Source organism: Protomyctophum parallelum (assembly GCF_964188405.1).
Source record: "Protomyctophum parallelum genome assembly, chromosome: 1".
NCBI lineage: Eukaryota > Metazoa > Chordata > Actinopteri > Myctophiformes > Myctophidae > Protomyctophum > Protomyctophum parallelum.
Genome location: NC_139697.1, coordinates 36465141 through 36537229, shown reverse-complemented (window position 1 = coordinate 36537229; position 72089 = coordinate 36465141). Strand labels below are relative to the sequence as shown.

The 72089-nt window shown below is 38.7% G+C and overlaps 4 protein-coding genes across 6 annotated transcripts; 1 reads left to right on the top strand and 3 right to left on the bottom strand.

Annotated features, from left to right (window-relative positions):
• Nucleotides 1–34202: 34202 nt before the first annotated feature.
• Nucleotides 34203–39262, top strand: aqp10b (aquaporin 10b; the record flags this gene model as incomplete). The annotated part of the gene is made up of 6 exons (XM_083779364.1): nt 34203–34289; nt 35297–35423; nt 36664–36801; nt 37058–37176; nt 38562–38779; nt 39073–39262. The coding sequence occupies 6 exons, from the start codon at nt 34203–34205 to the stop codon at nt 39260–39262; spliced, it is 879 nt and encodes a 292-aa protein (XP_083635490.1).
• Nucleotides 39263–39588: 326 nt separating this feature from the next.
• Nucleotides 39589–53272, bottom strand: znf687b (zinc finger protein 687b). 2 transcript variants are annotated; one of them, XM_083780958.1, is made up of 10 exons: nt 53212–53272; nt 50107–52491; nt 49578–49876; nt 48509–48693; nt 47939–48115; nt 47567–47729; nt 46224–46586; nt 45705–45805; nt 42845–42932; nt 39589–41780 (listed from the first exon to the last, which is right to left on the bottom strand). In XM_083780958.1, exons 2-10 carry the CDS (start codon nt 52475–52477, stop codon nt 41154–41156), a joined length of 4374 nt encoding a protein of 1457 aa, XP_083637084.1. In that variant the 5' UTR covers nt 52478–52491; nt 53212–53272; the 3' UTR covers nt 39589–41153. The 2 variants fall into 2 exon arrangements, with proteins under 2 accessions (XP_083637084.1, XP_083637085.1); XM_083780959.1 differs by having other exon boundaries at nt 49578–49843.
• A 296-nt stretch (nt 53273–53568) lies between these two features.
• Nucleotides 53569–59939, bottom strand: LOC310862298 (26S proteasome non-ATPase regulatory subunit 4). Of its 2 annotated transcripts, none has more exons than XM_083770130.1 (10): nt 59863–59939; nt 59019–59159; nt 58767–58881; nt 58495–58587; nt 58241–58309; nt 57885–58100; nt 57235–57343; nt 56374–56505; nt 56218–56270; nt 53569–54313 (listed from the first exon to the last, which is right to left on the bottom strand). In XM_083770130.1, exons 1-10 carry the CDS (start codon nt 59886–59888, stop codon nt 54143–54145), a joined length of 1125 nt encoding a protein of 374 aa, XP_083626256.1. In that variant the 5' UTR covers nt 59889–59939; the 3' UTR covers nt 53569–54142. The 2 variants fall into 2 exon arrangements, with proteins under 2 accessions (XP_083626256.1, XP_083626257.1); XM_083770131.1 differs by having other exon boundaries at nt 58501–58587.
• Nucleotides 59940–62487: 2548 nt separating this feature from the next.
• On the bottom strand, nt 62488–71887 carry LOC310870735 (phosphatidylinositol 4-phosphate 5-kinase type-1 alpha-like). Its single transcript, XM_083782013.1, has 16 exons — nt 71701–71887; nt 71171–71332; nt 70451–70485; nt 70223–70309; nt 68558–68688; nt 68002–68119; nt 67258–67410; nt 66546–66845; nt 65982–66190; nt 65599–65682; nt 65445–65493; nt 65259–65343; nt 64995–65168; nt 64694–64874; nt 64229–64313; nt 62488–63928 (listed from the first exon to the last, which is right to left on the bottom strand). The coding sequence occupies exons 2-16, from the start codon at nt 71217–71219 to the stop codon at nt 63923–63925; spliced, it is 1746 nt and encodes a 581-aa protein (XP_083638139.1). The 5' UTR covers nt 71220–71332; nt 71701–71887; the 3' UTR covers nt 62488–63922.
• Between the last annotated feature and the right edge of the window lie 202 nt (nt 71888–72089).

Here is a 72089-nt window from a genome sequence, read left to right as displayed (position 1 = left end):
CGCCGTTTTTCATAATTTTTGAGGATTTGAAAAAAAAAAAAAAAAAAAACATGGGTTATAGCCCATCGTTTTTTGAAATTTTGAAAAAAAAAATAACCTTGTTTTTCATCATTTTTGAACATGGGCTATAGCCCATACCGTACGGCATACTATAGCACGCCGTTTTTCATCATTTTTGAGGATTTGAAAAAAATGAAAAAAAAAAAACATGGGTTATAACCCATCGTTTTTTTAAATTTTGAAAAAAATAATTAACCTCGTTTTTCATCATTTTTGAACATGGGCTATAGCCCATACCGTACGGCATACTATAGCACGCCGTTTTTCATCATTTTTGAGGATTTGAAAAAAAAAAAAAAAAAAAAACATGTGTTATAGCCCATCGTTTTTTGAAATTTTGAAAAAAAAAAAAGAACTTGTTTTTCATCATTTTTGAACATGGGCTATAGCCCATACCATACGGCATACTATAGCACGCCATTTTTCATCGTTTTTGAGGATTTGAAAAAAAATAAAATAAAAAAAACATGGGTTATAGCCCATCGTTTTTTGAAATTTTGAAAAAAAGAAATAACCTTGTTTTTCATCATTTTTGAACATGGGCTATAGCCCATACCGTACGGCATACTATAGCACGCCGTTTTTCATCATTTTTGAGGATTTGAAAAAAAAAAAAAAAAAAAACATGGGTTATAGCCCATCGTTTTTTGAAATTTTGAAGAAAAAAAAAGAACTCGTTTTTCATCATTTTTGAACATGGGCTATAGCCCATACCATACGGCATACTATAGCACGCCATTTTTCATCGTTTTTGAGGATTTGAAAAAATAAAAATAAAAAAAAACATGGGTTATAGCCCATCGTTTTTTGAAATTTTGAAAAAAAGAATAACCTTGTTTTTCATCATTTTTGAACATGGGCTATAGCCCATACCGTACGGCATACTATAGCACGCCGTTTTTCATCATTTTTGAGGATTTGAAAAAAATGAAAAAAAAAAAAACATGGGTTATAACCCATCGTTTTTTTAAAATTTGAAAAAAATAATTAACCTCGTTTTTCATCATTTTTGAACATGGGCTATAGCCCATACCGTACGGCATACTATAGCACGCCGTTTTTCATCATTTTTGAGGATTTGAAAAAAAAAACAAAAAAAAAACATGGGTTATAGCCCATCGTTTTTTGAAATTTTGAAAAAAAAAAATAACCTTGTTTTTCATCATTTTTGAACATGGGCTATAGCCCATACCGTACGGCATACTATAGCACGCCGTTTTTCATCATTTTTGAGGATTTGAAAAAAAAACAAAAAAAAAACATGGGTTATAGCCCATCGTTTTTTGAAATTTTGAAGAAAAAAAAAAGAACTCGTTTTTCATCATTTTTGAACATGGGCTATAGCCCATATCGTACGGCATACTATAGCACGCCGTTTTTCATCATTTTTGAGGATTTGAAAAAAATGAAAAAAAAAAAAACATGGGTTATAGCCCATCGTTTTTTGAAATTTTGAAGAAAAAAAAAAGAACTCGTTTTTCATCATTTTTGAACATGGGCTATAGCCCATATCATACGGCATACTATAGCACGCCATTTTTCATCGTTTTTGAGGATTTGAAAAAAAATAAAATAAAAAAAACATGGGTTATAGCCCATCGTTTTTTGAAATTTTGAAAAAAAGAATAACCTTGTTTTTCATCATTTTTGAACATGGGCTATAGCCCATACCGTACGGCATACTATAGCACGCCGTTTTTCATCATTTTTGAGGATTTGAAAAAAATGAAAAAAAAAAAAAACATGGGTTATAACCCATCGTTTTTTTTTATTTTGAAAAAAATAATTAACCTCGTTTTTCATCATTTTTGAACATGGGCTATAGCCCATACCGTACGGCATACTATAGCACGCCGTTTTTCATCATTTTTGAGGATTTGAAAAAAAAAAAAAAAAAAAAACATGGGTTATAGCCCATCGTTTTTTGAAATTTTGAAAAAAAAAATAACCTTGTTTTTCATCATTTTTGAACATGGGCTATAGCCCATACCGTACGGCATACTATAGCACGCCGTTTTTCATCATTTTTGAGGATTTGAAAAAAAAAAAAAAAAAAAAAAACATGGGTTATAACCCATCGTTTTTTTTAATTTTGAAAAAAATAATTAACCTCGTTTTTCATCATTTTTGAACATGGGCTATAGCCCATACCGTACGGCATACTATAGCACGCCGTTTTTCATCATTTTTGAGGATTTGAAAAAAAAAACATGGGTTATAGCCCATCGTTTTTTGAAATTTTGAAAAAAAAAATAACCTTGTTTTTCATCATTTTTGAACATGGGCTATAGCCCATACCGTACGGCATACTATAGCACGCCGTTTTTCATCATTTTTGAGGATTTGAAAAAAATGAAAAAAAAAAAAACATGGGTTATAACCCATCGTTTTTTTAAATTTTGAAAAAAATAATTAACCTCGTTTTTCATCATTTTTGAACATGGGCTATAGCCCATACCGTACGGCATACTATAGCACGCCGTTTTTCATAATTTTTGAGGATTTGAAAAAAAAAAAACAAAAAAAAAACATGGGTTATAGCCCATCGTTTTTTGAAATTTTGAAAAAAAAAAAATAACTTGTTTTTCATCATTTTTGAACATGGGCTATAGCCCATACCATACGGCATACTATAGCACGCCATTTTTCATCGTTTTTGAGGATTTGAAAAAAAAGAAAATAAAAAAAACATGGGTTATAGCCCATCGTTTTTTGAAATTTTGAAAAAAAGAAATAACCTTGTTTTTCATCATTTTTGAACATGGGCTATAGCCCATACCGTACGGCATACTATAGCACGCCGTTTTTCATCATTTTTGAGGATTTGAAAAAAATGAAAAAAAAAAAAACATGGGTTATAACCCATCGTTTTTTTTAATTTTGAAAAAAATAATTAACCTCGTTTTTCATCATTTTTGAACATGGGCTATAGCCCATACCGTACGGCATACTATAGCACGCCGTTTTTCATCATTTTTGAGGATTTGAAAAAAAAAAAAAAAAAAAAAACATGGGTTATAGCCCATCGTTTTTTGAAATTTTGAAAAAAAAAAATAACCTTGTTTTTCATCATTTTTGAACATGGGCTATAGCCCATATCGTACGGCATACTATAGCACGCCGTTTTTCATCATTTTTGAGGATTTGAAAAAAATGAAAAAAAAAAAAACATGGGTTATAGCCCATCGTTTTTTGAAATTTTGAAAAAAAAAAAAGAACTCGTTTTTCATCATTTTTGAACATGGGCTATAGCCCATACCATACGGCATACTATAGCACGCCATTTTTCATCGTTTTTGAGGATTTGAAAAAAAAGAAAATAAAAAAAACATGGGTTATAGCCCATCGTCTTTTGAAATTTTGAAAAAAAAAATAACCTTGTTTTTCATCATTTTTGAACATGGGCTATAGCCCATACCGTACGGCATACTATAGCACGCCGTTTTTCATCATTTTTGAGGATTTAAAAAAAAAGAAAAAAAAAAAAACATGGGTTATAACCCATCGTTTTTTTAAATTTTGAAAAAAATAATTAACCTCGTTTTTCATCATTTTTGAACATGGGCTATAGCCCATACCGTATGGCATACTATAGCACGCCATTTTTCATCATTTTTGAGGATTTGAAAAAAAAAAAAAAAAAAAAAAAACATGGGTTATAGCCCATCGTTTTTTGAAAATTTGAAAAATAAAAATTACCTCGTTTTTCATCATTTTTGAACATGGGCTATAGCCCATACCGTACGGCATACTATAGCACGCCGTTTTTCATCATTTTTGAGGATTTGAAAAAAAAAAAAAAAAAAAAACATGGGTTATAGCCCATCGTTTTTTGAAATTTTGAAAAAAAAAATAACCTTGTTTTTCATCATTTTTGAACATGGGCTATAGCCCATACCGTACGGCATACTATAGCACGCCGTTTTTCATCATTTTTGAGGATTTGAAAAAAAAAAAAAAAAAAAAAAACATGGGTTATAACCCATCGTTTTTTTTAATTTTGAAAAAAATAATTAACCTCGTTTTTCATCATTTTTGAACATGGGCTATAGCCCATACCGTACGGCATACTATAGCACGCCGTTTTTCATCATTTTTGAGGATTTGAAAAAAAAAACATGGGTTATAGCCCATCGTTTTTTGAAATTTTGAAAAAAAAAATAACCTTGTTTTTCATCATTTTTGAACATGGGCTATAGCCCATACCGTACGGCATACTATAGCACGCCGTTTTTCATCATTTTTGAGGATTTGAAAAAAATGAAAAAAAAAAAAACATGGGTTATAACCCATCGTTTTTTTAAATTTTGAAAAAAATAATTAACCTCGTTTTTCATCATTTTTGAACATGGGCTATAGCCCATACCGTACGGCATACTATAGCACGCCGTTTTTCATAATTTTTGAGGATTTGAAAAAAAAAAAACAAAAAAAAAACATGGGTTATAGCCCATCGTTTTTTGAAATTTTGAAAAAAAAAAAATAACTTGTTTTTCATCATTTTTGAACATGGGCTATAGCCCATACCATACGGCATACTATAGCACGCCATTTTTCATCGTTTTTGAGGATTTGAAAAAAAAGAAAATAAAAAAAACATGGGTTATAGCCCATCGTTTTTTGAAATTTTGAAAAAAAGAAATAACCTTGTTTTTCATCATTTTTGAACATGGGCTATAGCCCATACCGTACGGCATACTATAGCACGCCGTTTTTCATCATTTTTGAGGATTTGAAAAAAATGAAAAAAAAAAAAACATGGGTTATAACCCATCGTTTTTTTTAATTTTGAAAAAAATAATTAACCTCGTTTTTCATCATTTTTGAACATGGGCTATAGCCCATACCGTACGGCATACTATAGCACGCCGTTTTTCATCATTTTTGAGGATTTGAAAAAAAAAAAAAAAAAAAAAACATGGGTTATAGCCCATCGTTTTTTGAAATTTTGAAAAAAAAAAATAACCTTGTTTTTCATCATTTTTGAACATGGGCTATAGCCCATATCGTACGGCATACTATAGCACGCCGTTTTTCATCATTTTTGAGGATTTGAAAAAAATGAAAAAAAAAAAAACATGGGTTATAGCCCATCGTTTTTTGAAATTTTGAAAAAAAAAAAAGAACTCGTTTTTCATCATTTTTGAACATGGGCTATAGCCCATACCATACGGCATACTATAGCACGCCATTTTTCATCGTTTTTGAGGATTTGAAAAAAAAGAAAATAAAAAAAACATGGGTTATAGCCCATCGTCTTTTGAAATTTTGAAAAAAAAAATAACCTTGTTTTTCATCATTTTTGAACATGGGCTATAGCCCATACCGTACGGCATACTATAGCACGCCGTTTTTCATCATTTTTGAGGATTTAAAAAAAAAGAAAAAAAAAAAAACATGGGTTATAACCCATCGTTTTTTTAAATTTTGAAAAAAATAATTAACCTCGTTTTTCATCATTTTTGAACATGGGCTATAGCCCATACCGTATGGCATACTATAGCACGCCATTTTTCATCATTTTTGAGGATTTGAAAAAAAAAAAAAAAAAAAAAAAACATGGGTTATAGCCCATCGTTTTTTGAAAATTTGAAAAATAAAAATTACCTCGTTTTTCATCATTTTTGAACATGGGCTATAGCCCATACCGTACGGCATACTATAGCACGCCGTTTTTCATCATTTTTGAGGATTTGAAAAAAATGAAAAAAAAAAAACATGGGTTATAACCCATCGTTTTTTTTAATTTTGAAAAAAATAATTAACCTCGTTTTTCATCATTTTTGAACATGGGCTATAGCCCATACCGTACGGCATACTATAGCACGCCGTTTTTCATCATTTTTGAAGATTTGAAAAAAAAAAAAAAAAAAAACATGGGTTATAGCCCATCGTTTTTTTAAATTTTGGAAAAAAAAATAACCTTGTTTTTCATCATTTTTGAACATGGGCTATAGCCCATACCGTACGGCATACTATAGCACGCCGTTTTTCATCATTTTTGAGGATTTGAAAAAAATGAAAAAAAAAAAAACATGGGTTATAACCCATCGTTTTTTTAAATTTTGAAAAAAATAATTAACCTCGTTTTTCATCATTTTTGAACATGGGCTATAGCCCATACCGTACGGCATACTATAGCACGCCGTTTTTCATAATTTTTGAGGATTTGAAAAAAAAACAAACAAAAAAAACATGGGTTATAGCCCATCGTTTTTTGAAATTTTGAAAAAAAAAAAAGAACTTGTTTTTCATCATTTTTGAACATGGGCTATAGCCCATACCATACGGCATACTATAGCACGCCATTTTTCATCGTTTTTGAGGATTTGAAAAAAAAGAAAATAAAAAAAACATGGGTTATAGCCCATCGTTTTTTGAAATTTTAAAAAAAAGAAATAACCTTGTTTTTCATCATTTTTGAACATGGGCTATAGCCCATACCGTACGGCATACTATAGCACGCCGTTTTTCATCATTTTTGAGGATTTGAAAAAAAAGAAAAAAAAAAAAACATGGGTTATAACCCATCGTTTTTTTTTATTTTGAAAAAAATAATTAACCTCGTTTTTCATCATTTTTGAACATGGGCTATAGCCCATACCGTACGGCATACTATAGCACGCCGTTTTTCATCATTTTTGAGGATTTGAAAAAAAAAAAAAAAAAAAAAACATGGGTTATAGCCCATCGTTTTTTGAAATTTTGAAAAAAAAAATAACCTTGTTTTTCATCATTTTTGAACATGGGCTATAGCCCATATCATACGGCATACTATAGCACGCCGTTTTTCATCATTTTTGAGGATTTGAAAAAAATGAAAAAAAAAAAAACATGGGTTATAGCCCATCGTTTTTTGAAATTTTGAAAAAAAGAAAAAGAACTCGTTTTTCATCATTTTTGAACATGGGCTATAGCCCATACCATATGGCATACTATAGCACGCCATTTTTCATCGTTTTTGAGGATTTGAAAAAAAAGAAAATAAAAAAAACATGGGTTATAGCCCATCGTTTTTTGAAATTTTGAAAAAAAAAAAAACCTTGTTTTTCATCATTTTTGAACATGGGCTATAGCCCATACCGTACGGCATACTATAGCACGCCGTTTTTCATCATTTTTGAGGATTTAAAAAAAAAGAAAAAAAAAAAAACATGGGTTATAACCCATCGTTTTTTTTAATTTTGAAAAAAATAATTAACCTCGTTTTTCATCATTTTTGAACATGGGCTATAGCCCATACCATACGGCATACTATAGCACGCCATTTTTCATCGTTTTTGAGGATTTGAAAAAAAATAAAATAAAAAAAACATGGGTTATAGCCCATCGTTTTTTGAAATTTTGAAAAAAAGAAATAACCTTGTTTTTCATCATTTTTGAACATGGGCTATAGCCCATACCGTACGGCATACTATAGCACGCCGTTTTTCATCATTTTTGAGGATTTGAAAAAAATGAAAAAAAAAAAAACATGGGTTATAACCCATCGTTTTTTTTAATTTTGAAAAAAATAATTAACCTCGTTTTTCATCATTTTTGAACATGGGCTATAGCCCATACCGTACGGCATACTATAGCACGCCGTTTTTCATCATTTTTGAGGATTTGAAAAAAAAAAAAAAAAAAAAAACATGGGTTATAGCCCATCGTTTTTTGAAATTTTGAAAAAAAAAAATAACCTTGTTTTTCATCATTTTTGAACATGGGCTATAGCCCATATCGTACGGCATACTATAGCACGCCGTTTTTCATCATTTTTGAGGATTTGAAAAAAATGAAAAAAAAAAAAACATGGGTTATAGCCCATCGTTTTTTTAAATTTTGAAAAAAAAAATAACCTTGTTTTTCATCATTTTTGAACATGGGCTATAGCCCATACCGTACGGCATACTATAGCACGCCGTTTTTCATCATTTTTGAGGATTAAAAAAAAAAGAAAAAAAAAAAAACATGGGTTATAACCCATCGTTTTTTTAAATTTTGAAAAAAATAATTAACCTCGTTTTTCATCATTTTTGAACATGGGCTATAGCCCATACCGTATGGCATACTATAGCACGCCGTTTTTCATCATTTTTGAGGATTTGAAAAAAATGAAAAAAACAAAAAAACATGGGTTATAGCCCATCGTTTTTTTTAATTTAAAAAAAAAAAATTAACCTAGTTTTTCTTCATTTTTGAACATGGGCTATAGCCCATACCGTATGGCATACTATAGCACGCCATTTTTCATCATTTTTGAGGATTTGAAAAAAAAAAAAAAAAAAAAAAAAAACATGGGTTATAGCCCATCGTTTTTTGAAAATTTGAAAAATAAAAATTACCTCGTTTTTCATCATTTTTGAACATGGGCTACAGCCCATACCGTACGGCATACTATAGCACGCCGTTTTTCATCATTTTTGAGGATTTGAGAAAAAAAAAAAAAAAAAAAAAAACATGGGTTATAGCCCATCGTTTTTTGATTTTTTTTTATTGTATAGCAGTGGCTCACAGCCTCAGCCTGATGACCTCAAAAGTCTCATATCTCCCCTGAGCCATAGGCAGTTGCTTTGGCTTAGTGGTTAAGATGTTGGCCTTCAGTGCAGGTGACCTGTGTTCGATTCCTGGGTGTTACACTCTGATGAACGTGATTCTATGTTCAACTCTTGATTCTTTCAACTTTACTATCTGAAGGTTAACAGTACAAAGAGGCAGATGTTACTGAGTGATGGTGTAGTAGGGGTTATTCCGCACAGAGAGTTCATTTTCAAATCCCACTCTTCCTAAAGTTTAATGCTATTTATTGAGCTTCATTTACTGCTATTCTAGCAGTGGCTCACAGCCTCAGCCTGACTACCTCAAAACTCTAATTGTCGCAGTGGTTAAGATGTTGGCTTTCCACGTGGGAGACCAGGGTTCGATTCCAGGCTGTTACACTATCATATAAAAGAAGACCTCAACAGCGCTAAGAAACATCTGATTAATATGATTCTGTGTTATTTAAACTTTACTAACTGAAGGCTAACAAACAAAAGATCACTTCAAAATGACCAGGAGACTTTGCCTGAGAGTGTCTGACTGATGGTGCAGTGGTCTAATCATCAGGCTTTCAGTACAGACATTCCATGTTCAAGTCCTGTTCCTCCTACAGCTCAATGTTGCAGTAATTTGAACTTTTCAAGGCTTGAATAAAAAATAAAAACTCAAAAGCACCAGGAGACATGTGCTGAATGCCCAAAGGTGCGTTGGTGTAATGGTGTGGAGCGCTTGACCCGTTGCCTCTGCTACAGGCAGTTGGCAGGTTCAAGTCCCATGTCATGACATCAAGGTGCTGGAGGACCATCGGGAGACGGTGCTCTCTCCCCCTGTTTCCTGAGATGTAACGGTTGGGGCTTATGTCTGAAAGAACCCTGTCCAGCTAACCTTTTACCATGAAAATGTCCGATTTAACATACTCTTACCACCTCTCAGTGTGCCCTTTTCCAACTGGCCTGGAAGCCAGACATAAAAGAGGGACTTTCCAACAAAGTTTTGGGCCACCAATCAGGGCCCAGTATGCAAATACACAGCCTATTCTGTCAGATGATGGGTCGTTTTTTCATCATTTTCATATTGGTTTTTGAAATCGTTGCGAAAATCATGAACTATAGTTCATGGTTTTTGTGACGATTATTAAACAAATATACTATAGTGTAGTTTTTTCATTGTCAAAAGTCAAGAAAAATGACATTGCCATTGTCGACGATTATAATCGGGGCCCAAAATACACAGACTATTCTGTCAGATGGGCCAAAATGCATTGCAATTTTATTTGTAAACGTTTGACCTAATTCTTATCTGTAAAATGTTAGGTGGACAGGGTTCTTTCAAACATAACCCCCAACTGCTACTTTTCAGGAAACAGGGGGAGAGAGCACCGTCTCCCGATGGTCCTCACTAGTACCTTGCATGGGACTTGAACCTGCAGGCAGGTGGTAGCAGAGGCTACCGATCAAGCACACCACACCATTGAGCTAAGGCACCTTGGGGCAATCAGCAGATGTCTCCTGGTGCTTATGAGTTTTTATTTTTTATTCTAGCCTTGAAAAGTTCAAATTACTGCAGCATTGGTTGAGTATTAGTTTTGAACCAGTAACCTTTGGATTATGAACCTCAGATTTATCTTTTGAGCCACATCGGCATGTAAGGTACAATCGGGAACTTATATTTAACCAGCCGTTTAGAATTTAGATGGACAGTGAAAATGTTCTTCAGGAGAATTGAACCCGGAATGTTCTGCTTATAAACCCCAGGTTTATCTACGGTGCCACACTGGCATGTGAGGTACAATCGGGAACTTATATTTAACCATCCGTTTAGAATTTAGATGGACAGTTCTGTTTATAAACGTCTAAAACAAGTCTAAAAATAGACGTGTTTTAGACGTCTGTTTTGAGGATATGAAAAAAAAAAAAAAAAACATGGGTTATAGCCCATCGTTTTTTGAAACTTTGAAAAAAAAAAAAAAATCGTTTTTCATCATTTTTGAACATGGGCTATAGCCCATACCGTACGGCATACTATAGCACGCCGTTTTTCATCATTTTTGAGGATTTGAAAAAAAAAAAAACAAAAAAAACATGGGTTATAGCCCATCGTTTTTTGAAATTTTGGAAAAAAAAATAACCTTGTTTTTCATCATTTTTGAACATGGGCTATAGCCCATATCGTACGGCATACTATAGCACGCCGTTTTTCATCATTTTTGAGGATTTGAAAAAAATGAGAAAAAAAAAAACATGGGTTATAGCCCATCGTTTTTTGAAATTTTGAAAAAAAAATAACCTTGTTTTTCATCATTTTTGAACATGGGCTATAGCCCATATCGTACGGCATACTATAGCACGCCGTTTTTCATCATTTTTGAGGATTTGAAAAAAATGAGAAAAAAAAAAACATGGGTTATAGCCCATCAATTTTTGAAATTTTGAAGAAAAAAAAAAGAACTCGTTTTTCATCATTTTTGAACATGGGCTATAGCCCATACCATACGGCATACTATAGCATGCCATTTTTCATCGTTTTTGAGGATTTGAAAAAAAAATAAATAAAAAAAACATGGGTTATAGCCCATCGTTTTTTGAAATTTTGAAAAAAAAAATAACCTTGTTTTTCATCATTTTTGAACATGGGCTATAGCCCATACCGTACGGCATACTATAGCACGCCGTTTTTCATCATTTTTGAGGATTTGAAAAAAATAAAAAATAAAAAAACATGGGTTATAACCCATCGTTTTTTTAAATTTTGAAAAAAATAATTAACCTCGTTTTTCATCATTTTTGAACATGGGCTATAGCCCATACCGTACGGCATACTATAGCACGCCGTTTTTCATCATTTTTGAGGATTTGAAAAAAAAAAAAAAAAAAAAAACATGGGTTATAGCCCATCGTTTTTTGAAATTTTGAAAAAAAAAAAACCTTGTTTTTCATCATTTTTGAACATGGGCTATAGCCCATACCGTACGGCATATTATAGCACGCCGTTTTTCATCATTTTTGAGATTTGAAAAAAATGAAAAAAAAAAAAACATGGGTTATAACCCATAGTTTTTTTTAATTTTGAAAAAAATAATTAACCTCGTTTTTCATCATTTTTGAACATGGGCTATAGCCCATACCGTACGGCATACTATAGCACGCCGTTTTTCATCATTTTTGAGGATTTGAAAAAAATGAAAAAAAAAAAAACATGGGTTATAGCCCATCGTTTTTTGAAATTTTGAAAAAAAAAAAAGAACTTGTTTTTCATCATTTTTGAACATGGGCTATAGCCCATACCATACGGCATACTATAGCACGCCATTTTTCATCGTTTTTGAGGATTTGAAAAAAAAGAAAATAAAAAAAACATGGGTTATAGCCCATCGTTTTTTGAAATTTTGAAAAAAAGAAATAACCTTGTTTTTCATCATTTTTGAACATGGGCTATAGCCCATACCGTACGGCATACTATAGCACGCCGTTTTTCATCATTTTTGAGGATTTGAAAAAAAAGAAAAAAAAAAAACATGGGTTATAACCCATCGTTTTTTTAAATTTTGAAAAAAATAATTAACCTCGTTTTTCATCATTTTTGAACATGGGCTATAGCCCATATCGTACGGCATACTATAGCACGCCGTTTTTCATCATTTTTGAGGATTTGAAAAAAATGAAAAAAAAAAAAACATGGGTTATAGCCCATCGTTTTTTGAAATTTTGAAGAAAAAAAAAAGAACTCGTTTTTCATCATTTTTGAACATGGGCTATAGCCCATACCATACGGCATACTATAGCACGCCATTTTTCATCGTTTTTGAGGATTTGAAAAAAAATTAAATAAAAAAAACATGGGTTATAGCCCATCGTTTTTTGAAATTTTGAAAAAAAACATAACCTTGTTTTTCATCATTTTTGAACATGGGCTATAGCCCATACCGTACGGCATACTATAGCACGCCGTTTTTCATCATTTTTGAGGATTTGAAAAAAAACAAAAAAAAACAAACATGGGTTATAACCCATCGTTTTTTTTAATTTTGAAAAAAATAATTAACCTCGTTTTTCATCATTTTTGAACATGGGCTATAGCCCATACCGTATGGCATACTATAGCACGCCGTTTTTCATCATTTTTGAGGATTTGAAAAAAATGAAAAAAACAAAAAAACATGGGTTATAGCCCATCGTTTTTTAAAATTTTGAAAAAAAAAATTAACCTAGTTTTTTTTCATTTTTGAACATGGGCTATAGCCCATACCGTATGGCATACTATAGCACGCCATTTTTCATCATTTTTGAGGATTTGAAAAAAAAAAAAAAAAAAAAAAAAAACATGGGTTATAGCCCATCGTTTTTTGAAAATTTGAAAAATAAAAATTACCTCGTTTTTCATCATTTTTGAACATGGGCTATAGCCCATACCGTACGGCATACTATAGCACGCCGTTTTTCATCATTTTTGAGGATTTGAAAAAAATGAGAAAAAAAAAAACATGGGTTATAGCCCATCGTTTTTTGAAATTTTGAAAAAAAAATAAAAACTCGTTTTTCATCATTTTTGAACATGGGCTATAGCCCATACCATACGGCATACTATAGCATGCCATTTTTCATCGTTTTTGAGGATTTGAAAAAAAATAAAATAAAAAAAACATGGGTTATAGCCCATCGTTTTTTGAAATTTTGAAAAAAAAAATAACCTTGTTTTTCATCATTTTTGAACATGGGCTATAGCCCATACCGTACGGCATACTATAGCACGCCGTTTTTCATCATTTTTGAGGATTTGAAAAAAATAAAAAATAAAAAAACATGGGTTATAACCCATCGTTTTTTTAAATTTTGAAAAAAATAATTAACCTCGTTTTTCATCATTTTTGAACATGGGCTATAGCCCATACCGTACGGCATACTATAGCACGCCGTTTTTCATCATTTTTGAGGATTTGAAAAAAAAAGAAAAAAAAAAAAACATGGGTTATAGCCCATCGTTTTTTGAAATTTTGAAAAAAAAAAAACCTTGTTTTTCATCATTTTTGAACATGGGCTATAGCCCATACCGTACGGCATATTATAGCACGCCGTTTTTCATCATTTTTGAGATTTGAAAAAAATGAAAAAAAAAAAAACATGGGTTATAACCCATAGTTTTTTTTAATTTTGAAAAAAATAATTAACCTCGTTTTTCATCATTTTTGAACATGGGCTATAGCCCATACCGTACGGCATACTATAGCACGCCGTTTTTCATCATTTTTGAGGATTTGAAAAAAATGAAAAAAAAAAAAACATGGGTTATAGCCCATCGTTTTTTGAAATTTTGAAAAAAAAAAAAGAACTTGTTTTTCATCATTTTTGAACATGGGCTATAGCCCATACCATACGGCATACTATAGCACGCCATTTTTCATCGTTTTTGAGGATTTGAAAAAAAAGAAAATAAAAAAAACATGGGTTATAGCCCATCGTTTTTTGAAATTTTGAAAAAAAAAAAAGAACTTGTTTTTCATCATTTTTGAACATGGGCTATAGCCCATACCATACGGCATACTATAGCACGCCATTTTTCATCGTTTTTGAGGATTTGAAAAAAATGAAAAAAAAAAAAACATGGGTTATAACCCATCGTTTTTTTTAATTTTGAAAAAAATAATTAACCTCGTTTTTCATCATTTTTGAACATGGGCTATAGCCCATATCGTACGGCATACTATAGCACGCCGTTTTTCATCATTTTTGAGGATTTGAAAAAAATGAAAAAAAAAAAAACATGGGTTATAGCCCATCGTTTTTTGAAATTTTGAAGAAAAAAAAAAGAACTCGTTTTTCATCATTTTTGAACATGGGCTATAGCCCATACCATACGGCATACTATAGCACGCCATTTTTCATCGTTTTTGAGGATTTGAAAAAAAATTAAATAAAAAAAACATGGGTTATAGCCCATCGTTTTTTGAAATTTTGAAAAAAAAAATAACCTTGTTTTTCATCATTTTTGAACATGGGCTATAGCCCATACCGTACGGCATACTATAGCACGCCGTTTTTCATCATTTTTGAGGATTTGAAAAAAAACTAAAAAAAACAAACATGGGTTATAACCCATCGTTTTTTTTAATTTTGAAAAAAATAATTAACCTCGTTTTTCATCATTTTTGAACATGGGCTATAGCCCATACCGTATGGCATACTATAGCACGCCGTTTTTCATCATTTTTGAGGATTTGAAAAAAATGAAAAAAACAAAAAAACATGGGTTATAGCCCATCGTTTTTTAAAATTTTGAAAAAAAAAATTAACCTAGTTTTTTTTCATTTTTGAACATGGGCTATAGCCCATACCGTATGGCATACTATAGCACGCCATTTTTCATCATTTTTGAGGATTTGAAAAAAAAAAAAAAAAAAAAAAAAACATGGGTTATAGCCCATCGTTTTTTGAAAATTTGAAAAATAAAAATTACCTCGTTTTTCATCATTTTTGAACATGGGCTATAGCCCATACCGTACGGCATACTATAGCACGCCGTTTTTCATCATTTTTGAGGATTTGAGGAAAAAAAAAAAAAAAAAAAAAACATGGGTTATAGCCCATCGTTTTTTGATTTTTTTTATTGTATAGCAGTGGCTCACAGCCTCAGCCTGATGACCTCAAAAGTCTCATATCTCCCCTGAGCCATAGGCAGTTGCTTTGGCTTAGTGGTTAAGATGTTGGCCTTCAGTGCAGGTGACCTGTGTTCGATTCCTGGGTGTTACACTCTGATGAACGTGATTCTATGTTCAACTCTTGATTCTTTCAACTTTACTATCTGAAGGTTAACAGTACAAAGAGGCAGATGTTACTGAGTGATGGTGTAGTAGGGGTTATTCCGCACAGAGAGTTCATTTTCAAATCCCACTCTTCCTAAAGTTTAATGCTATTTATTGAGCTTCATTTACTGCTATTCTAGCAGTGGCTCACAGCCTCAGCCTGACTACCTCAAAACTCTAATTGTCGCAGTGGTTAAGATGTTGGCTTTCCACGTGGGAGACCAGGGTTCGATTCCCGGCTGTTACACTATCATATAAAAGAAGACCTCAACAGCGCTAAGAAACATCTGATTAATATGATTCTGTGTTATTTAAACTTTACTAACTGAAGGCTAACAAACAAAAGATCACTTCAAAATTACCAGGAGACTTTGCCTGAGAGTGTCTGACTGATGGTGCAGTGGTCTAATCATCAGGCTTTCAGTACAGACATTCCATGTTCAAGTCCTGTTCATCCTACAGCTCAATGTTGCAGTAATTTGAACTTTTCAAGGCTTGAATAAAAAATAAAAACTCAAAAGCACCAGGAGACATGTGCTGAATGCCCAAAGGTGCGTTGGCGTAATGGTGTGGAGCGCTTGACCCGTTGCCTCTGCTACAGGCAGTTGGCAGGTTCAAGTCCCATGTCATGACATCAAGGTGCTGGAGGACCATCGGGAGACGGTGCTCTCTCCCCCTGTTTCCTGAGATGTAACGGTTGGGGCTTATGTCTGAAAGAACCCTGTCCAGCTAACCTTTTACCATGAAAATGTCCGATTTAACATACTCTTACCACCTCTCAGTGTGCCCTTTTCCAACTGGCCTGGAAGCCAGACATAAAAGAGGGACTTTCCAACAAAGTTTTGGGCCACCAATCAGGGCCCAGTATGCAAATACACAGCCTATTCTGTCAGATGATGGGTCGTTTTTTCATCATTTTCATATTGGTTTTTGAAATCGTTGCGAAAATCATGAACTATAGTTCATGGTTTTTGTGACGATTATTAAACAAATATACTATAGTGTAGTTTTTTCATTGTCAAAAGTCAAGAAAAATGACATTGCCATTGTCGACGATTATAATCGGGGCCCAAAATACACAGACTATTCTGTCAGATGGGCCAAAATGCATTGCAATTTTATTTGTAAACGTTTGACCTAATTCTTATCTGTAAAATGTTAGGTGGACAGGGTTCTTTCAAACATAACCCCCAACTGCTACTTTTCAGGAAACAGGGGGAGAGAGCACCGTCTCCCGATGGTCCTCACTAGTACCTTGCATGGGACTTGAACCTGCAGGCAGGTGGTAGCAGAGGCTACCGATCAAGCACACCACACCATTGAGCTAAGGCACCTTGGGGCAATCAGCAGATGTCTCCTGGTGCTTATGAGTTTTTATTTTTTATTCTAGCCTTGAAAAGTTCAAATTACTGCAGCATTGGTTGAGTATTAGTTTTGAACCAGTAACCTTTGGATTATGAACCTCAGATTTATCTTTTGAGCCACATCGGCATGTAAGGTACAATCGGGAACTTATATTTAACCAGCCGTTTAGAATTTAGATGGACAGTGAAAATGTTCTTCAGGAGAATTGAACCCGGAATGTTCTGCTTATAAACCCCAGGTTTATCTACGGTGCCACACTGGCATGTGAGGTACAATCGGGAACTTATATTTAACCATCCGTTTAGAATTTAGATGGACAGTTCTGTTTATAAACGTCTAAAACAAGTCTAAAAATAGACGTGTTTTAGACGTCTGTTTTGAGGATATGAAAAAAAAAAAAAAAAACATGGGTTATAGCCCATCGTTTTTTGAAACTTTGAAAAAGAAAAAAAAACTCGTTTTTCATCATTTTTGAACATGGGCTATAGCCCATACCGTACGGCATACTATAGCACGCCGTTTTTCATCATTTTTGAGGATTTGAAAAAAAAAAAAAAAAAAAAAACATGGGTTATAGCCCATCGTTTTTTGAAATTTTGGAAAAAAAAATAACCTTGTTTTTCATCATTTTTGAACATGGGCTATAGCCCATATCGTACGGCATACTATAGCACGCCGTTTTTCATCATTTTTGAGGATTTGAAAAAAATGAGAAAAAAAAAAACATGGGTTATAGCCCATCGTTTTTTGAAATTTTGAAAAAAAAAAAGAACTAGTTTTTCATCATTTTTGAACATGGGCTATAGCCCATACCATACAGCATACTATAGCATGCCATTTTTCATCGTTTTTGAGGATTTGAAAAAAAAAAAAAAAAAAAAAACATGGGTTATAGCCCATCGTTTTTTGAAATTTTGAAAAAAAAAATAACCTTGTTTTTCATCATTTTTGAACATGGGCTATAGCCCATACCGTACGGCATACTATAGCACGCCGTTTTTCATCATTTTTGAGGATTTGAAAAAAATAAAAAATAAAAAAACATGGGTTATAACCCATCGTTTTTTTAAATTTTGAAAAAAATAATTAACCTCGTTTTTCATCATTTTTGAACATGGGCTATAGCCCATACCGTACGGCATACTATAGCACGCCGTTTTTCATCATTTTTGAGGATTTGAAAAAAAGAAAAAAAAAAAAAACATGGGTTATAGCCCATCGTTTTTTGAAATTTTGAAAAAAAAAATAACCTTGTTTTTCATCATTTTTGAACATGGGCTATAGCCCATACCGTACGGCATATTATAGCACGCCGTTTTTCATCATTTTTGAGATTTGAAAAAAATGAAAAAAAAAAAAACATGGGTTATAACCCATCGTTTTTTTTAATTTTGAAAAAAATAATTAACCTCGTTTTTCATCATTTTTGAACATGGGCTATAGCCCATACCGTACGGCATACTATAGCACGCCGTTTTTCATCATTTTTGAGGATTTGAAAAAAATGAAAAAAAAAAAAACATGGGTTATAGCCCATCGTTTTTTGAAATTTTGAAGAAAAAAAAAAGAACTTGTTTTTCATCATTTTTGAACATGGGCTATAGCCCATACCATACGGCATACTATAGCACGCCATTTTTCATCGTTTTTGAGGATTTGAAAAAAAAGAAAATAAAAAAAACATGGGTTATAGCCCATCGTTTTTTGAAATTTTGAAAAAAAGAAATAACCTTGTTTTTCATCATTTTTGAACATGGGCTATAGCCCATACCGTACGGCATACTATAGCACGCCGTTTTTCATCATTTTTGAGGATTTAAAAAAAATGAAAAAAAAAAAAACATGGGTTATAACCCATCGTTTTTTTAAATTTTGAAAAAAATAATTAACCTCGTTTTTCATCATTTTTGAACATGGGCTATAGCCCATATCGTACGGCATACTATAGCACGCCGTTTTTCATCATTTTTGAGGATTTGAAAAAAATGAAAAAAAAAAAAACATGGGTTATAGCCCATCGTTTTTTGAAATTTTGGAAAAAAAAAAAGAACTCGTTTTTCATCATTTTTGAACATGGGCTATAGCCCATACCATACGGCATACTATAGCACGCCATTTTTCATCGTTTTTGAGGATTTGAAAAAAAAAAAATTGAAAAAAATAATAACCTTGTTTTTCATCATTTTTGAACATGGGCTATAGCCCATACCGTACGGCATACTATAGCACGCCGTTTTTCATCATTTTTGAGGATTTGAAAAAAAACAAAAAAAAACAAACATGGGTTATAACCCATCGTTTTTTTTTATTTTGAAAAAAATAATTAACCTCGTTTTTCATCATTTTTGAACATGGGCTATAGCCCATACCGTATGGCATACTATAGCACGCCATTTTTCATCATTTTTGAGGATTTGAAAAAAATGAAAAAAACAAAAAAACATGGGTTATAGCCCATCGTTTTTTAAAAATTTGAAAAATAAAAATTACCTCGTTTTTCATCATTTTTGAACATGGGCTATAGCCCATACCGTACGGCATACTATAGCACGCCGTTTTTCATCATTTTTGAGGATTTGAGGAAAAAAAAAAAAAAAAAAAAAACATGGGTTATAGCCCATCGTTTTTTGATTTTTTTTATTGTATAGCAGTGGCTCACAGCCTCAGCCTGATGACCTCAAAAGTCTCATATCTCCCCTGAGCCATAGGCAGTTGCTTTGGCTTAGTGGTTAAGATGTTGGCCTTCAGTGCAGGTGACCTGTGTTCGATTCCTGGGTGTTACACTCTGATGAACGTGATTCTATGTTCAACTCTTGATTCTTTCAACTTTACTATCTGAAGGTTAACAGTACAAAGAGGCAGATGTTACTGAGTGATGGTGTAGTAGGGGTTATTCCGCACAGAGAGTTCATTTTCAAATCCCACTCTTCCTAAAGTTTAATGCTATTTATTGAGCTTCATTTACTGCTATTCTAGCAGTGGCTCACAGCCTCAGCCTGACTACCTCAAAACTCTAATTGTCGCAGTGGTTAAGATGTTGGCTTTCCACGTGGGAGACCAGGGTTCGATTCCCGTCTGTTACACTATCATATAAAAGAAGACCTCAACAGCGCTAAGAAACATCTGATTAATATGATTCTGTGTTATTTAAACTTTACTAACTGAAGGCTAACAAACAAAAGATCACTTCAAAATTACCAGGAGACTTTGCCTGAGAGTGTCTGACTGATGGTGCAGTGGTCTAATCATCAGGCTTTCAGTACAGACATTCCATGTTCAAGTCCTGTTCCTCCTACAGCTCAATGTTGCAGTAATTTGAACTTTTCAAGGCTTGAATAAAAAATAAAAACTCAAAAGCACCAGGAGACATGTGCTGAATGCCCAAAGGTGCGTTGGCGTAATGGTGTGGAGCGCTTGACCCGTTGCCTCTGCTACAGGCAGTTGGCAGGTTCAAGTCCCATGTCATGACATCAAGGTGCTGGAGGACCATCGGGAGACGGTGCTCTCTCCCCCTGTTTCCTGAGATGTAACGGTTGGGGCTTATGTCTGAAAGAACCCTGTCCAGCTAACCTTTTACCATGAAAATGTCCGATTTAACATACTCTTACCACCTCTCAGTGTGCCCTTTTCCAACTGGCCTGGAAGCCAGACATAAAAGAGGGACTTTCCAACAAAGTTTTGGGCCACCAATCAGGGCCCAGTATGCAAATACACAGCCTATTCTGTCAGATGATGGGTCGTTTTTTCATCATTTTCATATTGGTTTTTGAAATCGTTGCGAAAATCATGAACTATAGTTCATGGTTTTTGTGACGATTATTAAACAAATATACTATAGTGTAGTTTTTTCATTGTCAAAAGTCAAGAAAAATGACATTGCCTTGTCGACGATTATAATCGGGGCCCAAAATACACAGACTATTCTGTCAGATGGGCCAAAATGCATTGCAATTTTATTTGTAAACGTTTGACCTAATTCTTATCTGTAAAATGTTAGGTGGACAGGGTTCTTTCAAACATAACCCCCAACTGCTACTTTTCAGGAAACAGGGGGAGAGAGCACCGTCTCCCGATGGTCCTCACTAGTACCTTGCATGGGACTTGAACCTGCAGGCAGGTGGTAGCAGAGGCTACCGATCAAGCACACCACACCATTGAGCTAAGGCACCTTGGGGCAATCAGCAGATGTCTCCTGGTGCTTATGAGTTTTTATTTTTTATTCTAGCCTTGAAAAGTTCAAATTACTGCAGCATTGGTTGAGTATTAGTTTTGAACCAGTAACCTTTGGATTATGAACCTCAGATTTATCTTTTGAGCCACATCGGCATGTAAGGTACAATCGGGAACTTATATTTAACCAGCCGTTTAGAATTTAGATGGACAGTGAAAATGTTCTTCAGGAGAATTGAACCCGGAATGTTCTGCTTATAAACCCCAGGTTTATCTACGGTGCCACACTGGCATGTGAGGTACAATCGGGAACTTATATTTAACCATCCGTTTAGAATTTAGATGGACAGTTCTGTTTATAAACGTCTAAAACAAGTCTAAAAATAGACGTGTTTTAGACGTCTGTTTTGAGGATATGAAAAAAAAAAAAAAAAACATGGGTTATAGCCCATCGTTTTTTGAAACTTTGAAAAAGAAAAAAAAACTCGTTTTTCATCATTTTTGAACATGGGCTATAGCCCATACCGTACGGCATACTATAGCACGCCATTTTTCATCATTTTTGAGGATTTAAAAAAAAAAAAAAAAAAAAAAACATGGGTTATAGCCCATCGTTTTTTGAAATTTTGGAAAAAAAAATAACCTTGTTTTTCATCATTTTTGAACATGGGCTATAGCCCATATCGTACGGCATACTATAGCACGCCGTTTTTCATCATTTTTGAGGATTTGAAAAAAATGAGAAAAAAAAAAACATGGGTTATAGCCCATCGTTTTTTGAATTTTTGAAAAAAAAAAAAGAACTAGTTTTTCATCATTTTTGAACATGGGCTATAGCCCATACCATACAGCATACTATAGCATGCCATTTTTCATCGTTTTTGAGGATTTGAAAAAAAATAAAATAAAAAAAACATGGGTTATAGCCCATCGTTTTTTGAAATTTTGAAAAAAAAAATAACCTTGTTTTTCATCATTTTTGAACATGGGCTATAGCCCATATCGTACGGCATACTATAGCACGCCGTTTTTCATCATTTTTGAGGATTTGAAAAAAATGAAAAAAAAAAAAACATGGGTTATAACCCATCGTTTTTTTAAATTTTGAAAAAAATAATTAACCTCGTTTTTCATCATTTTTGAACATGGGCTATAGCCCATACCGTATGGCATACTATAGCACGCCGTTTTTCATCATTTTTGAGGATTTGAAAAAAATGAAAAAAAAAAAAACATGGGTTATAACCCATCGTTTTTTTTAATTTTGAAAAAAATAATTAACCTCGTTTTTCATCATTTTTGAACATGGGCTATAGCCCATACCGTATGGCATACTATAGCACGCCGTTTTTCATCATTTTTGAGGATTTGAAAAAAATGAAAAAAAACAAAAAAACATGGGTTATAGCCCATCGTTTTTTTAAATTTTGAGAAAAAAATTAACCTAGTTTTTCTTCATTTTTGAACATGGGCTATAGCCCATACCGTATGGCATACTATAGCACGCCATTTTTCATCATTTTTGAGGATTTAAAAAAAAAAAAAAAAAAAAAAAAAACATGGGTTATAGCCCATCGTTTTTTGAAATTTTGAAAAATAAAAATTACCTTGTTTTTCATCATTTTTGAACATGGGCTATAGCCCATACCGTACGGCATACTATAGCACGCCGTTTTTCATCATTTTTGAGGATTTGAAAAAAATGAAAAAAAACAAAAAAACATGGGTTATAGCCCATCGTTTTTTAAAATTTTGAGAAAAAAATTAACCTAGTTTTTCTTCATTTTTGAACATGGGCTATAGCCCATACCGTATGGCATACTATAGCACGCCATTTTTCATCATTTTTGAGGATTTGAGAAAAATAAAAAAATAAATAAAAACATGGGTTATAGCCCATCGTTTTTTGATTTTTTTTATTGTATAGCAGTGGCTCACAGCCTCAGCCTGATGACCTCAAAAGTCTCATATCTCCCCTGAGCCATAGGCAGTTGCTTTGGCTTAGTGGTTAAGATGTTGGCCTTCAGTGCAGGTGACCTGTGTTCGATTCCTGGGTGTTACACTCTGATGAACGTGATTCTATGTTCAACTCTTGATTCTTTCAACTTTACTATCTGAAGGTTAACAGTACAAAGAGGCAGATGTTACTGAGTGATGGTGTAGTAGGGGTTATTCCGCACAGAGAGTTCATTTTCAAATCCCACTCTTCCTAAAGTTTAATGCTATTTATTGAGCTTCATTTACTGCTATTCTAGCAGTGGCTCACAGCCTCAGCCTGACTACCTCAAAACTCTAATTGTCGCAGTGGTTAAGATGTTGGCTTTCCACGTGGGAGACCAGGGTTCGATTCCCGGCTGTTACACTATCATATAAAAGAAGACCTCAACAGCGCTAAGAAACATCTGATTAATATGATTCTGTGTTATTTAAACTTTACTAACTGAAGGCTAACGAACAAAAGATCACTTCAAAATGACCAGGAGACTTTGCCTGAGAGTGTCTGACTGATGGTGCAATGGTCTAATCATCAGGCTTTCAGTACAGACATTCCATGTTCAAGTCCTGTTCATCCTACAGCTCAATGCTGCAGTAATTTGAACTTTTCAAGGCTTGAATGAAAAATAAAAACTCAAAAGCACCAGGAGACATCTGCTGAATGCCCAAAGGTGCCTTGGCGTAATGGTGTGGAGCGCTTGACCCGTTGCCTCTGCTACAGGCAGTTGGCAGGTTCAAGTCCCATGTCATGACATCAAGGTGCTGGAGGACCATCGGGAGAGGGTGCTCTCTCCCCCTGTTTCCTGAGATGTAACGGTTGGGGCTTATGTCTGAAAGAACCCTGTCCAGCTAACCTTTTACCATGAAAATGTCCAATTTAACATACTCTTACCACCTCTCAGTTTGCCCTTTTCCAACTGGCCTGGAAGCCAGACATAAAAGAGGGACTTTCCAACCAAGTTTTGGCCCAGTATGCAAATACACAGACTATTCTCTCTGTCAGATGATGGGCAAAATTGCTATTTTATTTTTAAACGTTTGACCTAATTCTTATCTGTAAAATTTTAGGTGGACAGGGTTCTTTCAAACATAACCCCCAACTGCTACTTTTCAGGAAACAGGGGGAGAGAGCACCGTCTCCCGATGGTCCTCACTAGTACCTTGCATGGGACTTGAACCTGCAGGCAGGTGGTAGCAGAGGCTACCGATCAAGCACACCACACCATTGAGCTAAGGCACCTTGGGGCAATCAGCAGATGTCTCCTGGTGCTTATGAGTTTTTATTTTTTATTCTAGCCGTGAAAAGTTAAAATTACTGCAGCATTGGTTGAGTATTAGTTTTGAACCAGTAACCTTTGGATTATGAACCTCAGATTTATCTTTTGAGCCACATCGGCATGTAAGGTACAATCGGGAACTTATATTTAACCAGCCGTTTAGAATTTAGATGGACAGTGAAAATGTTCTTCAGGAGAATTGAACCCGGAATGTTCTGCTTATAAACCCCAGGTTTATCTACGGTGCCACACTGGCATGTGAGGTACAATCGGGAACTTATATTTAACCATCCGTTTAGAATTTAGATGGACAGTTCTGTTTATAAACGTCTAAAACAAGTCTAAAAATAGACGTGTTTTAGACGTCTGTTTTGAGGATATGAAAAAAAAAAAAAAAAACATGGGTTATAGCCCATCGTTTTTTGAAACTTTGAAAAAGAAAAAAAAACTCGTTTTTCATCATTTTTGAACATGGGCTATAGCCCATACCGTACGGCATACTATAGCACGCCGTTTTTCATCATTTTTGAGGATTTAAAAAAAAAAAAAAAAAAAAAAACATGGGTTATAGCCCATCGTTTTTTGAAATTTTGGAAAAAAAAATAACCTTGTTTTTCATCATTTTTGAACATGGGCTATAGCCCATATCGTACGGCATACTATAGCACGCCGTTTTTCATCATTTTTGAGGATTTGAAAAAAATGAGAAAAAAAAAAACATGGGTTATAGCCCATCGTTTTTTGAAATTTTGAAAAAAAAAAAAGAACTAGTTTTTCATCATTTTTGAACATGGGCTATAGCCCATACCATACAGCATACTATAGCATGCCATTTTTCATCGTTTTTGAGGATTTGAAAAAAAATAAAATAAAAAAAACATGGGTTATAGCCCATCGTTTTTTGAAATTTTGAAAAAAAAAATAACCTTGTTTTTCATCATTTTTGAACATGGGCTATAGCCCATATCGTACGGCATACTATAGCACGCCGTTTTTCATCATTTTTGAGGATTTGAAAAAAATGAAAAAAAAAAAAACATGGGTTATAACCCATCGTTTTTTTAAATTTTGAAAAAAATAATTAACCTCGTTTTTCATCATTTTTGAACATGGGCTATAGCCCATACCGTATGGCATACTATAGCACGCCGTTTTTCATCATTTTTGAGGATTTGAAAAAAATGAAAAAAAAAAAAACATGGGTTATAACCCATCGTTTTTTTTAATTTTGAAAAAAATAATTAACCTCGTTTTTCATCATTTTTGAACATGGGCTATAGCCCATACCGTATGGCATACTATAGCACGCCGTTTTTCATCATTTTTGAGGATTTTAAAAAAATGAAAAAAAACAAAAAAACATGGGTTATAGCCCATCGTTTTTTTAAATTTTGAGAAAAAAATTAACCTAGTTTTTCTTCATTTTTGAACATGGGCTATAGCCCATACCGTATGGCATACTATAGCACGCCATTTTTCATCATTTTTGAGGATTTAAAAAAAAAAAAAAAAAAAAAAAAAACATGGGTTATAGCCCATCGTTTTTTGAAATTTTGAAAAATAAAAATTACCTCGTTTTTCATCATTTTTGAACATGGGCTATAGCCCATACCGTACGGCATACTATAGCACGCCGTTTTTCATCATTTTTGAGGATTTGAAAAAAATGAAAAAAAACAAAAAAACATGGGTTATAGCCCATCGTTTTTTAAAATTTTGAGAAAAAAATTAACCTAGTTTTTCTTCATTTTTGAACATGGGCTATAGCCCATACCGTATGGCATACTATAGCACGCCATTTTTCATCATTTTTGAGGATTTGAGAAAAATAAAAAAATAAATAAAAACATGGGTTATAGCCCATCGTTTTTTGATTTTTTTTATTGTATAGCAGTGGCTCACAGCCTCAGCCTGATGACCTCAAAAGTCTCATATCTCCCCTGAGCCATAGGCAGTTGCTTTGGCTTAGTGGTTAAGATGTTGGCCTTCAGTGCAGGTGACCTGTGTTCGATTCCTGGGTGTTACACTCTGATGAACGTGATTCTATGTTCAACTCTTGATTCTTTCAACTTTACTATCTGAAGGTTAACAGTACAAAGAGGCAGATGTTACTGAGTGATGGTGTAGTAGGGGTTATTCCGCACAGAGAGTTCATTTTCAAATCCCACTCTTCCTAAAGTTTAATGCTATTTATTGAGCTTCATTTACTGCTATTCTAGCAGTGGCTCACAGCCTCAGCCTGACTACCTCAAAACTCTAATTGTCGCAGTGGTTAAGATGTTGGCTTTCCACGTGGGAGACCAGGGTTCGATTCCCGGCTGTTACACTATCATATAAAAGAAGACCTCAACAGCGCTAAGAAACATCTGATTAATATGATTCTGTGTTATTTAAACTTTACTAACTGAAGGCTAACGAACAAAAGATCACTTCAAAATGACCAGGAGACTTTGCCTGAGAGTGTCTGACTGATGGTGCAATGGTCTAATCATCAGGCTTTCAGTACAGACATTCCATGTTCAAGTCCTGTTCATCCTACAGCTCAATGCTGCAGTAATTTGAACTTTTCAAGGCTTGAATGAAAAATAAAAACTCAAAAGCACCAGGAGACATCTGCTGAATGCCCAAAGGTGCCTTGGCGTAATGGTGTGGAGCGCTTGACCCGTTGCCTCTGCTACAGGCAGTTGGCAGGTTCAAGTCCCATGTCATGACATCAAGGTGCTGGAGGACCATCGGGAGAGGGTGCTCTCTCCCCCTGTTTCCTGAGATGTAACGGTTGGGGCTTATGTCTGAAAGAACCCTGTCCAGCTAACCTTTTACCATGAAAATGTCCAATTTAACATACTCTTACCACCTCTCAGTTTGCCCTTTTCCAACTGGCCTGGAAGCCAGACATAAAAGAGGGACTTTCCAACCAAGTTTTGGCCCAGTATGCAAATACACAGACTATTCTCTCTGTCAGATGATGGGCAAAATTGCTATTTTATTTTTAAACGTTTGACCTAATTCTTATCTGTAAAATTTTAGGTGGACAGGGTTCTTTCAAACATAACCCCCAACTGCTACTTTTCAGGAAACAGGGGGAGAGAGCACCGTCTCCCGATGGTCCTCACTAGTACCTTGCATGGGACTTGAACCTGCAGGCAGGTGGTAGCAGAGGCTACCGATCAAGCACACCACACCATTGAGCTAAGGCACCTTGGGGCAATCAGCAGATGTCTCCTGGTGCTTATGAGTTTTTATTTTTTATTCTAGCCGTGAAAAGTTAAAATTACTGCAGCATTGGTTGAGTATTAGTTTTGAACCAGTAACCTTTGGATTATGAACCTCAGATTTATCTTTTGAGCCACATCGGCATGTAAGGTACAATCGGGAACTTATATTTAACCAGCCGTTTAGAATTTAGATGGACAGTGAAAATGTTCTTCAGGAGAATTGAACCCGGAATGTTCTGCTTATAAACCCCAGGTTTATCTACGGTGCCACACTGGCATGTGAGGTACAATCGGGAACTTATATTTAACCATCCGTTTAGAATTTAGATGGACAGTTCTGTTTATAAACGTCTAAAACAAGTCTAAAAATAGACGTGTTTTAGACGTCTGTTTTGAGGATATGAAAAAAAAACAAAAAAACATGGGTTATAGCCCATCGTTTTTTGAAACTTTGAAAAAAAAAAAAAACTTGTTTTTCATCATTTTTGAACATGGGCTATAGCCCATACCGTACGGCATTAAAAAAAAAAAAAAAAAAAAAAAAAAACAATGGGCCATCGTTTTTTTTTTCTTTTTCATTTCTTTCAAATCCTCAAAAATGATGAAAAACGGCATGCTATAGTATGCCGTACTGTATGGGCTATAGCCCATGGTCAAAAATCAAAAATCAAAAATGATGAAAAACGAGGATAATTTCTTTTCATCATTTTTGACCATGGGCTATAGCCCATACCGTACGGCATACTATAGCACGCCGTTTATCATCATTATTGAGGATTTTTAAAAAATGAAAAAAGAAAAAAAAAACATGGGTTATAGCCCATCGTTTTTTTTAATGTTGAAAGAAATAATTAACCTCGTTTTTCATCATTTTTGAACATGGGCTATAGCCCATATGAAAATGATGAAAAAACGACATACTATAGTTCATGGTTTTGGCCCATCATCTGACAGAATAGGCTGTGTATTTGCATACTGGGCCCTGATTGGTGGCCCAAAACTTTGTTGGAAAGTCCCTCTTTTATGTCTGGCTTCCAGGCCAGTTGGAAAAGGGCACACTGAGAGGTGGTAAGAGTATGTTAAATTGGACATTTTCATGGTAAAAGGTTAGCTGGACAGGGTTCTTTCAGACATAAGCCCCAACCGTTACATCTCAGGAAACAGGGGGAGAGAGCACCGTCTCCCAATGGTCCTCCAGCACCTTGATGTCATGACATGGGACTTGAACCTGCCAACTGCCTGTAGCAGAGGCAACGGGTCAAGCGCTCCACACCATTACGCCAACGCACCTTTGGGCATTCAGCACATGTCTCCTGGTGCTTTTGAGTTTTTATTTTTTATTCAAGCCTTGAAAAGTTCAAATTACTGCAACATTGAGCTGTAGGAGGAACATGACTTGAACATGGAATGTCTGTACTGAAAGCCTGATGATTAGACCACTGCACCATCAGTCAGACACTCTCAGGCAAAGTCTCCTGGTAATTTTGAAGTGATCTTTTGTTTGTTAGCCTTCAGTTAGTAAAGTTTAAATAACACAGAATCATATTAATCAGATGTTTCTTAGCGCTGTTGAGGTCTTCTTTTATATGATAGTGTAACAGCCGGGAATCGAACCCTGGTCTCCCACGTGGAAAGCCAACATCTTAACCACTGCGACAATTAGAGTTTTGAGGTAGTCAGGCTGAGGCTGTGAGCCACTGCTAGAATAGCAGTAAATGAAGCTCAATAACTAGCATTAAACTTTAGGAAGAGTGGGATTTGAAAATGAACTCTCTGTGCGGAATAACCCCTACTACACCATCACTCAGTAACATCTGCCTCTTTGTACTGTTAACCTTCAGATAGTAAAGTTGAAAGAATCAAGAGTTGAACATAGAATCACGTTCATCAGAGTGTAACACCCAGGAATCGAACACAGGTCACCTGCACTGAAGGCCAACATCTTAACCACTAAGCCAAAGCAACTGCCTATGGCTCAGGGGAGATATGAGACTTTTGAGGTCATCAGGCTGAGGCTGAAAAAACGATGGGCTATAACCCATGTTTTTTTTGTTTGTTTTTTTCGAATCCTCAAAAATGATGAAAAACGGCGTGCTATAGTATGCCGTACGGTATGGGCTAAAGCCCATGGTCAAAAATGATGAAAAACGAGGTAATTTTTTTTTTTCAAAAATTCAAAAAACGATGGGCTATAACCCATGTTTTATTTATTTTTTCATTTTTTTCAAAAATGATGAAAAACGGCGTGCTACAGTATGCCGTACGATATGGGCTATTAGACGAGCGTCTAAAAATGGGATAAAAAACGTCTAAAAATAGACGTCTAAAACACGTCTAAAAATAGACGTGTTTTAGACGTCTATTTTTAGACGTTTTTTAGACGTCTATTTTTAGACGTTTTTAATCCCATTTTTAGACACACGTCTAATAGCCGGCTATTGCTCAGTGGGATGGTCAAAAATGATGAAAAACGAGGATAAAAAAAAAATCTTAAAAAACGATGGGCTATAACCCATGTTTTGATTTTTTACATTTTTTTAAATCCTCAAATTATGAAAAACGACGTGCTATAGTATGCCGTACGGTATGGGCTATAGCCCATGTTCAAAAATGATGTAATTGTTTTTTTCCAAAATTTCAAAAAACGATGGGCTATAACCCATGTTTTTTTAATTTTTTTAATTTTTTCAAATCCTCAAAAATGATGAAAAACGAGGATAAAAAAAAAATCTTAAAAAACGTGCTATAGTATGCCGTACGGTATGGGCTATAGCCCATGTTCAAAAATGATGAAAAACGAGGTTAATGTTTTTTTTCAAAAATTCAAAAAATGATTGGCTATAACCCATGTTTTTTGATTTTTTTAAAAAATTTCAAATCCTCAAAAATGATGAAAAACGGCATGCTATAGTATGCCGTGTGGTATGGGCCATAGCCCATGGTCAAAAATGACTATAGTCTGTCGTTTTTCATGATTGGAGGATTTCAAAATCACTCCGAGGTCCATGGTCTGAGTGATTTTCACCTTTTTGTCAAATTCTCCGATAGTGGAAAAATGCCACACCCTTCACCCGGACGGCATACTGAAAAACGAGGACCATGGTCTTCCACTCTGCAGTTCCATGGACCTCTAATATGGACCCCCAAATGACTGCCGAGTGAGACAGTGCATGTGACCGTGGACCACGCCTCTTCACGGGGGACAATCAAACGTGTGACCGTGGATACCTCCTCACAGAGAACGACCATGGATTACTACACTATATCTTAATATGCTCATACATTATCTGACAACATTGCTATACCACATTATCTTACACCATTATTATTGCTACTAGTTGTATTTGCCTGCATCTTCTTCCCCTTCTTTCTATGCTTCTAACTGGGAGAAGCATTTCCCGTCTGTGCCAATACTGTATATTGTACAATACACTTCAGATGGTCGACATCTCGTTAAATTTTTTATTTTATTGTTGTAGTCTCGTAAAATATTCTAATTCATTTAGATAGGAGCTGTACACAATAATCAAGATTAAAACAAAAAAGGTTAATACTTCACTTTATGCACAATTAATTGAGAATGTATGAAAGTTTTATTAATTATATTACGGAAAGAAAATCTTACAAAATAATCCAATTACATGGGATGGACCTGTCTGTATAGTAAACCCACAAATATTACAGTGTCATTTTTTTGACTTATTTATTTTACTTGTGATGTATCGGTATAGGGCCAAAGTTCATGTGTAGAAATGTTTGGGCATTTTGATTAAAGATCCCGGGAGGAGATAAAATTCAAAATAGGTGATCTAAGGTCAAAAGTCAGAACATGAAAGTGAGGACATATGGGTATCAAAGTTGTATTGCTCACGGTCAAAAGGTTCATGAGTTTTGCCCGTTTAAAGTCTGCATTTTCAGTTGAGTGCTATGCCACCCATTGGCCGATGGTGGTGGGCTTCGCGTCCTCACCGTTTGGCATTGCCCTCGAGGTTGTTCCGATCAGATGGGGTGATCAGAAATCAGGGCCAATCGTCATTTTCAAATTATTGGAATCTGATCGGGAGCCAAAAAAAAAAAAGCTAACACAGTATGTGTGACCAGACTGAGACTGCCATCGCGCAAATTCCAGCTTTTCATATAGTTTTGTGAAAACCCGACAGAACGGTTCAGCCAGAACTGCCATTTTGATGGAAGGAGAAGAGAAAAATAGGGGCCAAGAGTCCCTTTGGGCTTGGTCCTTAAATGGACTTGTAACGCAACTGTAGGGAGTACAAACACAGTAAAGAACCTGGGGGTCATCTATGAAAAGGAAACACAATGAGCAGAAAATGAACCATGTAAATACAACAAATTGAGGGCACCGCAGGGAGTTGAACCCCATTCTGGTAAACCAGTAGTACCACACCAGTGCCTTAGTTGGTTTTGTTGTAATTTACAGGTCCAAAAGCAATCATTCACAACAATTTGAATCATAACTGACTATAAATGATAGCCATGATTATGTCTTTATACAATTGAAATCCAGAAGACTCACTCCACAAATAGGCTACCTTAAGGAAAACTCCTCAGACATACTAAGATTTCGCCTACTGACTGGCATGAATTAAGTTTTTGCTGCAAATGGCAGCATAAATAAATCACATCAAGTGATCTGAACTGACGGGATGAAGCTTCACTCGCACATTATAAAAGACATCACATCACATACCTAACCCTAACTTCATCATGTGATGTGGGGGATGATGACTTACTCACAAATGTGAAATGATACGAGACATAAACACACATCACATACCGGGCCTGTGTTCATATGTGATGTGGGCTTAGATGAGGCTTTACTCACAAATTAGAACTGATTATAGCACCAACAATAGTCTTATGACCTAGAGGTTTGCTGCTGGACTTCACTTTAAGCACTTAATGAACAAGAACAAAACAAAAAGATTCTTGGTCTCTGCCCAAGGTCTTAGGTTTGTGGCCAGTTCTTCTAGCCAGTTGTCCCACATTTTAATTTTAAAATCGACATGTAAAGTGTCAAACAAATGTTTGGTCAAACCATGTGACTTCCATTGGAAATGCATTGTGTTAGACAAGACAAATGTTTCACACAAACATATGTTCTGTGCTCTGCCTTTGTTTGATGGCCTCCTCAATGCCTTGCCAATGGAAGTCACACGGTTTGACCAAACATTTGTTTGATGGAGGGGAGGGGGACAGAACACAGCCATCAAACAAATGTTTGCTCAAACCATGTGACTTCCATTGGAAAAGCATTGAGGCGGCCAGCAAACACAGGCAGGGCAACAGAACATGTGTTCTTTATGTGTGAATGAGGCCTAAAAGGACAAACATTCCTGACATTGTCATCCATTTAGTGTCACAATAAACAGTCCTATAAATCCTCTTATGTTTAAACAATAAACAGTCCTATAAATCCTCTAATGTCTAAACAATAACAGTGTTAAAGGATAAAACCGTGTTTCTCAAACAAACGCTTCTTACCTTGGAACAAACAGCTTGGCTCCCAGACAGCATGTAGTAAAACAGCCTGGATCCCAAACCACACAGCATGCTGGGAAACACAACATGGCCGCTCCTATTTAAATCTAAAGCCCCGCCCACTGGATCCGGTCACCTGTTCAACTAGTCCGTCCGTCATTGGTCCGTTGGTCAGAGTGATAAGTGATCACCCACTGTTGATCATCACAGCTGTGTGCACACACACGCACGCATGCACATGCATTATTTAATCTACAACTGCCATCAAATCAAACTGATTAAAGAAAAATCACACCCATGTGAAATGAGAGGCTCTCTTAGCATGATGTAACATGTCGATTTGCGAGAATTTAAAGGGATATTTCACTTTAAAAAAAACTTTTGGTCATTTCATTGTCTACCCAGGCTTTGTCTAACCTGTATGTGAACACCCCAGACAGTTTTTAAGTTGCTTGATTCAGTATTTATTTAGATATTATTATTTGATATTAATTTGAACCTAACCCAACCTTTGGATTGGAAGGCCTCTCCTTTACACCTGCACCACTAGGCTTTTCAGTTTTCACACTAATGGAATGTTCTTTTCAAAAGATGAAGTTCCACAGCTAACTAAATTATTTTTTACAAACAATTAGATACATAATGAAGGTATAACTGAAGGTGAATTCCCATTATTTATACATTTCCACTGAGCATTTACTAATCAAGTAAATGGTCTAAACGGCGTGTGCAGTATTTATACGATTGTTGTTTGTTCTAGTGGCTTCATTTAACAGTATGCACCAGCACCATTAACCAAGTAAATAATTCTCAAGACTATTAATCCTGTCCCCCATTCTCATAATCGTATAACTGTTTGAATCAGAGGTGAGATCCTGCAATGCTGGTCATTTAGTGACAACTCAGTGCCAGTACCAATATACTTCTTAATCAGTTTTGTTACTATTTGGAACTTGTTGCACGTTGTTAATATCATTGTAGATATGGATCAGAGCACTCAAGTAGCATCTCATTGTAATTTTGTTTACATGCAAATGATAACATTGCTAAAAGCACACTTTCGTAGTGGGACGTACTGTAGCTCTGTGTTGAGCTTGAGGTGCCAGTATACAAAGTAAACTACTCTCCTTTAATGTGCACAGGCACACCATCTCAGCCATGTCATAAAGCGCATGACATAGTCCATAACCTGAGTATGAAAGGGCAAGCCCTACTCAATGAGCCAGCTAGTTTGAACTGCTGACTGGGTTGCAGACCTCAATGGCGGTACTGTTTTGAAAATTGGCCACTCGCACCATGGGGATGGAACACATCCTTAAGAAATGTCAGATCAGAAACCAACTGGCCAGGGAGTGCCTGGCTGAATGCCTTGGTGTCTACATCTTAATTGTGAGTACTTTCTGATATAAGTTGTATGTATATGTTTTTAAAGGAAATAAAGGAGAGGTGATAATGTGGCTGGTAGATGTCTTTGATGTCTATGACGAGTCAGCAGTTTCATCACACAGGTGCATGCTTGTGTGTGTGTGTGTGTGTGTGTGTGTGTGTGTGTGTGTGTGTGTGTGTGTGTGTGTGTGTGTGTGTGTGTGTGTGTGTGTGTGTGTGTGTGTGTGTGTGTGTGTGTGTGTGTGTGTGTGTGTGTGTGTGTGTGGTGATATGTTATCTTGTCAGATTGTCAAAGGAATCAGTGGAAGAGATGTTGATGCCGTAATTTCAAATTCAAATTGATCATTATGGATTTAAGATGCAACCACTGCTACAGCAAATACATGCTGATCATTTGAATAGATCTCATGCCATGGTGCACATACCTTCCCTTATAGTATAAGGGAAGGCTTAAATCCATAATGATCCATTTGAATTTGAAACAAATTCAACATAGAATTCAACATAGAATTCCAGTGCTCTGCGATTATCATTTGATTTCAGAGTAAACTTCAATGTTATTCATCCTTAGCGAATTTCTATATAGTCAATTCATAGTTTAGCGTTGTTCGTCATGTAGTGAAATATTATGTCATGTAGTGAAATATTTCTATGATTCTTTCTGAATTGAACGTATACAAATATACACCGCCTCACTGTCTCGTTTTGGCGCAATTAGTGGACATTCACAATAGCTAACCAAGGACTTTGATCCCAAACAGCAAGGAATATGGAGACATACAATGAGGGAAGGAGAGTGAATAGGGTCATCATGATCATAATTGAGATAGTCAAATTTCTTTATTTTCCTTTAGCAGTTGTTTTGACTTTATTGACAATGGATAGATTGCTTCCTGGGGCCATTACATTACAGAATAAAGAGTGAATGTATGTTTGGCGCTTTGAGATGTTAGATACAGTATCTTCTTTTCTACTGATGCATCTATTGTCATTGTTCTTTACAATTGTAGCTGTTTGGATGTGGCGCCGTTGCTCAGGTGACAACAAGTCAGGAGAAGAATGGGCAGTACCTGTCAATCAATCTAGGCTTCGCTCTCGGAGTAACATTTGGAATCTTTGTGTCCCGGGGGGTGTCGGGTAAGAAGTGATGTGTTGTAAACAGACTTTTACAAGGGGGAGGGGCTATGACGTGTGTGTGTGTGTGTGTGTGTGTGTGTGTGTGTGTGTGTGTGTGTGTGGGGGGGGGGTACAGCATGCACTGTTGCAGCTCGATATCTTTGTATTTGGGTCCAACAGACAAACATGCAGGGCTGAAATAGGCACCAAGTGGCACGTATGACATCAGTACTATCACAGTACTGTGATGTCAGGCTCCATATTTTGGTAAAGTTTCAGTCCAAGATTCCTTTCCCTTAACTTCCAGTATTGAAATGAATGTTTAAAATAAGTTAGATATTAAAGTATAAAACATTTCAGAAAGGTGCCTGTGACCTTCCTCGGATCATAACACATCGCTATGGAAAGTTGGGTGATTGAGCATGGTTAACCCATTCTGACCTGAGATCAGATTCATAACGAGGTTTCCGCCGGACACACACTGGTCTGATGAACCCATTCTGACCTGAGATCAGATTCTAAAAATGTCAGTCGCTCTTCGATTTTTCAAAAATAGCAGACCTACAAGCTCGTATCGCGCCACTCGGTGGCGCGATATGAGCTTGTAGATCTGCTATTTTTCAATAGCTAAAGCATAACATGATGCTGACACCAAAATGGGTGCCCGTTCAGAATGGGTTAATCACCCGACAAATAGTCAGATAGACATTAGATTTCTTTAGTTAAACATTTCATACAGGTGCCCATGACCTCAGATAACATTATAGATATAATCAGATAGATTATAACACAACTATGACAAGTTCCAGCTCATTTTGACCTGCGGTGTTGGCTGGGCGTGATAAAAGATAAGATATAGATTTCAACCAGATTATACCTGTAGACTATACTAAAATCTGTCCAGGCTCGACCTACCTAAACTGTAATAAAAAAAATTAGTATGAGAATGTACAGAATATAATCTAAGAATAATTTAGCAACCATGATATTATACAGTAAGCCTATATACACAACATCTACAATGTTACTGTAATGGTCAACATTTTCTGCATGTGCTAATACGTTTTTCCATTCTCCTGTCTAGCTTGTTCTTGATCAAGTCTTTGTTAGTTGATTTTTATAATCTTGTGAGATTGTACACCTTAAATGATTGGTATCTGCATGATTATTTAATTGACAGAAACTGTTATTGTGGGCTGTATTATATACTTTGTAAAAGCAGGTGTCACTATTGTAAAGTGTTTTTTAAATTCTCTCCAAGGCGCTCATCTGAACCCTGCCGTATCTCTGAGCCTCTGCTTTTTGGGCAGACATTCATGGATAAAGCTGCCCTTCTATGTCTTTTTCCAAATCCTTGGAGCCTTCCTGGCTGCAGCCACCATCGGCCTGCAATACTATGGTGAGCTATCAGGAATGAATAGTTTACCATCTATCTATAAACAGGAATACACCTGGAGAAATAAGACACCAAGTCTGTTGTAGATGTGTACCTCTAAATAAAAAATATCTTTACATGACCGTAGTCAAGTAAAACTATATCAGAACCACGGGCCCTCTAACAACACCAGCAGGAGCCTGGTTTGCATTGTGGACCATATAGTCCCAACCCAGTGGTTATGCCTGTGCACCATGGGCTTGTGTGTTTGCTTTAACAGATGCCATCCAGTCATACAGTGGCGGTGAGCTGACTGTGAGCGGTCCCAAATCAACAGCTGGCATTTTCTGCACCTACCCTGCTGACTACCTCAGTGCATGGGGAGGCATCATGGACCAGGTCCAAGTACCTTCATATTATTCCCTTGTCCATTCCGCTTAATTTTTATTTTTTTTAACTTTACAATTTAGGCATTTAGCAGACGCTCTTAATCCAGAGCGATTTACATTAAGCAAGAACTAAAACGATACATCATATACATAAAGACTAGTTATCATGAATCATACGTAAACTAAGAACATATCAGTGGAATATTTCTATATAATAATTAAACTATGCATATATACTATATAGTGCTATGTCTACATAAAATGCTATCTAAGTTACATAAGTTGAGCCTTTGCATTCGCCTGTAAGGTCGTTGGGATAGGGCGAGTGCTACAGCAAGTGCTACGGGCCAAGATGGTCTGAAGAGGTGGGTTTTCAGACTACGGTGGAAGATTGGGAGTGAGTCTGCAGCTCTGATTGTAATGGGAAGTGCATTCCATAGTTTTGGAGCCAGAAGGGAGAAGAGTTTGGGACGTGTGGAGCATTGTCCCGGCGTTTTTAGTGAAGGTACTTCCAGCTTTAGTGAGAAAGTCAATAATGGAAGGCTGGTTGGGAGACAATGCAAGAGAAACACAGGACGTACAACTTTCAAATCCAGGCCAGCAGGGGGCATACGTGGCTCAGAAGTCTCTAGCTTCCCAGCCTCAATGCCTTCTACAGGTAGTGTCTTCTGCATGGATGCTATTCTCTTTTATTATGTATAAATAGTTGAAATACCAGAGGTTAGTCTTAGCCTAGTAGGGGCCAATTTTTACACTCAGTTAAATTACCACAGGATTTTATTGTGTATGTTCTGGTCAGTTCGAACTGGAGAAATATTCAGGATAAATAGAATTGTCTATAACTAAAAACATTGCATGGATGCACCTGGGACGTATCCTCAGTGATGTATCCCAAGGTCATCAGGGCTTCGGGTCTCTCAAACATCCTACCCCTCACTCAGGCGACCCAGGTGATCAAGTCTCGACTTCCCAGTAGCTACCCTCGATCAGTCCCGTTAAGACCAAGGCCACACAATCCGTTGGAACCACTCCAGAGCTACTCTGCCGGGGCTGGGAGGAGGTACGCTTCTGGCGCATTGAAGGACTAGTTGTGGGTTGACTCCTGTCCGGGCCCCTCCTAAGTCTCACCAGGTCCACTCCTGCTCTCACCAGGCCCAGGACCTGTCTATAGCCTACCGGTCTATATTCCTCCTAAAACATACAAATACGTTTACACATAAGTCCTATAGATGCAGTATATTGGGTAAGTGACAAAATAGGATTGGCAAACATGAAATTTCAAACCCCAATCTCCTCAGTGGTTGGTAGCCTACTTCACCCCTGTGCCACACAGGACTGATTGCTAAATAAATAGTAATAAGATGTGAACCGTTGTATTATGTAATTTCCATGCAGGTCATAGGTACCGCTGTTCTGCTGGTGTGTCTCCTGGCTCTGGGGGACCACAACAACTCGCCGTGTCCTCCTGGTCTAGAGCCGGTCCTGGTGGGAGCACTGGTTTTGGCCATCGGGGTCTCTATGGGATCCAACAGTGGCTACGCCATCAACCCTGCCAGGGACCTCGGGCCTCGTGTGTTCACATACATCGCTGGCTGGGGAGTTGACGTGTTTCGGTTAGTGATTATTCTCTTCAATAGTAACCCCCTTTGCTTTGACCATGGTGTTGAATAATAGAACAACCATGGAAATATGTCACAAAACTTGCATTTTGTCAGTCTATTTAACCAATGATTGTAATTTCCATGTATAGTAAGACTATTATAGTAATGAGCCATTATAGTAAGACCAAAGTATTTAGCCATTAACATGATAAATCCTTGTCTTTCGTTCTCTAATCTCAGGAATTAATTACTTTAAAGAATCTAATTAAATTTCTGACCTCACCCGGTCTCAACACCATTTCCAGGGCTGGCGATGGGTGGTGGTGGGTGCCCATTGTGGCCACCTGTATCGGAGCCCTGCTGGGATCACTGGTCTATGAGCTACTGATTGAAGTCCACCATCCACTGAGTTGCTCTGAGCTCCAACCCAGAGTTCAGGAGGCTGTTGAGTGCAAGGAGGTGGAGCTTGAAGGTGCCATTGGACATCGATTTTGAGGAAAACCCAGGGAGACGCAGAACACCACCATGCAAAACTAGTATTTATAATCTTATCGTGTATTACTGTATTCCCTAAGGAAATAATGTTGATTGATAGTAAACACTGGGACTATACAATAACATGGTTTTTGATTGCTGTGCTGTGAACGCACCACCACCACCTCACCTTTTATGTAAACACATTGCGACTGACAAAATAGAACCAGTTTCCTTCTTACTTTCACACCTGTAAACAGGAAAGATCTGAATATTTCTTCCATCGAAATTACCAAATTTCAGATATTTCCGCTAAGCAAACTGGAAAAGGTTGACTCAAGCACTAGTTTCACACATTTATTTTGAAACGGCACAAAAGTGTATGGCATTTCAGCAAGCAGACCACAACCATGGAGAAAGAAAATGACATGACCTTCCACTATTTTTGCTATATAAATATGATATTGTGACATATAAAAAGATACAAACGGGAAAAAAAGAAATTCCATCCACAGATCTCCTTCACATGTGGTTATGAAAGTTGTTTGGAATCATACAAAAGAAAAGTGAGTACGGCGAGCATGATTGTGTTTCTGTAGTTAAAAAAGAACAAATGTATAGAGATAATCGCATTATTACACATTGTTAAAGACGAAATAACTCCTCCCCCTCACACATACACTCTGCTATCTGCTTTTTAATTACAATGTATAGCTACCTCTGGGGGGGGGGGGGTGTTTTATTTTTAATTTTTTTTAGCTTCAAATCGTTTTGAGAAAAAAAAGCAGGGGAAACGGTACAAGTACAAATACTATACGTATTCACATTTTCATAGCAAGTAACTAAAACAGTTTTTTTCTCCATATTTTTTTTGTGTAATTATATGTATTTACATAGTGACATCCAGTACATTACTACCAGAAGGGAGGCCTTTCCTCTTGCTTAAATGTTTAACATGGCACGCCATTTACGCAAACACAGGTTACAGTAACAGGAGTAACCTTGTCGTCTCCAGTTGAAATGCCTTCACGTCACGTGTCATCTCTCGTCTACGACCATGTCTATGGGTCTATGGGGCACATTGTCTATGGGACTTATACCTAGTTGTGAGCTGGTGTCACACACACTGCGTGCGACATTTGCACACAACTACGCATAACTCAGGCTTGAGGAAACCGATGCTAAATTGACTTGCATGAATACAAACAGCAGTAATGTAGTTTGTATAAATAAATATTACAATACCATTAAGAAACCCAAATGTCTTTCAAGACTCCCTTTTTTTCTCTCTATACCTACATATCAGCTTTCTCTTGGGGGTGGAGGCGGAGTAGTACATAATTTAGATGCTGGCTTGAAAACAGTAGAGATCAGCCTTCATACACAGGACCAGGTTGATAATACTGAGCCAGCCATGGAGTGCTTCTTCATACAATGGGGGCGGTAGAGGGAGCCAGGACAGTTTGGGACGAGGACTGAACTGTAAGGTACAAATATAGCGGCATGGCGGGCATTAAGAGTACAGTAGGAAATGCATTGGAGGAAGTAACATGTTACGTGGGAGCGACAGGCGGGCAGCTGCAGTTTTTGGAAAGTGAGAAAGTAGTCATGTAATGTGGGGAGGGTCAAAGACATTATTGTCAACATTACTCGGTTTTCTCCAGGGAGTTGGGTGTTGTTCGTCTTACCGTCAGTGTGTCTGGTTAGACGTGCAGTGATCGATCATCGAACATGCAAACACAAGAGAAGTGTTATAAAGACCAAGCTTATGGTGGCATTAAAATACAAAAAACCAACTAAACTGCAGAAAAGAGCAGCTCTCTGTTGACATTCATCATTCTGAGTGACTCAAGTGTAGAAGAACCCTGACTGTCCCATCTGTCTCCCATAATCCCCCCGCCTCCCCTTTACTCTACTGTGGTTTGTCCGTCTTGTGGGCTGTGATGAAGGCCATGCCGTGGGTTCTGAAGTGAGTGTTTAGGTCCGAGGCCTTGTCGAAGCGCCGGCCACACACCTTGCAGTTCAGGTTGCCCTCCCCGTCCTCGCCCCCCTGGGTGGCAGGGGAGGCAGGCGAGCTACCGGGGGAGGTGGGGATCCCTCCGCCACCACGATCAGCACCGTCGCCCTGGGTGTCGCGCACACGGTGTGTGATGAAACGGTGGCGGCCGAGCGAGCCAGCTGATGCGAAGCACACACCACACTGCAGGCACTGGAAGGAGGCGGTGTCGGCGCGGTGCTGCGGGATGTGCCGCTGGAACTCTGCGCCGTCCTCTGTGGCAAAACCGCATGGCACGCAGCGGAACGTGTTGTCCTCCTCGTCTGGCTCCGTGGGCGCCGGTGGCGCCAGGGCACCGCGGGTTCTCTTGGCAGGGCCACCACCACCACCACCACCACCGTCCTCCCCACCGTCCTCCCCGCCGTGCTCCTCTTCCTCTCCACCCGCCCGGCTTCCGGGCGGGCCAGTCTCACCGTCATGTTCTGACGAGCTGCCTGGACCATCGCCTCCCGGGGCAGAGCGCTTTCTAGTCTGGGGAGGACCCTGAGGGAGGTCAAGAGAGAGGGCAGGGGCAAATAAGAGGCACACGAAGTATTTAAAACTGGTATTTTAAGTGTGATGAAAAACAGTTTTTGCTGTGGTTCATAATTCAGGTACTGACCACAAAGTACTAGTGCTTTTCAATCTAGAGGACGGTCAACAGACATATAATCTCAGCCTGGGACATTAGGTTCCCACTCCTTTTCAAGAGATACATTTTCCAGTAGTTTATGGCACAACCCAGAACCCACATACCTTCAACATACCAATATTATATTTAATTAATCAACAAATTTAATAAATTTGGTTTTCGGGACGATCCAGAAGAAAAATCTGAGTTGCTATTATCATTGAGTAAAAGGAAGGCCCTTTCAAGCTGCTCCTGCTTTTATTGACACAAGTGGCAAGAAACATAGATCTCAACTACAGCAAGTGGGTGTGAAAGCACCGTAGACAGAACATTGACCAGCTGTGCTTAGTGCTTACACAGCAGCTGGTAAAAAAGCTACTAGGATATTCAATGATTAAAATATTGTTTGAAAAAAATAAGTTACTATCAAGATGTGATTACAACATTACTCTCATTACACTTGTAATCACATCTTGACAGTAACTCGTTTTTTCAATCAATATTTACTCAATTATTCTAGTACCTTTTTTCTCATGAAATCTTCAGCTTTACTTGCCACTTGTATCAATGAAAGCAGGAGCAGCTGAAAGGGCCTTCCTTTTACTCGTTGGACTCACATTGAGTTACCTTTGCGAACCAACTAAAGTGTATTGTCAAACATTAGTGTATGTTGAAGGCATCCAACTTTTTGTGGTGTTAAAGTAAACGAAGACCTTTTGTTTGACCCAGACCACAGAGTTATTGTTATACACATACATACTACATAACACATTTTTCCATGAGTTTTCCTAGATATATGGGACCCCTGAGTAGTTAAAGGCAATCTACAGAGACCAGCGTCCTCTGGCATTCATTCCAGACAGCTACAATAAAAGCCAGCTGCTGCAAGTTACCAGTTGAGAACCACTGGTTTATATCATAAGATACTTTAACTGACCTGTCCGTCAGTGGTTCTATGATGGAGTCGAATGTGTTTGTCCAATAGGAATCGACTGCTGAAGGTCCGCTTGCCCTCTGTGCAATATCTGTAAAATTACAAAAATATCTGTTAAGCTTGATTGTTAATCACAGGTAGAGTCCTGCACAGGCCCGAAATATGGGCCCTGGCCCAGGTCTGTGGAGTTAAGGCCAGGCCCGGCCGAGCCCGTTTAGCGCTATGGTACCATTTTTACAGCCTGAGCCCGGTCCGAAGCCCAACACCTTTTCTAGCGTCGCTGTGCACATCAGTGAATGCATGCTCAACGATGTGCTGCCTCGCGGATATTAGTCTCCTCCCTCTCAGTATTAACATTATTTTTGTCTGTCAGCAGCATTCTGCTCTTGCGTGCATGATGAAACCAAACCCACACTAAGTCAACACTTACATTCTCTCCACTGTACAAAACCAACTGGCTCGTTTAATTTGGTAATTGTTTCTCCTGCGGTATTTGATCTCCGACTGGTTGGGTCCCGATGGGCTTACAGGGCTCTAATCACAGGTGCCAATAACTTAACACGTTTATGCAGTAAACAACTATACATAAATCTATGGTTTCTCAGATTTCATGAGGTTTAAAAAGCCCGACTTTTCGAATAAGTCCATGCTTTCAACATCATTCAAATGCAATAAGATAGTTTATTGTGTTTTACCCATTTCACACACATTTCAAGTCTCAAGTTAAAATGCAAAACACTGGTATGATCCTTTAAAGTTATTTTGATTTGTTGGTACAAATCCAACCATCAAAGTTTTTTGATGGATGGTACGACAATTGTTACAACATAGTATATAGCATAATTTACTCTGACAATAGATTTTGTGAAGGAACTCGTGAACCTGGTTTCTATTGTTCACTTAAACGTGTTTATGTCTCATGTCACTGTCACAAAAGTGACAGTCACAGCCAAGTATATTGCTGCATGATTTTTGGTCAAATGAACATTACTACATAAAAAATGTGACTACTACTTTAACTACTATGGGTATCATGGCTTTAAACAAAAAAAACATAAGAGTAACTAAAATGAATTGGCCAGCCAACTAGTGCTGTACCATTCTTTAGAAATGAGATCTCATAATAAGGTGTCGGAATCTAGATATTGATCTTTTTTCAATTAATTGTGCAGCTTAGTAAAGAATGTCACTGTCACTCAATTAGAGTGACAGTGACATTCTTTACTAAAGATTTTTCCTGGCCTTTGACATTGTATAATGATTTACACTGGCAGCCAAATCTAGCCTGAATCAGATCTGTGTCACTTCAAGATAGAAATCTGATTTGCTTAAATAAGTCTAAATGCAGACTGGTCAAATGGAATCCGATTTTTTCAAATGTGACTTGAGTCACATCCAGAGGTGGTTTCAAATCTGATTTAAATCAGAGGAGATCTGTCTCAGTCTGAATGCAACGACCACATGAAGTGACCCGAGTCACATATCACTGTCCAACCGTCACTTGCAGCGCGACCCGAGCGCTACTGACGTGACGTCATTAAAGAGCACGAGAAAAGAAAACAACCGAGCGGACAGAAAAGAGAGAACACACTTTTGTTTTATAGGAATAATGTCACTAGTTCATTATGTCAGCAGTCAGCACTACAGCGGACGCCGGACAGACGGTGAAATCTGTACCAAAGTCCTGACGTCACTCGCTCATCCCCTGATCCAGGGTCGCAGAAGTTTAATTTTAAATAGTTTCATGTGGTCCAAAAATAAATAAACTGTCTCAGCGATATTGTCAGGGATGTGTGTGTGTGTTGTCACAACAGTCAGTCAGTCATATTTGATCTAGCGAAAATGTTAATAATTTGGCGGCAGTAACATTAGCGTTTTCTCTCAGTCAGTTGATTCTTCATATCCATATGAGTCAAACCGCTGGGATCATTTCTTTATTTTTGGAACACAGTTCTTATTTGACGCGATATGAAAAAGTTATTGGAATTCCGAAGGGGGGAGGCGGTTAAATGCAAACCGGGTAGGATGTGAATTGTGAGATTACGTCAGACTTTGGAGCTCCCCTGTCACTTTGGAGGTTTTTCTCCCTGGAAATAAAAACGCCTGGGTTTCTGAGGATGTACAATCTAAACTTCTCGAAATGTACAGAAACAAGGCCGTTTATGAGGATATTTCTCACAGAATGGTAAAGATTAGAGAATGGCTACACACGGTCCTATATGCAATGTCAGATTGTTGTTTGTTACCACGGTAGCCAAAGTTGAATGCACAGATCGGATCTGGTCACTTGCAAACGGTAGTTTGAATGACCAAAAGCCAAAAGATCGGATTTGAATCGGATTTGACTTGATGTGACTGCAGTCTAAAACAGGCCTTAGATATGTTGGTATTGAAAAGGATGCAATCAGGAGCGCCGCTTTTGCAAAGAGAAATGTTTTACATACATTATCTCAACACAATGGCTCATCATGGGTTCAACAAGGAATTCGACCTGAAACCATTCTTGTTAACATGTCTTTATGGCATTTTATTTTATTATTTTTTAATTAAAATACTGTATATGTGACTGTGTCTGCTCTATTATGTGACTGGCATTTTGTATGGACAATTCCTTTTTTTTATAAATGATTTTCATGATGTTTGCTCATGAAAATCATGATGGTTGCTTTGTCCGCTCTATTATTACTTTGGGAGCTTTTAAAATGGTCTCCTCTTTCCTTTCTTACTATTTAACCGTGGTCATTGACAGAAATGCAAAACAAGACAGCAGTCAGACTTGAACCCAGGTCCTCACACTATGAGTCTTTCTGACAATAAACTATGGAACACATACGGTAATTCAGTCAATGCCATTTTGACTCACTGGCAATGGAAGACTCTCTTGTTGCCTTCGTGAATGACACGCTCGTGGCGCCTCAGGCTGGACGAAGTGCTGAAGGTACCTCCACAAATACGACATGGGAACTGGATGGTAAAAGCACAAACACAATGGAGAAGAGATAGAAAATGTAATGTTATGTATCAAAGGCTTGGACTATAATTAGGATGAGGGATGAACACCAGCCAAATATAACTTGTGACTGTGGTGTGGCATTTTTTATTTATATTTTTTATCATTGTAATGTTTGAGGGGCACTAGCCCGTTACCGTTCACAAACTTCGTCTTAAACAAACTCCCATTGAAAATGAATGGAGAATTTTCCGTCAGTGTCTGAGCAAATAGGCGTAGTGTCTATTTTACATCATGATGATGTACGATAAGAGCGACCCTCACTTCACACGGGTGTGATTTATATATATATATATATATATATATATATATATATATAAACATTTAAAATTATCTGTATGTGTCTGTGAAGAGTGAAGAACCATGCGACACCTTGCCATGCTCCATCTTGACGTGGCTGAGATAGTCGTCGTTGTCAGTGAAGGTGGTCTGACACTGGGGGCAGGTCCACTCGGAGGCCTTGCTGGGGTGAGCGCTGCCCTCTGCTGAGACTGGGGCCACATTTCCTGGAGCCTCGTAGTCCTCGTCCGCGTCATCGTCTTCCTCCTCTTCCTCATCGTCGTCGTCTTCATCCTCCTCCTCCTGGTCTCGCCCCCAGTCCTCACCGTCTGAGTTGTCCGTCTTCCCGGTGGGTTTGGACTTGGCCGGGGTGGCTGGAGTGGACGGGTTGGCAGGGGCGGGCGCAGAGGCATCCTGCGGAGCCTCTGATTTGAGCGACAGGCCCCTGTGTGCAGTCTGAGCATACGGAGATATAAAGATACAGCAGAGCTGCTCAATTTATTGTAGTACGAGCAGAATTTGCATGGGCACAAACTAAAGGTCAAGGACAATGACAAATTGCACAAAAGCAACACATAGGTGGGTGAATGTCATGTCTTGTCAATTGTGTAATAACCATTACATTATGTAAATTCCCTTTATTTAATAAAACATCTAAACTAAATAACTAAATAAAGTATATAGATCGGGTCAGACAGACAACATTGTGTCACAGTATGTATTCTCCAACGCAGCACTCCAAAGACACCTAGTGATAAATAAGGAGCATGGTACCACTATGAAAACACCACAACTACTAGAGACCATAAATGCTAATACCGGTAGTCAACTAAAACAATGACATTAACTAATTATTAGCTGTTAATACTCGGTAAGTAACTACCTCGTGAAATCTGCCCTGCCCACAAGCGCAACACAGTAATTAAAATGTCATTTAATGTAATACCCATCTACAAAATGTTGCAGAATGTTTGTAATGTATGTAGGCATAAACCTGATTCATACTTTTTCATACCAACGGTTTAGATGCGGCATGTTGTGCCTGCAGTCTGAACAAAGCCTAATTGTGCCAGTGGTTGCCTAAGGACATAACAGCTGGAATCGTAGTTCTTTATATATTAAAAAGAAATACGTGTTCACTTTTACATGCTACAGTAATAGCACCAGCTGAAGGAAAAAAAGGTTTAGACTTAAGACCACATAATGACTAATATTGAATACTAAAAGTAGCCTTTAATGATTTTGTCATTCATGGTGAGTGTTCATTAGAACGACAGTAGCACTTCTGAAGAATCTAAATTGCAACAAAAGATGAACATGACTATTTTGCCTACAAAACCGATGAACTTGACAAAAACATTTACATCTAACTGGCACTCCAGGTAAGCATTTTTAATAATTCCCAGGACCTGTGCAAACTGTTGTTTTTTACAAACCTTAATGTGCTCCATCATGGAACCTTTCTGAGCATAGAGCTTGGTGCAATCAGGACACTTGAAGACATGCACTTTCTGCTTAGCCAGGTGAGTGTCAAAGTGCATGTACAGCAATGGTTTCTGGGTAAAAACTGTATCACACATGACGCACTTGTAGATCATTCTGCAAAAAGAATGCAAGAGTAAATTACCATTTGATAGATTCATTCCATCATGGCCACAATTCTGGATAAATTAACAATTGAGAAGTTTCACTGTGACTTCAATTCAATAAATATATTGTTAGGTGAAGTGCATCCAAACTACACAGTACACACAGTACTATAAGAATTCAGGGAAAGCATGTCTATTTGGCCACCAGATATAACATACTTGGCCTGTCCACCGGTTAGGGTGGGGTGTTGGGTGCTGATGTGGCCTTGGGCACTGGGGGCAGATTTAAAGGCCATGGGGCAGCTGGGGCACTTATGGAAGACCTCACAGTGGGCTGTCTGGATGTGGGATTTGATAGAATTCAACCCTCCGAACACAACCTGGCAGCTTGAGCATCTGGACAGAGTGCATTATGAAACGTTTAGTCAAAAATTCAAAATACAAACTCCTCTTGGAATCTGACTTCACAAAGCTATACATTCAATGGAATAATACTTTATTGAAAAGAGGATAAACGATCACGTGCAAAAACAGTACATGGTACAGTCAAAAGCACATTTATGATTTATCCAAAAGGATAGCACCGAAAAAAGACCTTGCGGTCTTGTTATGTTGTCACCTGTATTATGCTGCTAGTAGTGATTAGGAACACCTTTAACCACAAATATTATGTTGCTTATCAACATCATACAAGAGAATGTCAATGTGTTCTCATGGGGAGTTTAAGTTAAACTGTATATTATAATAATAATAGATAGAAATAATACCACATTTTGTGGCTGCGCAAACCTGTAACCGATGCGGCGGGCAAAGTGCAAACAGGCTTCCTCCAAGTGCGTCTGGAAGCTGGCTTGCCGGGCAATGCCCCCACACTCTGGACAGACATGGGGCGCACGGTGCTTGTGGATCCTCTGGTGGGCTGACACAGCACATGAGTTTGGCAGCATCATGGGTGGAGAGCACTGAGTACATGTCTGGAATTAAAACAGTAAAAGGTCAACCACACAAAATGTACAGTGTGGTTAATTTGATGCCTATATTATTGTGCATTAAAATAGTTTACTCTTACTGTGCTCTTATGATACACATCTACAGAATATGGATTGTAACTACACTAGTACTACTGATTTAATTGTCTCCACCAGGCCGAAGGCATGGGGAGAGAGTATGTCTGTCCGATTTGCACTCCGTCTGTCCGTCCGTCCGTCCGTGCGTGCGTGCGTGTGTCCGTCCGTCTGTGTACAGCTAATCTCCGGCACCGTTAACCCGGTCGATGCCAAATTTTGCACACACACTCCCTGGATGCCAACAATGAACCTCTGCCCCAAATCTTCCAGGACGGCCTGTTATAGCGCCACCAGGAGGCAGACTTTTGAAAACGTTTTTTATCGTTACACTCCATCTCTATAGAGCGTCTCAGTCCCGCCCCCTTTCATGACGACGCCAGGCCCAGGAAATAGTTCCCAATGTATTTTTCCCATAGACATTTCAAAACGTATTTATTTAAAGAAGAAAAACAAAAAAAGTGTAACCTGCCATTTTCTTCTTTCTAATTATTTGTTCAGCTCGAAAAATTGTTTGTTGTCATGATTTGTCACAAGAGTTGGCTTTGTCCGCGGCGTAAACGTCTTTAAATAAATACTTTCTGGAAAGTCTGATGAAAATGAACGGGGATTTCTTTTCCGGGTGTCTCGAGGGGGCGGGACTGCGACGCTCTATAGTCATCATCCAATTGCCATCCAAGGCGTAAGAACAAATTGCACCCTTTTTCAACATAAATTCAGAGCATCCACTAATATTTGTCAAACAAATAAAGATCAGTAGATACATATACTGTGCTCTCATCACCAAGACTTACTGAGTTGGGGGCAGCTCTGATCTGCTGGAAGTGGGTAACCAGCTCAGCCTTGCCAGAGAACTGGGCTTGGCACTCCGGACATTTAAAGTTGCTGTATTGTAGAACCTCAACCTTCTTGCAGGGCAGGGGCATTAGTGCCTGGGGGCCCTGGGGCACACGGCGGACCGGTCTGGGCTGGGTTGCCGCTGCTGGAGAGGGGGTCTCCTTCATTGGACTGGAGCTGGAGGAGATCGTGGGAACTCCCGATGTAGTGGAGGGGGAGGAGACTGGAGGAGAGGAGGTTGAAGAGAGCATGCCCACTTTAGAGTAGGAGATGGATGTGAGAAAAGAAAGATATATGGGAGGTGGTCAATGGAGATGAATAATACAATAAATGGAAGATCTTTTGTGAAATGTCAGCAGCAAAAGGTCACCATTACCCAAATGATGAAATATGGTCTTTCTTCCACACAATAAAAACATTTGTAGGATGAACCACATGGTTATATGCAAACGCATGATATACAAAGTCTCTGTATTGCTTCCTTACCACCGATGGACGTTGCGTCCTGTTGTCCGATCATCTGCTCCACGGTGACCGGCCTCATAACCAGGTGAGAGCATTGCATGACCAGGCCACGCTCCTTATGCTCTCTGGCGTGCAAGAGCAGACTACACTTGTTGAAGAAGGCCAGCCTCTTGGCGCAGTGGTTGCAAGTCACCTCAATGCGGAGCGACCGCCGGTCGTAGTGCCGTGCCAGGCTGCGCTCCAGGGCGAATGCGTCACCACACTCCAGGCAGCGGTAGCCAGCAGCAGGGAGTGGAAGGCCCCACTCTGGGGGCGGGGGAGCAGAGAGGTCAGGCTTATAGCTGGGCAGCAGATTCTTGCTGTTGAGGATTTTGTTGAAGGCCTCCACCAAGCTGGACTGGCTGCGGGAGATCACAGCACCTGTGCTGTTGACGATGGAGGCAGGCTTGTTGGACTGGAGGGCACCAGATATGATGGTGCCACTGCTGCCTCCGTTGGCGGTCTTCGTGGCAGTGCGCACGCTTATCCCACTCGCAGCTACAGAAAACTTGGGAGAGGCCGCCACGGGGGGTGTTGCAGGTAGGGCAGCAGATTTTGTAATGCTGACAGCAGTGGCGGAGACTTTAGCCTTGTCAGAAGCAGCCATTTTGTTCTGGACCTTTGTAGCAGCGGCTAGCATTACGCTACTAGCTGCTAATGTAGACACAGGCAGAGCATTTAGAGCCTTTACCTTCTGCTGCTGAGATGTTGCAGTACCTGGAGAAGCATCTATTTTGCGGCCCTTGTTAGCCAAGATTTTGCGTCCCCCAGTTTGTGTTTTTGGGTCAAAACCTTTCCCTGCAGCACCACCTTTAGGCGCTACCCTAGTGACAGTTCTGGTGATTCCCCCTGTGGAGGTTTTTATGGTCTTTATTCGCACTTTCAGTGGCCGGGCTGGAGTCCCAGCAGTGGCTGTTGGGGTGGCACTTCCAGTGCCGCCGCCTCCTCCTTCAGTGGATGGTGGTTTTAGCTTACCATCGTCGATCTCCATTTTTTCCTCCGCTGTTCTCGTGCCTTCTGCCTTCCCTGTGTCTGCTTTGCCATCGACAAGCCGATCTATGCCGTTCCCCACTTCCATCTCCTCTTCCTCCTCTTTGGGCTCCCGTAGGTCTGACGGAGGTGGAGTGGAGGCTACTGCGGGACTAGAGCACCTCTTAGCTGGGACTGGAGCAGCTGATTTGGGCAACTCTGGCTCAGGACTCTCTGGTGAGTCCCTCTCCTCAATAACATGCTCTGTGTGCCTTTCTTCCTGCTGTGGGCTCTCTGTGGAGCCAGACGTGGCTGACGTTAGACTGGCACCTGAGGGTGTGTCCCCTGGCTTGGGTTGAGTCACCACAGAGGACAAGGGCGGGGCGGAAACAGAGTCTGAGCTGGGGGACTTGAAGCGACGGGTCAGCTGTGGTGGTGTGCGGGTGGGAGAGTCAGGACTCTCCTGAATCACCAGAGGACCCCCCAAATCTGGGTCAGAATCATCCTCCTCTGACTCACGGGGTTGAAATCCAGCAGGGGCAGCTTTAGGGGCTCCGTTAAAGGGCTGGGAGGAGTGCAGTGTGTGTGACGAGAGAGCAGAGGGTGCAGTAGAAAGCAGAGGCTTGGAAGGTGGGAAAAAAGGCGAGGCCAGTCCCACAGAGCCACCCGGGGCAAGAGGAGAGGACACGGCCGATAAGGAGGACGAGGAAGGCAACGAGGCTTTCACCCCATCGGCCCTCTCTTGGCCTGCGTCCTGCTGTTGCTGGTGTTGCTGTTGTAAAAGCTGCATCTTCCTAGCCCGTCCTACAGGGTCTCCTGACCCCTGTGCCATGAGAGGCTTGAGTCTGTTGAAAATGTTGGGTCCCTGTTTGTGAGACTTAGCAGCGCCACCCCCACCGGCTCCACCCTCTGGAGAAGCTTTGTTGGTATTCACTGACCATGGTGCTCCATTTGATTGCGCCTGGCTCATTGGTAAGGGTGTGGAGACACCAGACGCTCCAAAACCATTGTGGTTGAGCGCTTCGGATTCAGCTATGCCAGGAGCACAGGCACCAAGCCGCGGACCTACGTCCACCCCAGCCATTACATCTATGGGGTCCTGATCGGCATCCTCATCCTCTCCATCCACAGTCTCAAGGCGTACTTTGTTCTTCACAATGACACTGACAATAGAGGTGTCAGCCTGTGGATCTGGGGGGCTAGGCGGTCTCATGGATGGCCCTACACCCACCCCACTGTCTGGCTTCCCAAGAGGAGCACCGGTGGGTCCATGGGGCCCCTCTGCCTCATCAGGGGCTGACTGGATGGCCTCTTTGGCATCGATGTCAGGGATGTCAAATGCTGCCAACAGGTCGTCAAAATCTGGGGTCTTCATGTCCCCCATACCGGGAGCAAATCCTGCAAAAAATAAAGGATAAAATAGGGTAAATTACACTAGTATAATTGCTATCCCACTGTTATTCATCACAAAAGTAAACCACAGTATCAATTCACTGGTACCTATCAATCTAGCTTACAAACAATAACATTGCAAAATATGCATAAAATGTGTCACGACCTGTTCCGGTGCAAATAATTTCTTGCTACATGCTGCTCTCCAGCGACATCTGACAAGATACATACAGGTTAGCATGTTATGTGGCTACCTAGCCAAGCTAACAGTTGAGCCATTACGACAACGTTAGCTAGTCAGCTAGTGTGCTAGCGACGGGTTTAGCGTTCTGGCCAGCACAAAACCTCTCTCTGGAAAAAAGAGATGTTCAACATCAAATTCCTTCCCGATTCATTACCCAAGTGTATTTCATTGCCATTCCAATGACGGCCAGTCTGATTAACAATTCGATCCCGATAGCGTATCCTAGCTACAATTTTTGCTATGTTGTGCTGGTGCTCCTTCACGGTTCTGTCTGGCTAGCTGGCCGCTGAGCTTCAGCCAAGGCATAGAGGGGTCATTTAGCTAACAGGCTAGCGTTCGCCATTAAATGCAACCAGAACAGCCCCGTAAGGCTTAATGTGACAATAATATCAATGAAATGATCGCAGGTTCGACGATGTCACAACAGAGTGTCGGTGGGACGGGGAATTCGATTTATATTACGTGTATTTTGTTTTGTTTACCTGGATACGCGATATCCGACTATCCTAGCTCGCTTTCAGCTGAACGCTGCTTCCCGTCACATGACCACACGCCATCCTCTCACGTCATTATAGCAGAATGTGGTACTGTACTGACACGTATGTTTTGGTTTGTTTTACAAAAATCAACCTATCTGTATATTGAATTTGTATTAGGTATCAACATTCAAAATTTACTTACAAATTCACCATGACAATTATTATTTTTTTGCTATGGTGCTCCTGCTCCACATAACACACCATATGGGAAGGTTGTAGGTTGATCATCAGAAACTTCAACTCTGGTAAAGAAATTATTACTATTATTATTATTTGACAAATGAATGAAGCAAGGCCACATCAATTTCCATATACCATTTTTATTGCAAAAGAAAACAAAGACATGACAGGATTATGGCAAGTCGTTTCAGAAATCTGTCATCACCATACAAACCAATTCTAAAGTCTGTCAGTCAGTCCACCAGTAATTTATCCAAAAAGGTAGGATAAAGGAAGCAAAAGGCATTTTGAGGATAAGCCAGTTATATCTTACAGTAATAGCCTACCAATGAAACGCATTCAAATGTAATAGGTGGTCAACATTTTCACTGTGAATAATAGTCATTCTTTCATGTTGGTGCTTTTTAAATGTCAGTCTGTCAGTATGGTCATGCAGGGACATCAAAAGATAGGTCAATCACTCTTTTTCATATATTAACATAATCCTGCATTAAAGCCTAATTTATGCTCTGTCGCACACAATGGTGTCACAGGCAGAGAGCGACCAAGAATAGCACAACGCGACGTGTTGTGAGTTGTAGGCCTGCCATTCTCGCCGCGCCATTGCACGACAAAGTATGAATCAGGCTTTAGTCGGCCAACTGTTCATGTCACGTCCATGGTCTCAGTCTTGTATGTTTCTGTCCTTGCTTCCTCATTTCTTTTTCTCCTCATCCTTTTTGCCATCTGGCTTGTTTCCTGTCTGGGAGGCCAGGGAGCCCATAGCGTTGCGGATGGCCTCGTTGTTGGGGTCCACACCTGGCAGATTCTCCAAGACACTCTGAAGGAACTCTGGATCCTGCATCACATCATAGTCGTCCTCCTCCTGGCAATTTATAACACCAGACAAGAATAGGACATTAGATAAGTCATGATGATGTACAGTGTGCATCACTTTGAATGGGGTATATTTTGCAGTGATGACCAATTCACTATGCATTATCTCGCTTGTTACCCACTACCAGCTAATTACAGTATGAACGTCAGTTATTTGACATGAAATTTGTTTTACAATGTTAGCTTCAGGTAAAAAAAATAAAAGAAATCGCATCGCTTGGCTCTCACAATCCACATCCAGCATGGCTCCAATGCAGAACTCAAGACTTGTGGCCAACCTGTGACATCAAGTCGTCTATGACATACTTATGACTCCAAACTTGAGGCTTCAACCCAATCAGAGAGCCCCTTTGATTACCGAGTGGACAGCAAATGCCGGACCTACGTGCCATTAACGGTTTCGTTTTGCTAGTTTCTCACTAGTCCACTTCTCTACAATGCCATTCTAGCCTTAAAACCCTCATTTATGTTATCCAATATATTACTTTAGCGCAAAATAGGCTTTTCTAAACCAAGCCCTGTTTGACAAATGGTTAAAGTATGTGCCCATTAGTGTATTTTCTGTGAATAAACTATAGCCTACAGTTGATTCTCAGGCATTTTAATTTCAAGGACCCCCGGCCCCAAATTAAATTGATAGAAATTAGCCTAGGCCATTTCATTATGATTTTCATCTCTGAACTGGGACCAGAGTCTACATGGCCAAAAGCCAGTGTTCATTTAACTCAGGGTGTAAATATACATGTATGTTACAAAAATAATAATAATAATATGGGGGAAAACAAAGACAAGGGGGACAATGGAGACAGCGCCTTTCACATTGGCTATGCCATAATTTCCTGTTTTATTGTATGTTCAAGAGTTATAGGCCAAAATGATTGGTGGGCTGTGTTATAGCACCACCATGAGGCCAATTTGAACACACATTGTGGTGGATGTTCTTCCTCCACCTACTGGGGGTGAGCTAATGCTGGTCGATCAGCGGTGCCAGAGATTCGACTGCCATTTCCATCATCTGGTCCTCTCTTTATTCCAGCATGCAAATGTAAATGATATAATATGCTGAACAATCATGACTTTTTTTTAATGGTAATATTTAAAAGTTCACAGACTGAGTGTCTGGATGCACTCGTAGGACACGTGATGGCCTGGGCCGTAGCTCAGCGGTCCAGGCACTGATACCGACGGCCTGTAATGCATGTCACCCCACCCCCTCCCATTTCATGTCAGCCTACTGTCTGTCCCTCCATTAAAAAGTATATATATATATATATATATATATATATAAATGAAGGCGAAAGACAAAAAAAAAAACATTAAAAGAAAAGGACACGTGATAACCTCCAGGTGAGATGGCTTAAGTTAACCCTTTTGATACGTCATCTGCCATACGGATTGTGTTTTGATTGCCTCTCCCTGGGAATTGTCTCACTGAAACAGTGAGTGATAGGGAAACCTCACCCACTTCCTGAATTAAAATTAGGAATTATACTGTGATTTTAACGCTTTTATTCTGTGAAAATACATTGCTTTAAAATTAACAACTTGGTTGACACTAAAATGGCTTTTGTCACCAAAAGGCGACAAGTTTGTAGGCATGAGCATGCCTCTCAAATTACAAGCTCAGAGACGAAAGTTGTACAGTACATAAAAATCACACCCGTGTGAAATGAGGGGGCGCTCTTATCATCATACATCATCTCATTCTGGCCAATCACAATTTGCGCCCTCGCTTTCTGTCTTCACTTTCTGCCCTTACTTTTATCTTCAATATGTACTTTGCTCAGCCAACCAAATCATCGCTACGGGGTGATCAGTCAATCACAAGCCACAAACCCGGAAAGCTCTGCAATGTTGCAGTTGCAGTGCAGAACACGATGACCCATTTTGTACCTTGGTAGATTCTGCAGTGTCCATAGGGGCTCCTGTGTCCATGTCTCCATACTCTGATGGCAAATTACAAGTAGGAAGAAAGATATATCATCAATGTATACAAGGGACATATTGTTGGTCTGTAAATGACAGCACAGTGTATTGGTTGTGGTTCACCTCCTCCTGCAAGAGACATCTGCATGGCATAGGCTATCTGCTCCTCCTCTGTCATGCTGCTAAAGTCAGGCAGCACTGCAACGCCAGTCTCTGGTTGAGACACAGACATCTTCAACAAGGCCTCCTCTGATTCTGGTAGAAACGATGACAATGACAAAAATGGTTGGAATCACAGACTGAAAACTTTCAGCCCATTTCATTTATCCTTTTACTCCTTGTCATCAATAGATTTGCTTCTAATTTTTGTGCATTCAATTTCTTTCTCAATTCCTACACTCCACCTCTGATAATATACAGATTCATTCATTTCCTCACCACTCAACATGATGTAATATTACTATCCTAACAGTAGATATACGCTTAGAATGATCTAAATACCCATCAGGGTCACAATTTACAAAAGGTTGGAAGGATTTAGCTAGTGTCTGGCTTTTGACTTAAAAGCAAAGGTTTTCCTCAGATTTGTTTCAGTGAGATAGATGCTAAATGAGATGTCATGCTAAATTATGAATAGATGCTAAAGTGAGATGTCATGCTAAATTATGAATCCCCAACAGTGATTTCTCTTAGAAAATGAAATCATTTTAAACCAAGAAAAGACTAATAGACTATTATGGTCAGAGACAACTCACTGCAACCACAGAATTCGACAGGTCACCACTTTAGATGAACACCAGGACTGAGGAGCACAACCGATTTAAGTAATTATCTCTAGTGTTATTTCTTCAACATGCAGCTGGTGTAGGCCCTGTCATCAAAATGATCAAATACAGAAGAGCTGGCCCTCTTACACCAAATGCCATTCTTCTGAGCGTGGGAACATCTGATCACAATCTGAACAGGCATGTCACACAATCTTACCGTCTGCAGCGGGTGTGGGCATGCCTGCCTCAGCGGCAGAGGCTGCGGCTGCTCTGCGGGCCTCTTCCTCCTGTCTCTGTCTTTGCTCCTCCATAGACACACGTAGGGCCTGAAGGACACACGCAAAAGTCCAACTGAACGGACAGTTGTTCCGATACAAGTAACGGAAAATCTGCTGATACTGCCCAAAATGCTGGTATAGGCATCAGTGAGTATGCCAGTCTATGCCATTCCCATACCACATCATTTATCACTGATACAAATGTTATGGGTATCGCAATCAGTATCAGGAATGACAAAACGGTAACTTTACATCTCCAGTAGCCCTAGACCATTTCTCTTCAGTCGTTATATGGACCGAATAGGCAGCGTGTGCTATAATTGTATTCTTTATTTAAACAAAGAAAGATGGAATGGGAGAAGAATGCATCTTTCCATTGTAGCACTTTCAGAAGTTCAGAAGTTGCTTGATGAACATTTATGAAAATTGTTATAATCTTTTATCTTGCATCATCAGAATAACAATAAACCAATTATATATATATACACACATCTGCAGATCTGAGCCCCAAGTACTTTTATGCACATCACCAGTATTTGTGGGGTAATTCCAATTAGATTATATAAATATTTGTGTGCATCCATCTTACCAGGGCCAGCTCTGGATCGGCACTGGGGTCAACACCAAACTCAAAGTCACTGGCACCAAGGCCCATCATTGAGCCTCCCTCACCGGCCAGGATTGGTGACGAGAGCAGGGCATCAGCAAGGCTGGGCCCGGGAGGGACAGTGACCAGGTGGGAGCCTGTGCCCTCTTTGCCATTTAGAGTATTAATGAAGGCAGTAAGCTTTTCTGTGTTCAGTTCCTAAATAAGAATTGGGAAAAAGATGGTGAGGATTATGTAATGGTTGGCTAAGATTGAAATACTGGAACAGCCAGAGTTTTCAGAAGCAAATTTAACTAAATGTGATCTGGTGTGGTACAAATAAATAAAATAATTCTCACCTCTTCTCCAAAGTTGATAATATCCACATTAACCTTCTCTTTTTTCAAGCGCTTTGCCAATTTAACAAGCTGTGTAGGTGGAAGATTGGGACAGAAATAGAGACAAAGAGGTAGAGTGTTAAAATTGTGAGATTTGCAGTCATTGCCATGATCATCAACCTTGGCATTGGGCATTTTTTTATTTGTTCCTAAATGTGCAATATCAACATGAATAGCCAATTCTAATAGAATTATGGTTTGCCATATGACAGCACACTCACATCCTTCTCGTTATCCTCCACAGGGCTTCCCACAAAGGCGATGATTCTCATCTTGTGGTTTTTTCCTTGTCTGTGCTTGAGGGCGAGCTGCACAAAGCAAAAATAATATCAAGCCATTGTGAAGAGTCTTCTAAAGCCTAATTTATAATGTCTTACAACTGTCACTTGCAGAAAATCTGCTATTTTTGGCAAGTGACATCATTGTAAAACGTGATAAATACTTTTATGCTTGAAATTGTGAATACAATTAAGCAATTGTCACTTACGTGAGCCACTCTGATGCCTGTGCAAAAGGAGATCACCCCCTTGGGCGTGACAGCGTGTAGTTTGGAGAGAATGCGACCAGTATCTGGAGTCAGTGTGGTCAGGACCTCACAGTTACTGCAGTCCAACATAATAATCCAACAATGTTGCATTAGCAGAGAACAGATATTGTAGATTTCAAACACTGTAATTTCAGATCGTTTTAATTTATTTTTTAATTAATACAAATTGTGAGGTACAGCAGAAAAGCTCACTTTGCCATAGTGATGAGGCCCACATTGTTCTCTGGGTTGCTGCGAGTTTTGGAGTGGCAAACAATGTTGACAGCGTCTTGCTGAGCCTGTAGTCTTGTCGGCAGAAAGTCTCCATTCCTCATATACTCACTGTTGTCCACACTGAAGGCCAAAGAAAAACATGTGAATTTGTTAGGATTCTATGCTAAGCGTCCAGTAGTTAACGTCATTTGGGACAGTTTGTACGAGTCTGTTCACAATAGTTAAATGAGGTCACCCTTGTGTGTTATTGCAGTGAATATAGAAGCCATCTGTTCTGATAACGAATGACATTGGACGAACGACAGTAATAGCCTAAAATCTACGAAGAGGAAAATATTTAGACTGTTAATGAAATGCCCAATGTCCTTCCTCAATCTCCAAAGAGAAGGGAAACAATAAAATTATACACAATGTAGCAATTATCTAGCATCAACACCGACAGCTAATGCTAACGGCAAACGTTAGCAAGAGATGACGTTTATGTCAACCAATGTTGGCAGTCTTAACAGTCAAAGCAAAGGAACCGTAAACGGACCATTTAAACAATGGTCCCATCGTCATTAATAGAATCTTATATGCTTGTGATGTTTGATCACTTCGGTACAATAGCCGACATATCGTTGTTAGCTACCATGACTCAGCCAGTCCATGGAGCCCAGCTGAAGCGGCTAATCTTCCATGGTCTATTATCAACCGATCTTAAACTCTATTTCTTCTGAAAGTAGCCCAATGAACAATTTAACGGTGAGGCTATTTGATGTCCCGAACATGCCAGAGCTTACTTAACAGATACGAAAATAAAAAGCTTTTTTATTATCCTTACCAGACCATAGTACTTTCAAGCCCCATTTTGAAAACTTCTTGTTGCTCTCTGTCGTAATCTTATAACCTCACTGTCTATTGGGCAAGAGAAAAGATCCTTGTTTAACAACACGAGACGTGATTGGTCGGAATTTAACCCTAGAAATCTCTTGGAAAAATATACATGTATAACGTTTTTGGTGTATGGTGTATAATTGTATTTGATATATAATATATTGATAATCAATTACAATGTTGATTATCAATGCTTGCAGGCAAAACAACAAAATCACCAGCACATTTTTGTCCATTTTCTTTAATAAAATTCAGCAGTATGAACACCTTCCAGTTCCCAAAGATCAAGAAAAAGAACAACTGGCAACTTATATACCCAATAAAAAGGCACTGCTGTGATTCCTATATACACATTTATATCTGTTATATCAAAGAAAAACAAACAAAAACATAAGATATAAAGAAAGTACAGTTAGATTTCATAGAACACACAATATCAAATAAAGTTATAAGTTTTAAGTATTAGTGACAGGTCCATCCTTCCAGTCAATGCGATATCCCAATCAAAGTTCTTTCAACCCATACAATATACATTTCTTGCAGACCACACATTTCTTTCTTGACACAATATGGAATATTGAAATATACGACAATAAATATCACTATTTACATACTTGGTTCATACGCTGAGTGTGTTGCATTTGCTTCCGACTTGTGCATTTACAAAATATAGTTTGTTTTCTGCTTGATAAATGGGACAATGCATTGTTTGGCAAGTCTGGTATAAAACCAACAGTATAAAATAACCGCTACATACCATTTAAGGCATGTATATTTAACAATTGGGCAACTAAGGCTCATTTCAAATGTTGCCAGGTGAAATTTAAGGCTTTGTTTGAGCAGTTTTAAAAATCATTCACTAAATCTAATTTATTGCACAGTCCATTAATTAAGACATCATGCGGGAGGTGCAAACTAAGAATTGTATTGCATAAGTAAACATCTCAGTGTTTAAAAGGTCTGGTCCGACTTTGTTTATACAACCTGCCAAGAAAATGGAGTGCATAGGCCTATCTTTTGTGCTTTACAAAATTACAATAGTAGCAGTAATAGATAAGTTACATAAATACAATATTAAAGCTTCAATGTTATATTAACCAATCTGTATGGTAGAGTATGTTAATACAATATATCTAGCATATTTAGCAGTTGGGAAATGTAGACCCTGGTGTTGGGTATGACACCTACTGGTTGACAAGTAGTACTGCCTCAAGCTCATGTGCACAATATGCTCAAATCCTGAGTAGGACATAACAGTTATGGAATGCAACTTTAACACTGTTCTTTCTGTTATTTGTGGGTCACAGGCACATTTTTATGGGTCCATTTATTTTTTGTTTTGTACATTGTTTTTATTAAAAAAAATCAATTAAAAAATCAATAAATAATTTCATGAACAAAATAAAAATCTAAGAAATTCCATAAATTTGAAGACAAATGTTTAAGAAAAAGTTAGCGCTGGTCCATAGCTCTAATGCCTTAGAGCTATGCTACCCTCGACTTCCTGCGCTCGCATGAAATGCAGACCAGCCTCTCGACTGTAGTGAAAATAAAAAGAACATTTTCACTACTCACCAATACAAAGACGGCTTGTGTGATTAGAAAATCTACTTTCCGGAGGACGCATATCTACCGATATCGCCAAGAAAAAACCCCAGACAAGATTTCTCTTTCCGGTGGAAAAAAAGTGCATTTTATCACCCGATTCGACTGTTATCAATAGACAAGACCGCAGTGATCACTTAGGATCAGTACGATTGTTTCCGACGAGTATGGGCATGCTCTGCCGACTGAAAAAAAAACCCCGACAGGATTAAGGTTGGCGAACCTTAATCCCATACCTTAAACCTTAAGGTATGCGTTAATATTAGGACCGCGCTGCGACATAGTTGCGGTTAAGTTTAGGGGAGGGTATGAGGAGGCTTGTCGTTTTTACTAGGCAGTAGACCAAAACGACAGGATTAAGGTTGGCGAACATGCGTTAATATTATGGCCGCACTGTGACATGCTTGCGGTTAAGTTTAGTGGAGGGTATGAGGAGGCTTGTCATTTTCAGTAGGCTCCCAGTATGTCCAGTAGACCTGACTAGACCGATAAGATCGGTTAAAGTGTCATCAACGCAAATCGCAGCCAGTAGGCTCCAGACGAGCCAATCGGCTAGATAAGATCGGCGTAATAAGTAACCTACTGGGAATTATCGGTTGATTTTCGGTCGAAGCGGCTGATTTTATACTCAGAGTGCGTCCACTGCGGAAAGTAGGCTTTGTAGTCACACAAACCGTCTTTGTATTGGTGAGTAGTGAAAACGTTATTTTTATTTTCACTAGTCGAGAGGCTGGTCTGCATTTCATGCGAGCACAGGAAATCGAGAGTAGCATAGCTCTAATGCCAAGTAGTGAAAATAGGCTCATGTGGCACAAAGCGACGCTTGTAGATGCTACTTTCACTAGTTTTTGGTCCCGAGCAAAGATTTCTCTTTTGGGTCACACGGCTAAATGGTTTGGGAACCACTGTTCTAACAAACACCAGGGTACATTTTCTCAGTGGAAAAGTAGAGACCATCTCTGCCATACAGAATGGTTCAAATAACGTTTATTCATTAAAATAAGTCTATTGTAGTTTTAATTTTAAACAGAGCATGTCTGGGATATGCCTAACTAATGAATGACATGGAATTTTATCCTAAAAGTTCACACTTTTTGATTGTTTACCCTACAGCTCGCTGCATTGTCTTTCAACCTTTAGGACTAGGCATACCATTACCCATAACCTGTTTTATCTAATAAAAGACAAGGCAATATGTTCAAAATAGTTTTGGATAACAGTAGACTACTATCACCTCCCTTGTGGTCAGCTCTCCAGAGGATGGTTCTTTGGTCACACTTTACTCTAATCAGATATTACAGTATATAGAAATGAATTACATTTCCATGCACAACCATAGCCTGACTGAGTTGAGAACTAACACCTTTGCTTCACAGTCTCTTTAAAATTAGGAAAAGTACAAAAGTTTCCATTTGGTGCTATACAATGTCTCAAAAATACTTAATTAAGTCTGTAAAATATCAAATGCAAGCTATACATTTTCGGTCTTTCCAGCATTATCGTAAATTAGCATTCACAGTAAGCCCAGAGAAAGGGAAGGCTAATACGATTCCCCCATAGAAATACAAAAGTACAGAATGGATATTTCCATTCATTGCAACCCTGTGCGTGTCACACAGATGAGGGAGTAATCAACCCTCTGTGTCACATTTGTTCAATGATCTGTATATGCCATGAACTGAATGGTATTTGGTATCCATAGCAATAAGTATCTTCGAGTTTCCAAGAAAAGTAGGTATCTGTGAACGTGTAAGTAGGGCATTTATCTATATCTATACTATTTTATAGCTATGGACTGCCAGTAGTGGCAATTTCTCATACAATTTTGTTCAGACAAAAGGTTTCCTGCTCATGTGGAATTGTGTCAAAAGCATAGCAGTAGCTGATGATAGTACAAGTTGCATAGGAAGAATACGAATGGAAACGTCACAGGATATGTATAGGCTAGATCCAAAGTCACCTCATGTCTACCCAGGACCACTTGGCTACAATGAAGCAGGCTTGCTTGGTCTGCAAACTACATTTACCATTGGGTTCCTTGGGCACTAGGAACTGGTACTATGAGATGAATACTAGTGTTACATAACCACAGCATAAATGTTATTGTCTACAACTAATCAAAGAGTTGTCTAATTGAGTCAGAAAGCAAAGACATCCCCATACTTATTGATAAGTAATTGATCCCATGTTTGGTCATTTCAAATGAGAATACAATTTGGAAAAGTGATCCCCAAAACGGCATAATGGAAAATTGGAAATGCTCTCTTGTTCTCTTACAGTATATATGTCTCTTATTTTCTTATAATGCTCCGGCATCGACAATCCTTCCATACACAATGCATCAACTTCTGTGACTTTATTTACCATTTTGTCCTCTCTGAGTCCGCTTCTCTAAATGATCCCTAGACCTGAAAATAAATTCAACAAAGCTGGTCAGATAAGTATTTTGCAATGAACAACATAGTAATCATTGCTATAGTGTGTGTTTGCTCAGTAACAGGAGTCTCCCTTACTCTCCAGCTCTTCAATAAACAAAAATACATTTTCGGCTTTCAGCCAATCAGGAGATAGCACTTATTTCAGCTTAAAATTTTATAGTGTTCCAGTTCCAATTTTGTCATCACTTGTTTAGCTGACTTAATAGAGCTATTTAACTGTAGGAATATGACTTAATTATCATGAAAATTAAAGAGTTGAAGAAAACTTACATGACATTTGTTTGCGTGAGGAATTATGTCATTGAGTGAGATTACATCAGCACTAAGGCTTTCTTCGAGGTTCCCATCATCAGCACTGAAAGCATGACACAATAACAGTGTGAGTGACTTGAACAAACCCACAAACTGCAACACACTAGAATATGAAGTATATGTCTTGTAAAATCTTTACAATTGTGTAGGTAAATTAGTCCTTTAAAATGACTAAACCACGCTATACTTTGTTGGACATTAATAGCGTTTGTAGAGATTGTAGATTTGTATATTTTGTATTGTATTTTCACAGATTATTTGCCTACTTCAACGCTGTTGGTCTACCATGACCACAACAGAGATGCAATGGCTTCATGTGGCTAACTCATATCCTAACTAAGTACAATTAACTTTGTGCCATTGGTTATTCTGTATAAGATTAGCCCTTCCCACTCTAAAGGATGGATAATACATCCCTCTTACCTGGAGGCGGTGCTGTGTTCTGGGTCAGTGATGGATGACTTGTGCACATCAATTCCCATTGGCCCAAGAGCATCCAGGGAAAGTGGACTCTGATTTGCTGGGGAATACCCAGAGGTGTTGCTAGTGACTTCACTGTGGTCCAATGTCTTAGGAAGGAGGTCAGGGCGACCTGAATGCATGCCTGCGTGGAGAGGAGGGGTAGAAAGAAACAGTGAAAAATGGACATATTACACACTGGAAATTTTTTTGATACCATTGATGGCAGTCTGGTTTTATTTGTTAGTGTACTCTTTGTGCTTACCACTGTCTCCTTCTGTATCAGTCTCTACTTCAGTGGTGATGGAGTGCAGTACATACTGCTGACTGCTACTTGTACTTGCTTGGGTTGTTAAGAGGGGTCCAGAGCTTACTGCGTTGGTCTTCTTGGGACCCACAAGGACCCCTGCACGACACTTTTTAGATGGGGAGGTCTTCACTGGAGAGGCAAAAAAAGGTGACTGAGAAATGCCCAAGCAGAGGATAATTATGTATGGATGCTCATGTGCACATTTTTGTACATACTTACATGAGATTTTCTTGAAGACTGTATTGCACATGAACTTCTGAAAGCGCTCTGCATAGAAGCTTGGTCTGTGCACTGATACAGAATCCTACAAGAAAAGGGGTGGCAGGTTTACATGAATTTCATGTTACTGATACAGACGTATGACTGACTACAAAAACAGAGTGAAAATACAGACACTGGCCATACCCCATCATGGACGAACGCTTTCCAAGAATGTTCAATCTTCTTAGCCAATCTAAACAGAAAACATGGAGCCTGGGTCACTTACCAGTACGAGTCAAAATATCCTGTTTTTATTTAATGACAAAAGCAGCCCAATACATATGCAAATTGTTCTTACCTATAGGACTGCAAGATGTCAATGATTCCAATATACAACAGCAGTCTCTCACCCTTAGAGTTTCTTGCTGGTATACCTCCCATTCTGCACGAATAATAATAATACCATTTATAACACAACATAATTAAGTGCAAATATAGGTTTTGGTAAACAAAGAAGAAAAAAAGACCACAAAGGAGTGGTGACACAATTAGTACAATTCACACCACAACATAATCAAGTGAAGTGCAATTTTCTTGTGAGTATAAAGATAAATAATAAAACAAATAACGCAATGCACTGAATGCATTTATTCTTTGAGTCATGTCCCTGGTATTGATAAGAACAAATGAGCAATTTCTGCAATATTGCAGTTTCTAAGATGATTATTTAAAATCACTCACTGGTCCTCTGAATCCAGGGATGCCTTGCCCCTGGCCTCGCCCTGGATGGCTTCTATGGCTGTAGTGTACAAGGCTTTCTGGCCTTGTGGTCTCCTTTGGTCCGCAGCCCCTGCCACGGCCTCCTCACTGGCTTGTTCACGACAAGCCTGGTCCACATTGTGGATCCCCACCAGCAGGCTGTAGTCCATTATCTTAAAACTCTGCAGCACCTGGATGGAAATAGAAGCACACACGAAGCATGATCTCATTTTCAGGCCACAGGCAGATTAGTTGAGAGAGAGAGCGAGATGAAGCAGGGACCCCCACTACATTTTCTTTTCACAAGATTGAATGCCATGCCTTATAATTCCTTTTCAATGAGGCGAGCCGGTACGCATGCATACTTGCCTCTAGTGTCACTCCCCCTGTTAAGAGAATTTCTTTAGTGATAGACTAAGTTTATTAAACATGAAAATTGTGATTTTCTTTGCTTTAGCTTCGTGACAGTTTTCTAAGGAATATAATAATAGCAACCTGCTTAAAGTATTGTCTTTGCAGGCAGACTTATTAATCTCTGGCTCTCACCAAACAGTCTCTTTGTATGGTCTTGCTGAGGGCATTGTATTTGTCAGCTTCCATTAATAGGCCATCGGGCGTGTCCTGAATGAAGTCCAGGTCCTTGAACGTGGGAATTCCCTTGTCTCTCTCCTTGGCTGAAGCTCTTCGCTTATAGGTGGAGCCCTTCAGGTCAAATTTGAGGTGCATTCGTACGGCACGGGGGAGGAGATTGTTCATGACTGCAATTCGAATGTTCTTACCCCCTGCCTGGACACAGTAGAGCCCATAGAACTTTGGTAATAAGTTCCGTTTGTTCTGGTTCAGATTCTAGTGCAGGGAAAAAGGACAGATGGGGGGGGGGGACACACACAAGTAAGAGATCACCATAGCAAAAGCAGACTATTTAAGAACAAGGTGGACGAGTCGGACGACACAATATAAATTCCAAATAACATCCGTTCACACGTTTTGCTTTCAGGCCCATATACTCTCCCGCAAAGTTAAACTTGAGGGGAGACGGATGGTGAGCAGGGCCGTCCGTAAATTCTATGCGTCCACTGCACTAAGCCTCAGAGCTTAGCTGTACATTTTGTCTGCACAGCACGGATGGCTCCACCCCCCCCCCCCCCCCTGACTGTCTCGCCCTCCGTATTTGCGTTAGCATGAATGAATTTAGAATCTAAAGAGTATCTTAAGTTTAGATGACATTTCTGACCAACTGCTTCCATTAAACTCTTACCATGAAGTAACCAGGAAGCAATTTTTGCAAAAACTCTGCCTCTTTGTGCTGCACAGTCTTAATGATGAACTCGTCATCACTGGTGACGTAGAACACAGATCCACTGGCCCCTGGATTTGACAGCTCTATCAGAGGCTCATTGCAAAGTGAATACTGTAACGAACAGAGACAACACAGTGTGTTAAGAGGTGTTGTTAACAATGGGGATCGCCCACTTTCTTAATAGCTCCGTTTCCATAAGTTCCAAAGTTTTAAATCTGGATCCATGCCAATCAACTACGAGATGAATAATATTGTGGCCATAAATTTGATTCGGGCAAAGACTAATAATTGTAGAAAAAAGAAGTAAGTAAGAAGTAAAAAAAACAACAAGGACAAGACAACGTACATAATTATTTGCTCGGCGTCACTAATAAACCATGTTTTTCTTAAAACAAAATTCAAAATGCTATATTCAGTTTTGGATACTCACTTTTGAGCTCTAAAGGCTTGAATAATGCAATGTGGGTCGGCAGATATGCATACTGCAGGTCACACTTCCCTTTTTTCACTCGGGTCTAACTGCTAAGTACAATAACAGGCTACTGTTTTTGTAATCTCTATTTCAAATCGGTATTGCATAGTTACTGTAAGACACAGTAATCACCCACTTCCTTCACTGCTTTACTGATATATTCTCTTATTTTGTGATATGTTTATTCTGTTGTGATTCTGTTGTGAATGACAGGCAGAAGGTTGTGTTACCAGGTAGTCATCTGGCCGGATGCCAAACATGTCCCTGAAGTAGCGAAAGGCAATTGGAGCATACGTCTTGAACCTGAAGTCACTGTAGCGGTGGGCTGGTGTCAGGTTACTGCCTTCACTGAAAGGATATGTCAATGTTTAGAGTTGATACACAAATGGCACCATGTGGGGATAGTTAAACAAATTACATTAAAATTATAAATGCAGTACTATACATATAACTGGACACAAATCAAACCTGGCATGGGCATCTTTTTTCATTTTAAGATGCGCGCACGCATGCACAAACACACACACACAGCAAGACCAGTGGGACACACACACAGCAAGACCAGTGGGACGGGGACACACACACACAAAGACCAGTGGGACATACAAAGTGCAAGGTTGGAGGAAAAAGAAAACAAGTGACAAAGGAAGTAAGAGTGCTAGGAGAACAAGGACATACCAAGTAACTAGGATAACAAGTTAGCGTGGATGGCAGGTTTGAACCTAAATAGTTGACAAGAAGGAAATGCAGACAGAGATATTAAGGAAATCATAATGAAACACACACCTGGGGAAAAATATACTCTCCACTACTTCAAAGTCTTGCATCAGTACATCTCTCTCAGGCTTCTGGCTCAAGCTCCCCACTGTGTGAGTTATGCCAAGCTGGATGGCACCTTTCAGGGCAGATGAGGTCGTCTTCATGAGAGAGGGGACAATAAGCAGGTGAGGAAAAAACACACAAAAAACACAATCATGACCACAGAGAATGGAGACAAAGAGTGGGTCAGTTAAATTCACCCGTTTCAAATTAAGTACTCTGCAATTCCTTGCTGTGCTCTCTGCCAAGGAATGTCAGAATGAATCAGATGACTCGAACCATGACGACACTGTCTAATCAGCAAAACAACCTATAAAGGACACACAGCCCAACAAGACTTATTACAGGCCTGGCCTGTAATGTGTAAATGTTATCTGAGGCAGTGCCATATTAACAAACAAATAGCAAGGGAACAGTGGGTCTTAGATGGGAAATATCTATCTGCAGAATTTGTATACATTCCAGAAATCAGGGAAAATGTATTCTAAAGCTTTCTGTGAATTCTAGGTTTTTGCATTGTATAGGTCAGTTATGACTACTTATGGTCATATGCCGGGCTTGGTTAAAATGTGACTTAACTGGTAAAAGCATCTGTGTCATTTTAGATTTTTTTACATTGGCTATACAAAAATAGCAGATCTACAGTACAAGCTCACAGCAACATTAATGTACACACAACTGACTTCTTGTGTCTTGTGTTCTTGTGTCTCAATCTCTGCTCCACTACAAAACGATACATATTACGTTCATTTGTTAATTTTATGAAGATTGCATAGCAATCATTACTCTCACATTTTTTATTTTTTTCCATGAGAAATGGGCAAGACACGAGTGGCAACATCAACGGATTTATAACAACACATCTTTTTGGTCAGTGTTTTGTGAAAATAAATGCATAGGTTATCGACTTATCGTGACATATACATGTAAATGTGTACCAATGATGCATGCCATGATGTATCTCATGTGTGCGCGTGCGGCATATGTTTAGTGCTTCATTTCTTGTTTCAAACATGTTTGTGTATCTATCCATATATAGTGAAGAGAAAGTTAAATTATGTTATGATGTGAGTTATGTAACGTGCAATTATAATTTTGACAACAACAGAGTGGATTGAGAAGTGTGTGGGACAGACAGACAAGACAAGCAGCGGGATTATTGTCCCACTGCTTCGGGTTCATCATTTCTGCTTGAGAGAGACCAGATGCAGGTAGGAGGGAACGTGTGAACTCAATACTGCCGCAATCTGGCGGAGTCAGGTCATAGATTATGGCCTTCTTTATCAATACAATGTTACAGTGGTTTACTGGTCTCATTTCCCATTTCAATCTGTATATCCGTCTTGTGTTTCATGCACAAACTTGAAAACATTGTTTCATATTAATATTTCCACACGTTTTATGGTAAACTGGAAAACAGATGAATCTGCTAGTGCAAACTAGTCTGGCCATACCAGTCTAGTTTTATGGGCCCATAGCTTCCAATAGCACTTTAGGAAGCAAAGGGACACAGTGGGTGCAATCGTGTCCGATTTATGGCTAGTTTATGCTTTGATCAAACACTGATCGACAGAAATTGTGCATTTGTGAACAGGCATAATTTGTTCTTACTGATCAATCGCCAACACTCACCTTCTTGTAGGTGGTTTCCCCTGTGGGATCAATTCCACGATGACCAATTGTCTTTTTCATTGTCTGAGCTGAACTTGGGCCTGGCCCCTGTTGGCAGAAATGAAAGAATCATCAGGGGAGACACATACCCAGTGTACATTCATTGCAAAAAGTCATGTTGCAAAGAGGAAGATGTGAGATTGCCACATCTGATATTTCATGTAAAAATCACAGCTTCTCTTTCCTTACCTCCACAGATGCAATCTTTCTCGTTCCTGTAGAGTCTGCAACAAGAGTTCAAATATAAATGAGTGGAAATGTACATGGTAATAAGGAGGTTCACACGGCACAGCAATGTCCACACCAGAGACAAATCGCAAAACTCACTCAATGCATAAACTAACATTCAAAATAATAATAAAAGCAATGGTTTCCATAATATCCAAAAGTGAGTGGCAAGTGCAGTTGTGACAATCATACAAGCATGCAGAGACACAGCACAACCAGTACCTCTGTGAGAAGAGAGTCTCCTCCATAACAGACTTTGTAGGTCTTTATGGTGGCATTGGTGGGATTAGAAAAGTAGCATGTGCTTATTATATTGGACTGAGTTCATACGAGGACATGAATATCCAAATTACTGTGATACTCTACGCCTCTACGGGTCTTCAAGGTCCAGTAGATAAATTAGGAGTTAGCCCTTAGCCGCCCGTTCCTCTTAAAGGCAAATTAGCTCCTGATCAGAGCAAGAAATAACATTTGTGTTTTGTGCCAAAGTTTTGATTGATTGAATACTGAGTTTCCAACAAAATGTACACTACAGTATCAGTATACAAAAGAATAAGCCAATATGTTTGTTTCCATTGAGGTCCTGTGTATTCAATTCATCGAGACATTTAAAGACAACTGTTGAGCTTTCCTTTAATGCTTAGTGTAATTTAATGACATTTGATTAGTTTATCTACTCACTACCAATGGAGCTCGGCGGCCCCGGGGACTCTGTTCCAGCTGTGGCCATTCTGAAACCACCCCGACTGGTTTTTCCACTGGTGTCGGTGTCCTGCCCAGGCGCCGGCGGACTCCAGGACACTGTTGCGTTTTACGATGTCACAAACAACGTTACTGGCCGGCCTGTGTGCACAAAAAATGGCTGATTAAACCAGTGTCGTGGCCAGTCAGACAAGATGATTTAATCTGCAGATGCAGCAGAGTTCTGCTGACCACTGCAGCCACGCTGGCTGGATGCTCTGCCCGTTGTTGGAGTTAGCCAAGTTAGCTCGACTCGAATCTTACAAGTCAGGTTTATAGACAGTGCTATGTCCAACTACATCTTTACATCGGGAAAGTTGTCACTAAGCTCATAACATTGTCAACTACAGCAGCTGTAGTACAGTACCACTATAATCGTACCCGTTTTGGTTCATTATCCTCTAGTCTAGTTAGCCAAGTTAGCTGCATAGCTAACAACAACAAAACAATCAAGCAGTCAATCGACTTACTAGCAGGCCATCTTCTCATAGTATTATTCAATGATTGGTTCATAGAGGTTCGTTTCCCGTCTGCGGTATAGTGGTATTCCAGTTGAAAGTGAAACTCTGAAAATTCGTTATTTTTTTCCCCTTCTTTTAGTTGTTGTTGCTTCTCTTCCACACAACCTGAAAACACACCACATACGCTAGACCTGAACTGAACACTCAACACAGACGGGAAGGCGACCGGAAGTAGCTGACACCGTATTGTACATAAGGTATGTTTATTCCTTAAATTGGGCACAAATTATAATAGGTTAATATTATTGTATTGAAATGAAAGCGACACTTAAGTACAGATATGGTTTCTTATGTCTGATTTGAAGAAAGTATCGTTATATATTCCATTCTGACGCTAA

Bases quoted from the DNA above. Each gene is read 5' to 3' on its own strand.
- znf687b (XM_083780958.1), bottom strand. From the start codon at position 52,477: ATGGGGGACATGAAGACCCCAGATTTTGACGACCTGTTGGCAGCATTT. The intron at 49,877-50,106 runs GTAAGGAAGCAA...CCTACTCTAAAG, and splicing joins GGACGCAACGTCCATCGGTG to TGGGCATGCTCTCTTCAACC. The intron at 46,587-47,566 runs GTTTGTAAAAAA...CCGTATGCTCAG, and splicing joins CCATGATGGAGCACATTAAG to ACTGCACACAGGGGCCTGTC.
- LOC310862298 (XM_083770130.1), bottom strand. From the start codon at position 59,888: ATGGGGCTTGAAAGTACTATGGTCTG. The intron at 58,588-58,766 runs GTAAGTGACAAT...TGCTTTGTGCAG, and splicing joins CAGGCATCAGAGTGGCTCAC to CTCGCCCTCAAGCACAGACA. The intron at 58,101-58,240 runs GTGAGAATTATT...ATTCTTATTTAG, and splicing joins TTATCAACTTTGGAGAAGAG to GAACTGAACACAGAAAAGCT.
- LOC310870735 (XM_083782013.1), bottom strand. From the start codon at position 71,219: ATGGCCACAGCTGGAACAGAGTCCCCGGGGCCGCCGAGCTCCATTGGT. The intron at 70,486-71,170 runs GTGAGTAGATAA...CTCTTGTTGCAG, and splicing joins GCCGCCGAGCTCCATTGGTA to ACTCTACAGGAACGAGAAAG. The intron at 67,411-68,001 runs GTAACACAACCT...TGTTCGTTACAG, and splicing joins TCCGGCCAGATGACTACCTG to TATTCACTTTGCAATGAGCC.